The 72,089-nt window shown below is 43.2% G+C and overlaps 1 long non-coding RNA gene across 1 annotated transcript; it reads left to right on the top strand.

The window, feature by feature from the left end:
* Positions 1 to 25,552: 25,552 nt before the first annotated feature.
* On the top strand, positions 25,553 to 57,992 carry LOC131382090 (uncharacterized). Its single transcript, XR_009211264.1, has 4 exons — positions 25,553 to 25,886; positions 27,575 to 27,631; positions 36,235 to 36,292; positions 57,948 to 57,992. It is a non-coding gene; the product is annotated as an uncharacterized LOC131382090 (long non-coding RNA).
* Positions 57,993 to 72,089: the final 14,097 nt, after the last annotated feature.

Below are 72,089 nucleotides of genomic sequence, written 5' to 3'. Positions count from 1 at the left end.
GGAAAAATTAAAATGCTGCTTCTTAAAGTGTGTCTGCCTTGTTATTTTTATTTTTTACCAGTTTTATTCTACCTTCTGTTTTGGGCCTGAAGCAGATGCAAAGGACTTACTGAAGTACTTTATATTCATGAACCCGGGGCAATCTAAATCTAAGATTATCTCTCAAATCTGAAGTTAACACAAAACCACAAATGATGAGTGGACAGCTGAGATGACTACAGATTCCATTATTTGGATGGGATAAAAATTGATTAGAAAAAGTATTATCTAGATTAACAGTCATCCTGATTTCTCTACAGTGATTCTGTCTCTTTTTTTTTTAAGTTGAACTGGTCTTTTGAATTTTGTTTGGTGGAGGGGGAGACAGTGCAGGCACGTGCAATTCACCGGGCCAGGTAATATCTTTCCCGGACTTAATCAGACCTAGAGCAACTACCCTAGCTCCTTGCTCTCTCCTCCCACCAGTTGCTGTAGTCAGGCACAACCCTTTATCACACCCTGGGCTTAGCAAGAGCTGCATCTGTGACCTCAGAACAGATAAAAGTGCAGGTCATCGGGAGAGGGCAGGAGAAAAGCCAGACATCCCTTTCTCTCCCATCCCACCCAGAGCAGCCTCCCTTCCCACCTTCACCAACATCCACCTCTCAGCCCCTTTTCTAAAGGCCCCTGATGCTTCTTTACCTCTGTTCTGGAAACCAGTCCTCCGTGGTACCCCGGAGGCTGACATTTTACTACAATGGAGACTAACTTGTACTTTAGAGGACAGTGTTTAGGAATAGCCCATGGTTAGTTTTTTTTGTTTGTTTGTTTGTTTTTTTGAGACGGAGTCTCGCTCTGTCGCCCAGGCTGGAGTGCAGTGGCGCGATCTCGGCTCACTGCAAGCTCCGCCTCCCGGGTTCACGCCATTCTCCTGCCTCAGCCTCTCCGAGTAGCTGGGACTACAGGCGCCCGCCACCACGCCCGGCTAATTTTTTGTATTTTTACTAGAGACGGGGTTTCACCGTGGTCTCGATCTCCTGACCTCGTGATCCGCCCGCCTCGGCCTCCCAAAGTGCTGGGATTACAAGCGTGAGCCACTGCGCCCGGCCTGGTTAGTTTTTATAATCTAATGAATCCATCATTGAACTTGAGGCTGGCGCGGTGACTCACGCCTGTAATCCCAGCACTTTGGAAGGCAGAGGCGGGTGGATCACCTGATGTCAGGAGTTTGAGACCAACCTGGCCAACATGGTGAAACCCTATCTCTACTAAAAATACAAAATTAGCTGGGCATGGTGGTGTGTGCCTGTAATCCCAGATACTTGGGAGGCTGAGGCAGGGAGAATCGCTTGAACCTGGGAGGCGGAGGTTGCAGTAAGCTGAGATTGCACCATTGCACTCCAGCCTGGGCGACAGAGCAAAGCTCTGTCTCAAAAAAAAAGAGAAAGAAAAAAGAAAAGAAAAGACATTGAACTTGAGAGAGGAGCAGGAGCAAAAGCTCCAAACTGCCGTGTGTTTGCTGTGAGGATGGTAAAAGCGGAGAGGGCTGTGAGATCAAGGAAGAAGGGAGCCCTGGTTTCTAAAGCCCACGCCATCAAAAACTGGAAGGTTGTTATTAGGCCAGTCGGGTAGAAAAGAAAAGGAGTTACCTTATTTTAAATATTTTGTTATTTTTGGCCCCACAAACAATAATAGCAAAAACCAGAGTGCAGGGCTCTGGCGTCAGATTGCCCAATTTTGAATCTAAATGTTGCTGCTTATTTACTGGGGGACCTTCCTTAACCGTCTAAGTTTCAATTTCTCATCTGTAAACTGGCCATAATAGTACAATTTCTCATCTGTAAATTGGCCATGATAGTACATTGGGTTGTTGTGAAAATTAAAAATGATAATGTAGGTCAGGCGCTCACCCCTGTAATCCCAGCACTTTCGGAGGCTGAGGTGGGCGGATCACGAGGTCAAGAGATTGAGACCAGCCTGGCCAACATGGCGAAACCCTGTTTCTACTAAAAATACAAAAATTAGCCAGGCATGGTGGCACACACCTGTAATCCCAGCTACTCGGGAGGCCAAGACAGGAGAATCGCTTGAACCCAGGAGGTGGAGGTTGCAGTGAGCCGAAATCCAGCCACTGCACTCCAGCCTGGTGACAGAGCAAGACTCTGTCTCAAAAAAAAAGATAATGTAATACATAGCTTGGAATAGTATCCATCTATTCTAATATGCAATAGTAATAGTAAATCCTCAATAAACACTAAACTTATTTTACTCATAATTGTCATCACTGCACAGGTAGATATTTTACATACATTATCCCCACAACAACCCAGGAAGGGATGAAATGTCTTAGTAATTCCAGAAGTCAGTTACAAAAGGACATCTGCCAGATCAGCTCTTCCACCAAGAAAATGCTCCAAAAGTCTTTTGTTCCACACCTTATCCTCATTTTCGAATGGGAAAATGTGGTTGTGATATGCGGAGCTCTCTTAGTCTCCTCTCATTTTCTCCTGGCTTCTCTTTGAAACTTTGGTACCCTGTGAGAAAGGGCAGGTAACCTCCTATTCTGATGTCATTCATGTGGAAGAAATGGGGAAAAAACGTGTCCCTTCTTCCTCTGTAATCGCAAGGGGAAGGGAGCACAGGAAAACAGGTCAGATGGTGCAGGGTGCCATAGTTCCAGTGTGCAAGGTTGGAATCCTATGGCTTCCTGAACAAATCCAGTTGCATATGGTTAAAGTCCATAGTATTAATATTATACTATGCTCAACTTTAGGTACATCGTGGAAATAATAGACTTTTATGTGCTAGACCAAGGACATATAATCTTTATGCAAAACTTTGAATTAGAAAAAGGTGTTCCAAAGCTCCAAAGAATATGCTAAACAATGAACTATTAGGACACAACTGGTACATAATTTGCAAACTTACTGTAAGATTTTAGGTCAACTTTCGTCATTTTCCTGCTAAGAATCTGTAGCAGATATTGTTGATGGAATCAATACTAGTTAAGCCTTAGTAAGAATCTGCTTTGAGCTCACAGGACTGCTACGCTGAGACCCTTGGGGCAGTTGGGTGCTCTCAGCCCTTTTAAACCTTCCTCCAGCATAATTCTTTCCATGGTGTGTTGTGTTTGTTGGTTCGTTTTTCTCAAGAGACTGAGCTAAGTCTTAGTCACCTTTAAATCCCCTGAGCCTAGAATACATTAATAAAAGTTATAGGTGGAGAGATTTCATTTCTTTATAAATGTAGAAGGAATGAGGAAGGAAGGGGAAAAAAAGGAAGGAGGGAAGGGGGGAGGGAGGGATGGACGGAGGGAGGGATGGAAAGAAGGAAGGAAGGAAGGAAAGAAGGAAGGAAGGAAGGAAAGAAGGAGAAAGAAGCCATGGAAGTGGTTACCTCTCTAATATAGTAGTGTTTTTTTGCTATTAGATGGATTAAAAAATTCCAATTCTAACATTCTCTGAATTTTTGAACACTTATTAAGGGCTTAGCACTGGAGAAAAGGGAAAGTGAGGAGAGTTTAGCAAATAGACATTAGTAACAAACGCTATCTTTAAGGAACTTAAAATGTAATTGGGGAACTAAACTTAACACAGGAGATAATCAAGGGGCAATACATCCCAGCACATACATTGCTTCTAAATTACTTGTCACAGACAAAACTGTGAGGTCAGAAGACACAAACTGGAGGAATCAGGAAAGACTTCTGTGAGATTTGAAACTTAGGCTGCCCCTTGATAGATAACGGGAAAGAGCAACAATCTTGGTGAAGTCACAGACAGAGATGAGTCTGTTCAGGCATTGGTGAGGCCAGTTTGGCCAGAGAGAGAAATGGTCAGAGTGTGGCCAAATTACAGATGGCCTTGGAAGTCAGCCCAAGGCATTAACACAGCCTGTGCTAGCCAACAGAAGCAGCCTGGAGGCTCTCGGACAGAACTCATTCCCCATTCTTTCTCTTCCTCTTTCCAATGGATGAGGTGACTTGCATTGGCTAGAATCACCCTGTGGGTGATGAATTCCTGAGAATGTGGCAGATGAAAGTGGCAGTGGCAGCGCCAAGCATCTCATTCTGCTTCCCAGATGGTGATAAATCTAGGCCAGGAAGCGTCACTATTTCCCCAAGTTCTGTGACTTCACAGAAGTTGCAGGAAATGGGGTGGAGAGGGGGGAGATAAAGAACTTTTCTCCACAGCCTGGGAGGGTGGTATTTTATAAGAGGCATATGGTGCCAGCTCCCATCTGAGATGGTTTCCACATGTGCGCCACTTACAGGCTAGGTGAGAAACCAGTCGAGAAGTATCCTCTCAGCAAAACACTCCAGGGTTGGGTGATCCTACCTTCCGCCTTTCTAGATCATCAAGACTTTCTATAGAAAGTTAAGTATGTTTTTTTCTTTATCTCTGAAAACTAACCCTAAGTACACTCAATGGGTTATATAATAATGGCTATCCCTGAAAATAAATTCACCACAACATGAGCTATCATTATACCACCCTGATTACCTCAGAATAATAACTGTTTGAAGGCATTTTGATAGCCATAAAGTACTAGAGCTTTAACAAAATGAAAACACACTATAAAATAAATACCTATCAAGTTTTATGCAAGTTAATTTGAATAAAATAAACATTATGTTTACATATGTAGATTAATTCTAACTAGCCATGTTTTCACACTTAGTAATTAACCACAGTTTTGTTTTACATCTCATTGCAATTGGCCCTATCATTTAGAAAATATTCAAAGAATGCCTTAAATGCTTTACATTTCTATGCATTAAATTGGAAAGATTATCGTTCAAATAAAAAAACACATGTATTTGAAAATATACTGGGAAACAATAAGAAATAATTTTATGTAACTAGTTTTTTGTTAATTTGAGAGTTTACTTGAGAACAGAGAAACCATGTGTATTTGTGTCTCTAGCCTATCTCTGTGGTAGTATGGTTTGTGTGTGTCTCCATCAAACTGAGACTTTGGATGATTTCTTATGGGAACAATAAGCCTACAAAAAAAAATGTTTGGGGGAAAATACTGAGAAGAACATCTGCTCTTTTGTTTTATGTGCCAGGGAATAATCATAATAGTTTTAATTAATGTATCCTCTGCAGCCTAAATACATTTCAAATCACATTTTGCAACAGACATAAAGGAAGAGATATTGTTTAGAAAATCCATTTTGCAGGTAGAAAAACTGATTGCAAGAATAAATGACTTGTCTGAAGACAGATTGCCAATAACAGATAAAATCAAATCTAGCTGTCTTGACTTTCAGCTCAAAGTTATTTCTGCTAAATCTCATTTGTGTCCAGGATGTCTCCGCCACTGGACAAGATTTTATTTAGACCTCAGAAGGGCTCACAACAGAAAGACAAAGGATTTTAGGAGGTCTTCCTATCATACACTCCCTCTTTTAATTCATACAGGAAATTAAACCGCTGGTTGGTCATCAAAATCACCCATGAGGGCTACCCTGTCCTTGCCAATCTTGTCTACAGGACACCCTCTTCCCATCTCTCCTATGTCACACTCATCTTAAAACCCACTGCACAGATCTTTTGTGCTATTTCTGCATTGCACAGTGCATTTTCAAGAGACTCCATGGTGAAATAAATTTGAGATCAGTTGCTACAAAGCAGTGGTCATTTGGAGCTAATTGGATCTCACACCAACACTAATAAAATATAATCTCTGGAGGTGGAGTCCTGTTAGACTTATTTTTCAAAACAAACAAACAAACAACTCCCACCCCGCATAATATGTTTACTTATCAACTACCTGACACACTTCCATATTGCTTTTTAGTTCCTGTTTGAAGTGTACGGCTTCTCATAATCCTCATCTACATTTTTGTTTTTCATTTGCTATATTTTCTGTCCCTTTAATCTCAAAAAGCCCCTGCCCCAGAAGATTTTGATGACCATGCAGGTTTGTAAAGCAGATGATATTAGAAGATTTCAAAGCACTCTATTTTAGAATGAAAGAATGAAAGAGAAGTAATTTGGGCCAGGGGTATCTTACTCATCAGCTTGTTGGCATTCCTGGAGGTGGTTGTCGGGGCAAGAAGATTCACAAATAACCCAACACAAAGGAGAATATACACAAAGAAGAAGAGATAATTCTTACTAAGGAAGAAACAGGCCCAGGTACATGAGCTCATATTCTGTGTTATTCTGTTAATTCTCTAAATGGCAGCCTTGTATGGAAAAAAAAAAGCTCTTTATAGGGAAGATTGGCCATTGCTGAGGTTTTAAAATCCTCTTTGTTATACACAATTCTAGTAACTACTGTTATAATAGGATTCATCCAAAATGTAAGAAAATGAAACAAAACAATAAAACAACAAACTTACTATTTCTTCAGAATGCTTGGTAGAATATTTTAATTAATCCAACTTTGTGATAAATTAATAATTGGGGTGTTTACCTGTGAGTGGAAAAAACACAAACTACTTTTCCTCTGCTATCACACCACAGCAATCAACAAAGAAGACGTCTGTGACCAGATGCGTGGGGGGTTCTCACCACACACCAGCAATCAAGCAAGTCTGCAGTGGACACCCTGTCCTCTAATTTAATTCTAACACTATCTACCCAGAGGTAGTGTCAGATCTCACAAGTTGAGAGCTCAATCCCTTTAGATTGTCCCCCCTTTCAGACACCTGTCACAAGTTTGGGCCTCCAGACTTTTGACCAACTGGCTTTAAGTTGGGTTTCCTGTGACTTCCTCCTTGGATTGGATTCATTTGCTACAGCAGCTCACAGAAATCAGGGAAACATACTTACCACTTATTATAAAGGATATCGCAAAGAATATGGATGAAGAGGAATGGGGGAGGGTTGCGGTGCTTCTGTGTGTTCATTTCTCTGGGAAGCTCTCCAAACCCAGTTGTTTTGAGGTTTTATGGAAGCTTCATTATGTAGGCATGACTGATTAAACCCTTGATCACTAGTAATCGACTTGACCTTCAGCCCCTCTCCCCTCCCACAGGTTAGGAGACGGGGCTGAAAGTCTGAACCCTCAATTCCTGCCTTGGTCTTTCTGATGACCAGCCCCCATCCTGAAGCTACAGAGGGGCTGCCAGCCATCAGTCATCATTAGCATGCAAAAAACCATTGCTTTGGAGAATCTAAGGACTTTAGGAGTTGTATGCCACTGAATGGGTTGAAGACCAAATACACATTTTACAATATCACATAACCATTTACATAATGTATTTAGTAAATAATCCTGAATATAATTGTATTGATAAATCAAAGAACATGGTAGACGATCAGCCATGTCTTTAGTTCTCATTGTGCAATTCTTTAGGTGCAAATGTACTCCCACATAACTGATAGGAAGTGACTAAACAGAAACACTTGTACTGTATCTGCCCTTTTCAGCACCACAGTAAGCAGGAGGGCACTATCGACAGAGAGAATGCATCATGCGTGCATGCTTGTGTGCACTCATATTCATTCAGCAACGGGCACTGACTATGTGTAAGGCACTGTATGAGCCACATTTACAGCTGTGAATGTGATAGGTATGGTCCCTGCATTTCTAGAACTTATATTCCAGAACTCTAGCTAAGAAGACCAAGAACCTCAGCATCCAAGCTCAATGAGCAGAGCAGGCAAATTTTGCAGGGAATGTTGGGGGAAAGCAAAGCCACTGTCTTTGTCAGTTTAGGTTGCTATAACAGAATGCCATAGACTGGGTGGCTTCAACGACAGACATTTATTTCTTACAATTCTGGAGGCTGGGAAGTCCAAGAACAAGGTACGGGATGATCCAGAGTCTGATGAGGGCCCACTTCCTGGTTTGCAGATGGTGGTCTTCTGGTTGTGTCCTCTCGTGGCAGAAAGAGCAAGCTCTAGACTCTCTCTTTTTGTAAGGACACTAAACTCATCATGGAGGCTCTACCTTCTAAACTTCCTCTCAACTAATTACCTCCCAGAGGCCCCAGTCATCCACTGGGGGTTAGGGTTTCAACATATGGATTCTGGGGGACAGAGACATGCAATCCAAAACATCCATCAGACCTATGCTGTCCAACAAATAGCCACAGCCACATGTGCCTTCGAAGTGAAGCTCATCCAAAGTGAAACAAGCTGTGAGTATAAAATACACACCAGATTTTGAAGATTTGATACTCAAAAAAGAATGGAAAATATCTCATTACTAATTTTTTATATTGATGATATGATGAAATGATAATATTTTGGATATTGGGTTAAATAAAAATATGAAATTATATCTTGCTGGTTTATTTTTACTTTTGTTTAATGTAACCACTAGAAAATTTAAAATTACTTCTGTGGCTTGAATTTGTGTCTTGCATTATATTTCTGTTGGACAGTGATGGTAGCCTAGTTGTTCTGAAATGGGGGCAGTTTAGCCCCTAAGGAGACATTTGGTAGTCACAAGTGAGGGAAGATATTTTATTGACATCTAGTTGGTAGAGGCCTGGGGTGTTACTAAAACATCTTATAATGCACAGGACAGCTTTCCCCCTATAACAAAGAATTGCCTACCAAAAATGTCAATAGTACCAATGTTGAGAAACCCTAGTCTAGAGAAATTGATTAATACAATTTCAAAAGACCTTAATGTGAATAAGTAAATAATCTACGCGTCTATATCTCTATAAAGGAATATATATAATCTAGTAATCTATAATCAATACATTGCTATTTGCAATATAAAGGACCTGGGGTCAGACACGTCCCAGGCATGGGGCATGAAACAAAGAACACGGAAGAAGAGAAGAGAATTCGGAGCAGACCAGCTCAGGCCACTTCTTCGGACTCTGACAGTGATGATATGTCACCAGCATGTCAGTGAGGAAGAAGTGAGGTGCTCTCAGACAATTAATCAGTGGCTTATACCTTGTGGCACACACTCCTGAGTTTGAGGAGTCACCACAAATATACACAACAAATCTCATTAAGTCCTATGTTAAGGGCTTTGTACTTACCATTCAGATTAGTTGGTACCTTCCATCATAAAGATGTTGAAGTTCAAACCGAACAAAGTTAAGACAGTAGTTCATCTCAATGAAGTTTATTTCTGCCTGAGTATAACATGTGTTTTTAAAAAGTTGAGAAATTGGCCAAAGGCGGTCCTGACCCTGTAACACCCTGGGAATTGCTTTTCTTTTGAAGGTGTGCCCGATTTCAACTGGTTTATTTGCCATGTGCTTTTTCTTATTCCAAGGTAATGAAGAGTTCTGATTATTTCAGCTTTCTGGTTGCTTGAGTTTTAGCACAGAGTTGTGACCGTAGTTGGATGTGATGCACTAAGTATTTAGAATTGTTGGATCAAAGGTTTTGGGAACTTTGGCTAAGTATTTGGAACTGCTACTTCTCTGTTTCAGTCTTTATTTAAGGAGAAGCACAGTGCTTATCACTGAAGTTCTTCACAAATAACCGCAGAAAAATACGTTTCCTTATTTCGTGCCCAGGGATGGAAATCTACTCTATTCCTCCTCCACTCCACACTATCTCATTGTGAAAATTATCCTTCTTTGAACGTCCAGTTCTGCCACTCCTGTTCCCTTAACCTCTCCTTCTCAAAGCACAACTGTTGCTTTGAGATTTAGCTAAATAAAGCTTTCTCATTCATGCATTTGCATTTTTATTTCCAGGGCACCTTGGGTTATTTCTTAAACAGGCAGGAGGTGGTGTTCTTTTAAACTCACAATCTCTAAAATTCAGGCACAAATAAGGCTCCACTTGGAAGCAAAAATAAATTGGTTAGTGATTGGTGAAAGAAAATTATCTTGTTATAGAAACCCCTTAAGGAAGACCAGGATTGGTCTGCAAATAGTGTGCTACATCATTCAACCACAGGAAGAAAAAAAAAGGAAACCACATCACTTTACATAACTTTAGTACCTCATATAACCTTCCAGGCCCTCCTCCTCTAGCCAGATTCATCATCTGCCTTTAAAGGATAATAATTTTCTGGAGTAAGACATATCTAGGAAAAGTATACTTTGGATAAAAATAAACATAACTAATTTATATTCTATGTGCTATATAGCTATGTTTTAGAGCACAGGGAATACTGGATTGAGTTGGAAGAGTTCACAAGTATTCCAGCTCTCTTTCTGGATAACATTGCCTTCTTTCACCTTTTTGACTTTAGACATGACCACATGAATCGCTTTGACTAATGAAATATGAGCGGAAGTGAGGCACATCGCTTTGGGTCAGCTTTGAGAGGAACTGATCATGGCAACATGCACTAGCCTAGAACTGTGAGGTACTTAGATCATCAGAGGCCCTCTGCAGACCCACTTTGTATATGCGGTGGGAAACATTAAGTCACAGAGGTTTGGGGTTTTTCTTTATTGTGGCATATCCTAGTCTGTCCTGAGTAATCCAACACATCCCTTAATATCTAGTATCTTATTTTTGCCTCCTGTGCCTTTTCACAAATACTACATACTTCCTGCCAACCTAACATGGGAGACAGAATTTAATAAACACACTTGAAAGTGATCATTTCAAAGAGAAAATACATTTAAAGCACAGACAGCAGCATCAAGAAGAGAGTGATCGTATGTCAGCAGCCGTTTTGGTGGCCATCGTGGGTGGATGGTTTCTGTTTTGCTTTCACAGAGCCTTTCACCATGTTGAATATGACCATCTGCTCCACTTTTTTTTTTTTTTTTTTTTTTTTTTGAGACAGTCTCGCTTTGTCACCAGGCTGGAGTGCAGTGGCGCGATCTTGGCTCACTGCAACCTCTGCCTCCTGGGTTCAAGCGATTCTCCTGCCTCAGCCTCCTGAATAGCTGGGATTACAGGCGCACCACCACGCCCAGCTAATTTTTATATTTTTTGTGGAGATGGGGTTTCACCGTGTTGGCCAGGGTGGTCTCGATCTCTTGACCTCGTGATATGCCTGCCTCGGCCTCCCAAAGTGCTGGGATTACAGGCGTGAGCCACTGCCCCCGGCCTCTGCTCCACTTTTTATCCGTGCCAATTCAAAACTGTAACCACAGAATAATTTTTAATGAGCGATTTTTCCATGCCCTGGCTTTGGTTGCAGGCAGTTCTCCATTATGTTTGATGTTTGTGGTCCTTATTGGACTGTATTAGAATGGAGACTAACAACTCGGAGAACACCTGCAGTGTCTGAGACTCTGGATCCAACTTTTCCATGCACTTTTTTTCAGTTTGTGTGCTAACCACAAGCATGCAGGCATGAAGGCTGAATACTAATCAAAAGGGAAAACTGAGTTGGTTATGGCAATGTCTCAGCTGGAAACTCCTCTTGCCACCAGGGCATGTGTTGAACACATGACTACTGCTGGTGGTGGCAGATGCTGTGCACCAGCTGCCTACCAGTCACATGAAAGTTTATTTATTTATTTATTTATTTATTTTGGTTTCCACTTACTTTGCTATTTTATAAAAATGCAATGTGTACATAATTTTTCAAAATCAAACAATTCTACAAGCCCCATAATGAAAAATTACAGCCCACCGCTGTACTCCCTCCTGACCCTTGGTTTCTACTCCTTGCATGATCCACTTAAAAATCTCATCACTGTTTTTGTTTCCATGTGTCTAACTAACGTGCGTCTACTGTGTGGCATCATTTTTTAGATATAAATGGATACATTAGGCCGGGTGCAGTGGCTCACGACTGTAATTCCACCACTTTGGGAGGCCAAGGCGGGCAGATCACCTGATGGCAGGAGTTTGAGACCAGCCTGGCCAACATGGTGAAACTCTGTCTCTACTAAAAATACAAAAATTAGCCGTGTGCCTGTAATCCTAGCTACTCGGGAGGCTGAGGCAGGAGAGGAGGCGGAGGTTGCAGTGAGCCGAGATAGCACCACTGCACTCAGCCTGGGCAACAGAGTGAGACTCCGTCTCAAAAAAAAAAAAAAAAAAAAAGTATTGATTTTCCATTGCAAAACACAAAAACTTGGCTTTACTGCGTTATCACCTTTTCTATACACACACACACACACACACACACACACACACACACACACACACATGCAGACAGCATCAATTAGTTTTTGCTGTGTAACAAACCACCCCAAAATTTACTGGCTGAAAGCAACCATTTATTTACTCAAAACTCTGTGGATCAGCAATTTAGATCAACATAGAGGATGGCGGGTCTGCAACAGACTGAGAGGAAGTATGGAAAGCTGCTTGAAGGCCGAGCTCCAAACTGGCTTCCTGGTACATCCACTGCATTCACTCCCAAGGCCAGTGCCATTTGACAGACTCTGCCTCTTGGGAGGAGATTCTATAAAGTCACACTGCAAACAATACAGGGAGAAGAGAAGAATTGTGGCCATTTTTGCAAACTACCACATCACACAAATAATAGATACACTCATCTGCATATCCCATAACCGCCATTCTCTTTATATAGCTACAAAATCAGATATCACCAATTTGAGTTAAATCAATATTTGAGTTAATCAATATTTCCTACTTACCCTATTAAAATGATAGGCCTTTATTTATAACTAAGCCTCATAAGTGAACTAGGATTTTTTTTTTTCTTATACAGGGATTTCTGCTGCAATCCTCAAAGCAAATAGTTGTCTTGTTTTGAGTTGTTTGCTTAGTTTTTTTATGTATTTACCACTAATTGAGCTCCACACTCTGCAGTAAGTATTCATTTCCTAAGAACAAGGACAACAAATGAATTATCAGTTTCTTTGCACTATCACCCCCTTGGATACAGAAGTGCCTTCTGGGGCCCTCTGTCCCTAATCTGGACAGGGTGTTCTTCCGGCCTGATACATAGTAATCACTCTGAGAATACCCTGTTTCTTGGCTCGTAGCAACTTCTTTCTGAATTTTCTCATCTTGGAGGAGCGAATCTTCTAGTATTAATAGATTCCTGGGAAAGATGCATAGGAGGCAATTTTTTGAGACCTTGAGTGTCTGAAAGTGCTTATCTCACTTGCAGACAGCCTGCGTGGGGGTTCCACAGTGGAAATTACTTTCTTCATAGTTCTTAAGGCATTGCTCTAATGCCTTCCAATATTCTTTTTGAGACCTCTGAGGGCTGATCCTTCATCTCTTCATTATTGGACTTCTGAAAAAAGACGCTGAAACCCCGTCGCTACTAAAAATACAAAAATATTAGCCGGGCGTGGTGGCGGGCGCCTGTAATCCCAGCTACTCGGGAGGCTGAGGCAGGAGAATGGCGTGAACCCGGGAGGCGGAGCTTGCAGTGAGCTGAGATCGCGCCACTGCACTCCATCCTGGGCAACAGAGCGAGACTCCGTCTCACACACACACACACAAAAAGACGCTGGCTGGTGTGTCTCAGTAGGGGTTTTGTATTCATTCACATTGTAGGGACATTGACTCAATCTGATAATTTTTCTACTTTATTCTGGGACTCCTTTTTTCTGTTTTCTTTAGATAGAGTCTCACTCTGTCAACCAGGCTGGAGTGCAATGGTGCGATCTCAGCTCACTGCAACCTCCATTTCCTGGGCTCAAGCGATTTTTCTGCTTCAGCTTCCTGAGTAGTTGGGATTACAGGCACCTGCCACCACGCCTGGCTAATTTTTGTATTATTAGTAGAGACAGGGTTTCACCATGTTGGCCAGGCTGGTCTCAAAACTCCTGACCTCAAGTGATCTGCCCACCTCAGCCTCCCAAAATACTAGGATTACAGGTGTGAGCCACTGGGCCTGACTTTGTATTTTTGGTAGAGACAGGGTTTCACTATGTTAGACAGGCTGGTCTCAAAATGGGACTTCTATTAAATATCCTTTATGAATACCCTAATTTTATTATCTTTTTTTCATATTCTAAAACTATTTTGTTTTGTTTTACTTTGGGGGAATTTTTAAAACGTTTTCCTCTACCTTTCTATTTAATATTTATTTATTCTATTATATTTTTAAATTATAAAAGCTCTCTTTTTTTGAGGCAGGGTCTCACTCTATCACCTAGGCTGGAGTGCAGTGGTGCAATCATGACTCACTGCAGCCTCGGTCTTCCTGGGCTCAGGTGATTCTCCTGCTTCAGCCTCCTGAGTAGCTGGGACTACAGGCAGGCGCCACCTCACCTGGCTGACATGTTTGGTATTTTTTGTAGAGGTAGGAGTCTCACTATATTGCCCAAGCTCGTCTCGAACTCCTGAACTTGAGCAATCTGCCCACCTCAGCTTCCCTAAGTGCTGGGATTGTAGGTATGAGCCACCACGCTTAGCCAAGAGCTCTTTAAGTCTTCTGCATATTTCTTTTTAAGAGCAATCTGTTCTTGCTTAATGGATGCAATACCTTTTATCTCTCTAAAGGGGTTTTTTTTTTTAGTTTGTTTGGGGTTTTGTGTTTGTTTGTTTATGCTTCTTGTTTTTTTGTTTTTTTGAGGCGGAGTCTCACTATTTTGCCCAGGCTGGAGTGCAGTGGCGCCATCTCTGCTCACTGTAACGTCCCCTCCCAGGTTCAAGCAATTCTCCTGCCTCAGCCTACCAAGCAGCTGGGATTACAGGCGTGTACCACCACACCCGGCTAATTTTTGCATTTTTAGTACAGACAGGGTTTCACCATGTTGGCCAGGCTGGTCTCGAACTCCTGACCTCAAATGATCCACCCACCTCAGCCTCCAAAGTGCTGGCATTACAGTTGTGAGCCACCGCATGTGGCCTCCCTGAGGGGTTTTTGTGGGTTGTTGTTGTTTTTTACATTTTTTTTCCCTGCTCTCTGTATGGTTTCTTCTCTCTGATACGGTTATTGATTTTGGATTTTACCTTTTGTGTTAGAGATTTCCCTCAAATATCTGTTGCTCCTTGGCTGTCCATTTTGAATGCCTGTCCCCAAAAGCTATGGTAGTCCAGAGTATAAAAGTGGGATTTGCAAGTGCTGAGATTTGTTGTAGGGTGATCGAGTATTTTGTTGGGTCCCTCCCAGTGTCTGCATTAGTTTTCCTTTGCAGCAGTAACAAATCACCACAAACCTGGTGGCTTAAAACACAAGCTTATTATCCAACTGTCGTGGAGATCAGAAGTCTGATATAGACTTGCTGGGATAAAATTAGGATGTTGACTGGGCTGCATTCCTTTCTGGAGCCTCCAGGGGAGAATCCATTTTCTTCCTTCTTCCAGCCTGAAGAAGCCACCCACACTCCTTGACTTGACTTTTTTTTTTTTTTTTCGAGACAGAGTTTCACTCTTGTTGCCCAGGCTGGAGTGCGGTGGTGCGATCTCGGCTCACTGCAACCTCCACCTCCCGAGTTCGAGCAATTCTCCTGCCTCAGCCTCCTGAGTAGCTGGCATTACAGGCACATGCCATCAGGCCTGGCTAATTTTTGTATTTTTAGTAGAGAAAGGGTTTCATCATGTTGGCCAGGCTAGTCTCAAACTCCTGACCTCAAGTGATCCGCACACTTTGGCCTCCCAAAGTGCTGAGATTACAAGGATGAGCCACCACACCCAGCCTATTCCTTGACTTTTGAGCGTCTACCTTCATCTTCAAAGCCAGCAACCAAAGGCCAAGGCTTTCGCACATCACATGACACTGCCTGTCTCTCCTGCTTCTCTCTTCCTTTTTTTTTTTTTGAGACGGAGTCTCGAACTGTCACCCAGGCTAGAGTGCAATGGCGTGATCTCGGCTCACTGCAAGCTTCGCCTCCTAGGTTCAAGTGATTTTCCTGCTTCAGCCTCCCAAGTAGCTGGGATTACAGGCGCCCGCCACCATGCCCGGCTAATTTTTTGTATTTTTTAGTAGAGACAGGGTTTCACCATGTTGGCCAGGCTGGTCTCGAACTCCTGACCCCGTCATCTGCCTGCCCTCAGCCTCCCAAAGTGCTGGGATTACAGGTGTGAGCCACTGCACCAGGCCTCTGTCTTCCATTTTTAAGAAACTTTGTGGGCCAGGCACGGTGGCTCATGCCTGTAATTCCAGCACTTTGGGAGGCTGAGGCGGGCGGATTACTTGAGGTCAGGAGTTTGAGACCCGCCTGGCCAACATGACGAAACCTCATCTCTACTAAAAGTACAAAAATTAGCCAGGCATGGTGGTGGGCGCCTGTAATCCCAGCTACTCGGGAGGCTGAGGCAGGAGAAACGCTTGAACCCAGGAGGCAGAGGTTGCAGTGGGCCGATATCACACCATTGCACTCCAGCTTGGGTGACAAGAGCAAGACTCCGTCTCAAAAAAAAAAGAACCTTTGTGATTACACTGAGCCTCTTGGATAACCTACAATACTCTCCCTATGTCAAGGGCAGCTGGTTAACAACTTTAATCCATCTGCCACTTTAATTCCCCTTTGCATCTAAGCTAACATACTCACTGGTTTCAGAGATTAGAACGTGGATATTACTGGGTTTACCACAGTATCTACAGATACTTTCTCTTCAGCTGATCAGTTTACTCAAAGAAGAATTCCCTCTTCCCCTGCCAATTCCTCTGCAAGCCTGGCTGCCAGCATCCTAGGGACAAGAGGAAGTTGGTGCTGGTGATGCCACTATTTGGTTTGGAGGTGCCCCCCTAGTCTCTCTAGTTTCCAGGTGACACCAGTGCCCTCAGCTGTGCCCAGTGTTCCCCAGTCCAGAACGTTCTCAATCAACCTCTTTTGAGAATAAACCTCCAGTCCTGTGGTAACTGCAGAAGGGATAGTAGCTGGCAATGCAGGATACCATAGAGAATATAAGGGTCAACAGACTCTTAACCTCCCCTCCTCTCCCCTCCCTTCCCCTCCCCTCCTCTTTTCTTTTTTTGAGGTGGAGTCTCACTCTGTCACCCAGGCTGAAGTGCAGTGGTGCTATCTCGGCTCATTGCAACCTCCACCTTCTAAGTTCAGGTGATTCTCCTGCCTCAGCCTCCCAAGTAGCTGGGATTACGGGTGCCCGCCACCATACCCGGTTAATTTTTGTATTTTTAGTAGAGACGGGGTTTCACCATGTTGGCCAGCCTGGTCTTGAACTCCTAACTTCAAGTGATCTGCCTGCCTTAGACTCCCAAAGTGCTGGGATTGTAGGCATTTTAAGCCGCCGTGCCCAGCCTACTCCTCCTATTTTCAATCTTGCCCACACTGGTTCGAAGGCAGCTGGTGCCTCTATTGCTGACACTCTCCAGGGTTCTATGGCTCCATTCAAGCTGATGTCTGGCTTTACTTCTCCTGTCTAGCAAGTCAGTTATTGCCCATCCTGCCGCAAGTTAGCTTTTGAAATACTGGTATTTTCTGTTTTTTTCCTAGAGTCCCAGTTGAGTGTGTTTTCACATTCTCTAATTGTGTTAGGCTGTTCTCGCATTGCTAGAAAGATATATCTGAGACTGGGTAATTTATAAAGAAAGGAGGTTTGATTGGCTCACGGTTCTGCAGGTTTTATAGGAAGTATGGTGCTGGCATCTACTCGGCTTCTCGGAAGGCCTCGGGAAACTTACAATCCTGATGGAAAGCAAAGGGGAGCTGTATATCACACAGCAAGAGCAGGAGCAACAGAGAGAGTAAGGGGAGGTGCCACACACTTATAAACCACCAGATCTCACAAGAACTCACTCAGTATTGTAAGGACAGCACCCAGCCATGAGGGATGCACCCCCATGACCCAATTGGATCATGTTAATTTTTGTATTTTTAGTAGAGACGGGGTTTCACCATCTTGGCCAACCTGGTCTCGAACTCCTAACTTCAAGTGATCTGCTTGCCTCACCTCCAGAACTGGGGATTACATTTTAACATGAGATTCGGGGGGACAAATATCCAAACTATACCACTGACTGTCATCTTAGGGGGACTTTAAGAAGGATTGGAAATATACATATAGATATAGATACAGATATTTTTAATTTGCCATGTTTAGCTAGAAGTCCCTATGGTTTGTTTCTTAGGAGTGCTGTGTAACTGTGGAACCAATTAGATTTTTTGTTCTGCACGAAAATCAGTTTCTATTAGTTTTCATTAAACACCAGTGACAAGAGTTCAGTTTTTTTTTTTGTTTTTTTTTTAAATTTTCTCTGAAGGAAGTAAAGGTGACAGTTACCAGGTAGCAATCTCAAAATACTAATGTAAAAATAGCCTACTTTGCCTGGTCCCAAGTAGGTGCTCCACAGGGCATTTGTATGAATTACATGATGCCCAAAATGGACTCCAAGAATCATGGAAGTCCAAGCTTTAATCCCAATATCTCTAAGCACAGGGTCATGCATACTGAGCTGGTGCTACATAAACACTTCTTGTAGTTTTCTGAATTGAAACTAGGAAAGCAAGCTCACTTCTCATTCTAAATGTTCTAAAAGGACAGTAAAAGGTACTATATTCTAATCAGTTTCAATGAAGGTAAAATAGCGAATTCCCAGGAAAGCATCAAATAAAGCTTTGGTATTTTATATACTAGTTATGCTGCCGGTAGTAGGTCAGATAAATTATGCATAGAAGATGTGGATTTTATGACCTCCTAGTTATATTAATATGTGACTATCTTTCTCCCTCCCCACAAAGCATGCTATTTCGTTAATTGTTTTACTTTATCCTGATAACTCCATTCAAGGAATAAAAATTTGGCCAAATATTATTTTGAAAATACAGGTGGGACCGGGCACAGTGGCTCACACCTGTAATCCCAGCATTTTGGGAGGTTGAGGTGGGGGAATCACCTAAGGTCAGGAATTTGAGACCAGCCTGACCAACATGGTGAAACTCTGTCTCTACTAAAAATACAAAATTAGCCAGGTGTGGTGACACGTGCCTGTAATTCCAGCTACTTGGGAGGCTGAGGCAGGAGAATCTCTTGAACCTGGAAGGCAGAGGTTGCCCTGAGCCGAGATCGCACCATTGCACACCAGCCTGGGCAACAGGAGCAAAACTCCGTCTCAAAAAAAAAAAAAAAAAAAAGGGCCAGGCACGGTGGCTCACGCCTGTAATCCCAGCACTTTGGGAGGCCGAGGTGGGCGGATCACGAGGTCAGGAGATCAAGTCCATCCTGGCTAACACAGTGAAACCCTGTCTCTACTAAAAACACAAAAAAATTAGCCGGGCATGGTGGCAGGCGCCTGTAGTCCCAGCTACTCGGGAGGCTGAGGCAGGAGAATGGTATGAACCCGGGAAGCGAAGCTTGCAGTGAGCTGAGATCGCGCCACTGCACTCCAGCCTGGGTGGCAAAGCGAGACTCTGTCACAGAAAAAAAAAAAAAGAAAAGAAAAAGGAAAAGAAAATGAAAATACAGGTGGATGGGGGGAATATTACCCAGTTAGAGGTAGCACGGTAGCTATAATCTCAGAATCTTTTTCTTAGAACTATGGCTTTTTTTTTTTTTTTTTTTGGTAAGTATTTGCTGCCCTTTTGGGGTTGTCCTGTGTGGTACCTGTAAGAGATGTTGGAACTAATACTGAGTTTATCGGGGCCTGCAGGCATGCAGCAGTTTGCTCAGACCAACAGCCAGCACAGATACTCAACAGCCCTCAAATTAGGATGTTGGCTCCTCTCAGAAACCTTCTTCCAGCCTTAGACCAATGTCTCCAATTGCTCTGGGCTTCATTAACACCTGGGAACAGCAGCTGCATCCACCCCAGGGTACACAGAAGCTTGGTTGTGTTAGCAAGGCCCACTTCTACTCTGAAATGCTACCAATAAACTGTTAACATGTGACATTTTCACATACACATCTCGGGGCAAAGAACAGCCAGTTCAGCCCATGCATAAAAAGTGGACAACAAAACTGCTCAGAATGAATGTTTATGATACACTTTGTTCCTTCAGAGTAAAAAAAAGAAGTTCTTTGATACATTGTATATGGTAGTACTTTATTGTACCATATTTATCTCTCCAAGCTTGGGACCTCCTCTGGACTGCTTGGTGGGTGAGAAAACAGAGGGGAAGAAAAATCTTTTTGATCTGTTCTGCAAAGACATGAAGGGAACTGAAGAGATAGCTATTAAGACATGAAGGGAAGTGAAGAGATACTTATTAGCTTTGTGACCTTAGGCACAATCTTTCTTCTCTTGGGACCTCATTTTTTCTCATTTGTAAATGAGGGGATTGGATTATTTATATATCGAAGAGGTTTCTTTCAATGTTAAAAAAACTTGAGATTCCAAGATAGGTGATTTGCACAAAGCAGTGGGGGAAGAGAGGCCTGTGAAAAGGCACATCTCCCATTATGTAAGGATTTATCATTATCTCCAGCTTACATTCGGCACTTTTATACAAATACAGGTGTTAGAAATTTGTAAGGAATAAGGAACATACTGAAAGATTTAATAGAAAGAAATAGTGTATTGAGTGCTTTTTAAAAATAGCAATACTGGGCTGGGCGGGGTGGCTCACGCCCGTAATCCCAGAACTTTGGGAGGCCGAGGCAGGCGGATCGCGAAGTCAGGAGTTCAAGACCAGCCTGGCCAATATGGTGAAACTCCCATCTCTACTAAAAATACAAAAATTAGCCAGGTAGGGTGGTGGGTGCCTGTAGTCCCACCTACTTGGGAGGCTGAGGCAGAAGAATCGCTTGAACCCAGGAGGCGGAGATTGCAGTGAGCCAAGATGGCGCCACTGCACTCCAGCCGGGCCGACAGGGGGAGACTCTGTCTTAAAAAAAAAAAAAAAAAAAAAAGCCATACTGTCTCGGCATTGTGGCTTATGCCTGTAACCCCAACACTTTGGGAGGCTGAGGTGGGTGGATCATCTGAGCTCAGGAGTTCGAGACCAGCCTGGTCAACATGGTGAAACCCCGTCTCTACTAAACATACAAAGAATTAGCCAGGAGTGGTGGTGTGTGCCTGTAATCCTAACTACTTGGGAGGCTGAGGCAGGAGAATCGCTTGGATCTGGGAGGTGGAAGTTGCAGTGAGTCGAGATCGTGCCATTGCACTCCAGCCTGGGTGACAGAGTGAGAATCTATCTCAAAAATAAATAAATAAATAATAAATAATATCAGTACTATTGTTTGCAGAGCTCTGTGCTTTGGGAAACTCATCTAGTACCAAAGAAAATGTTAATCAAACTTGTTTTTTCATTTTATTATCCATTTTATAACTGGCATTGTAATTGGTCCACCCATCCATCCACTCTTGGTACTTGGAGATTTCGAACCCCATGAAAAAGACACTAGAGTGTTTTCTTGCGTGGGCACCACACCTCTCTGCACACAAATGCTTTATCACAAACTATCTCATGTAAAACCTTGTTTTTTACAGTCAGAAAGACACAACTTGAAATAATTGTTTTTGCAAAATTTTGAAAGCTAAATTTTTCTTGGATTTTTCTCTTGAGATGAAAGCTCTGAGTTTGATTACTCTTGAACTTATGGTAAAGATGAATATTTCATTTCAGTTCAGCCCAGTTTTCCAGAGCACAGCCAATTTTCCTGACTGACAGTGGATTCTACGGGCAGATAAAAGGGGATTCTGGGGAAAGACAGGCTGGCCCAGGAGCCTCAAGAAACCAGAGTTCAAACCCAGCTCTGATAGTAACTAACTAGCTGGGCAGTTTAGGGCAAATCGCTTTCTTTTCTGGACCTTGGTTTCTCTACCGTTGTGTAATGCCCTTGTCACTGCATTCCTGGCAAGAACTTCCTCGAGTAGTTTGCTTTGTGAAATGATGCCAGACTGGGAATAGCTTAAATAAGAAGGGATGGAATTACTACCAAGTTATTTTAATATGCTCATTACCATAAATGAAAATTAATTCCATGGTTGAGAAATGAAGACACCATGCCACCAAATCCCATGTCTCGCATGTTTTAAGCCCAGCTAGTGACAGCCAGCATTCATTACATTCCAGCCTCTTTAACACTTCATGGCTTCCTTGCTCATGCTGTTGTCCTCTGGTACTTCCTGTCCATCCAGTGTCTTATGGACACTGGTCTGAGAGGGCCGTCAATGCTGACTGTGACGTTTCCAGCACATAATGCATTGACATTCCTGCTCTCACCAAGGAGGAGGGAACATACCCTGTAGCACACAATTTTGATCTTCTGCCTCTCCTTTTTAAGGATTTTTTAAAATTCCAGACAGAGCATCATTTAGGGTCTCATTTGAGGGCTCTCTGCCGTTCTCCAAGCCCTGCCCTCTCTATGGCTGTATTCAGTTAGGATTTAGTTAAGCTGTGAATAAAGAAACCGTAAACAACAAAGGCCTAAATAAGATAGAAGTCTTATTTCTCTTTCCTTCAAAAGAAAACTGGAGGTAAGTAGTCTAGACGGCATGTTCAGAAAGTCATCATCAACTCAGGCCCATTCTATCTTGCTGGTATTGCCATTTTTAGTGCCAGATTTCTACCTCATGGGCTAAGATGGCTGCTGGAGCTTCATCTATTATGTCAGCATCCCTCTCGACAGGAAAAAAAAAAAGGGTGGGAAACACAGTGCCCTCGTGCTTTAAAGACCATTTTTGGAACTTATATGTGACACTTCTGTTTACATTTCATTGACCAGAACTTAGTCACATGGACATTCCCAGCTGCAAAGGAAGCTTGAAAAATGTAACCTTTATTCCAGGTAGTCATGGGCAGAGCTAAATGAGAGTGTTGTAGGAGATCACTGGGAACTGTCCCAGATCAAATATCTGGAGAATTCTTTCACTTTCAAATATTTATGAACAATTTTTATAGAAAGATTTCAACATTAAATTAGGAAGTACTATCCCAGGAAGGACAATCTGAATAGGAGATAAATCACATTGAACTGCTTCATTCATGTCTTAACACATCTGTGCAGAGCTGTGTTAACCTATGAGGGTGATATAAGGTAGTTGGGGGTTATGGGTTAACTAAAAAAGTTTTCATGAATAAATTTTATCCAAAAGTAAACAGACAGAAAACATACAATTTGATAGAATAATGGGGTAGGCTGTTTCAAGAATAAGCAGAATTAGTCTTTGGTGAAACCATAAAGTAAAAACACTCCTTCAGTGCCTTTGCGGTAACTGCTACACATTTTCCCTCTTTTTTTTTTTTTTTTGACATTATTCCCCTTCTACCAGAATGTGATGGTGCATGCACATTTGTTTACACACACACCCCTACACAGAGGTGTACACTAATGTTTTCACACCTACACAGGAGTAAGAAAAAAAATGAATCAATAAACTAATTAACTCCTATCTACTTAAGACTTAACTTGCTACTCATCCCAGGAGTACTGTGTAAATTAAATTAAAATTTAATTTCCCAGGAGTAAGCATCACTTTGATTCTAGTCAATAAATGCCTTAGGGATGATTTCTTGCAGAACTTTATAAGGATTATAAAGAATACATTTTTTCCCCTCAAAGAGACTCTACTCTGGTAGATAGGGAGCCATGCATCTTCCAAGAAAAAAATACACAATATGATCTTTTATTCAAACTACCAAGGGCCTTTGGAAAGCAGAGTCTTACCCCAGTTTGGGAGGAAGATGGTGAGAAATGGGCAATATTTTTCAGTTAGAATTGGGCCTGGTGATGTAGTTTGGCTGTGCCCCCACCCAAATCTCATCTTGAATTGTAACTCCCACATTTCTCATGTGTTGTGGGAGGAACCCTGGTGGGAGGTGATTGAATTATGGAAGCAGGTCTTTCCTGTGCTGTTCTCGTGATAGTAAATAAGTTTAACAAGATCTGATGGTTATGTAAGGAGGAGTTTCCCTGCACAAGCTCTCTCTTTGCCTGCCACCATCCATGTAAGATGTGACCTGCTCCTCCTTGCCTTCCACCATGATTGTGAGGCCTCCCCAGTCACGTGGAACTACAAGTCCATTAAATCTCTTTTTCTTCCCACTCTCAGGTACGTCTTTATCAGCAGCATGAAAATGATCTAATACACCTGGATAGAAGATGGGCATGGCAGAAGAACCAGCTGAGGATAGAAGTGGATGATGGTGAGTAGTCTGTGTGATGGGGCAGAGGCTATCCAGGAGGGTAATGGGACACCCCCCTGAAGGTATAGTTTGAGACTTGTCATGGAGGGCCCTAGCACTTTAGTAATAAAAGCAATAGGCAATACAAGAAAGTGAGATGGGAAAAATATCCTGAGTAGGGCTAGTCTATAAGAAATGTCATCTGGGGGTTGAATACATAGGACCCATGAAGACAAACTTGGAGACTGGCCCAAATCCAGATAAGAGACAGAGAAGACCTAAATAAAGGCAGTGATAAATAAGAGAATGCATCCCTAATGGTGACACACCGAATGACAATGAGGTGGGGTACTCAGGGGAGAGAGTCCTTCAAGGCACTTCTCATGTAACACTACGTTAGCCACCACATAGCCCCATGTGTAAGCACCACCCCCATGCCCAAGCTCAGCGACAGAGGGAGGGGAAGGCAGAAAACCTGAGTAAACCAAACATAAGAATGGGAAGCAGCATCATAGATTTTCAGAGTTGAAGAGGGCTTTAGACACCAACTGTAACAAGTGTCACTTTTTCTTTTTTTGTAGATGGAGAAACATAATGGCTTTGGGGACATAACGGCAGCAAAAGAGATGTGGGACCTGCCCTCTCTTATACTAGTGTCTTAACAGGGAAAAAGATATGAAGTATCTAAGAACACCGTGTGGAAAGTCAGAAGACAAATAACAAATTTAGGGAAATACTTGCAACATATATCACAGATAAATATGGCCAATCTCCTTCATAAAATGCATATAGATAACAGGAAGAAGATCGGGCATCCCATGGAAAACGGACAAGGAACATGAACAGACAGTTCACTCAGGAAAAAAAAAATGGTCCTTAATCACGTGAAAAGATATTCAACGTTACTCAAAATCAGAAAGATGCACATTGAAACAACATTACCATCTCTTAACTCCCAACTAAAAGTGAGACATTACTGGTGAGGCTGTGGAGAAGTGGACATTATTTTGTTGATGAAAATGTAAAATGATATAGCCCACAGGACGGGTAATATGCAAGGATGGCAGCAGCCGCTACCATCAGCCAGCTGCAGCAGAAAGGCACGGCTGGGGCTGCACACTCCATGGAGCCAGTGGGAGCCCCACCCCTTACGAGTTGGGGCAGGAGCACCAGGGGTGCCACTGCAGCCCACCCAACCCGGCTGCAGATCCAGGCCTCCTGCTCTAAGGCTGCAGATCTGAGCCTCCCTGTGCTCTTCGGGGGGTCAGGGAGCAGGCAGGATCTGCCCTCCTGGGTGCAGCTGCAGCTGCCCGACCCATGGCTGCAGTCCTGGGCCTCTTACTCCACGGAGCAGGCAGGAGCCGGGGACAAGCGGGAGCTCCGCCCCTTCCCAGTTAGGGCGGGAGCTCCTCCGGTGTAGCTGCTGCCGCTCTCCCAGGTACAGGACCGAGGTATCTCTGCAGGCTGCACACTCGGGGGCCCGGGAAGGGTCCTCCATTCCTTGCAGGCTTGGTGTCTCCTCCGGCTGCTTGGCTTCTCTCCCCTCCCAGCACCTGTTCCAATCTGGTAGAGGGTTAAGGCCAAGCTCCAGAGCCATGAATGGCAGCGTGAGGCTGATTGATTCCTGGGCGGAACGGGGCAGGTCTCTGGTAAGGCTGGGGGCTGGGCTGCCAGTCCCGCCAAAAGGGTGGGGACTTTTGGTGCCGCCTCCAGGCCCGCCCATGGACCAATCAGCACACACTTCCTCCACTCTGAGGTCCATAAAAGCTGCCGGGCTCAGCCGAAGCAGGGCAGGAGGGCAGAGGGTGGAGTTGGGAAAAAGGCTGACTAGCTGCAGAGAGGAGGTACCCTCTCTGCTGAAAGCTTCAGAGACCTGCCGAGATGTCTGAACGACCTGCCTGTGGAGAGAAGCCACCCTCTCCAGGGCCTCCTCTCTGCTGAGAACTGAACACTCCACAAGACGACCTGCCTACAGAGAGGAGCTACCTGAACCACCCACTGTGGGTCTCCTCTGAGCTCTCTAACACTGAATAAAGCTCCTCTTCATCTTGTTCACCCTTCACTTGTCTGCATACCTCATTCTTCCTGGATGCAGGACAAGAACTCAGGCAAAGATGCTACTGGCCACAGAGGTTTCTGGGAAGAAAATTGACAGGTAACAGCAATACCTACCAAAATTACTGGTGTATTTATCCTTTTACCCAGCAAACCAATCCTGCACATTATTTACTCTACATATAATCTGCACATGCATGAAATAATGCTTACATGTGGCCATTGCGACAGCAGTATTTCTAATAGCAAAAGATTGAAAACAACCAAACAGCCAACTTAAGGAATGGGTTCCATGCAATAGAAGAGTTACACGGTAGAATACAATGCCACTGTAAAAAGGAAGGAGGAGGTTCTCTATGTTTTGACATAGAACAGGCTCCAGAGTATATTGTAAAGGGAAAAAAGCCTGATGTGGAATATGCATTATGTATGTTATCTTTTGTGTTAAAAAGGGGAAAACAAAAATATAAATATTTGCATTTGTCCTTGCAAAATAAGAAATACTGGAAAGGTAAATAAGAAACTAATAATGTTCACCTCCAAATGGAGAAGTGATGGAGTAAAAGAAATCAGAGCTAGATGGCTTAGCATATTTTTCTATTTCATTTTGATTTTTTCACCTTGTAAACTTGTTAATAATTTTAAAAATAACCACACTAAAAAATTTGCAATTGCAACTGTGGCAGATAGATAAGTGGTATTATCATAGCCAAGAAAGATTTGACCTAATCAAAGAGATCAAGGAACGCTTCCTTGAGGAAGTGGCTCTTGAGCTGAGATCTGGAGACTAAATAGAAGCTAATGGGTTCAAAGTGCAGAGAAGAGCATTAGAATCCGAGAAGGAAAATTATAGACTGGATAAAGAAAATGTGGCACATATACACCATGGAATACTATGCAGCCATAGAAAAGAATGAGTTCATGTCCTTTGTAGGGACATGGTTGAAGCTGGAAACCATAATTCTCAGCAAACTAACACAGGAACAGAAAACACTCATAAGTGGGAGTTGAACAATAGAACACATGGACGCAAGGAGGGGAACATCACACACCGGGGCCTGCCCGGTTGTAGGGGGACAGGGGAGGGATAGCATTAGGAGAAACACCTAAAGTAGATGACGGGTTGATGTGTGCAGCAAACCACCATGGCACATGTATACCTATGTAACAAACCTGCACGTTCTGCACATGTATCCCAGAACTTACAGTATATATATATATATACTATATATAAAAATATATATATTTATATATAGTATATATATATAAATATAAAAGAATCCGAGAAGGAAGCCCATGTAAAAGCCCTGTGATGGGAAGGAAACTGGCACTAACAAAGAACTGAAAGCAAGCAGCATAGTGAACAAAGCTGTGAGATGAAGCTGGACCATGAAGGGCAGGCTAGACCATTGTGGGGGTTGGAGGCTGTGTTGAGAAATTTCATTTTGTTTTGTTTTGAATTCTAAGAGCAATAAGAAGCTGTTGAAGGGTTTTAAATAGGCACACATGAGAGAGTCCAGGGTAGTTTGAACTTTATTCAGGGGACTATTCGTAGTCACTAGAAAATGTCGAAGTTTGATTTGGTCACTACACTTGTTCCTAGAAAGAACCATCGGCTCCACCAGTCGCCCAAATTCACCTATAAAATCAAACACAATGCCTGCTAACGGCATTCTGCATATTTCAATTATGATTCATCATTTGCTATTTGCTAAAACATTACACAAATTACACAAAGGATAAAGTTGTTATAGTCTAATTTACATTGGAACTTATCTTCGTTTCTAGGCAACATCATTGCACTGGATAATGATGGCTCCGACCTCCAGAATCTTTCACAATCTGGTAAGTGAAATGAACGAGGGAACCAATTTCTGTGTGTTCAGGCCAGTATCACAGCCTATTACATCTAGCCTGGGAATAAAACCCATTTTTAATGCACCATTTGATAAGAACACTTAACCTCAGTATGTGTTGTAATTAGAGAGATAATTAGAACTTCACCAGAACCTCTTAAGAGTAGGAATACATTTGAAATTCACCCAGAATGAAAATTGCACTATCTAAAACAAATCTAAGGTGTTCTTTCTTCCAACTTTACCTTCCCTCCTCTCCTCACCCTAAAGCTTTTGCAGCCTAAGAAATGCAAAAAGATAGGAATATCGTAGGTAGTGCATATCACAGAAAGCTAATGAGTTCAATCAAAAATTGCATCACAGTTATTTGAAAGGGAAAAAAAAAATCTTAATTTTGAAAACCAGCTTCAGAGGCCAAGTATGGAGAAGATGAAGTGAGTCATATATGCAGAGAGAAAAAACTGCTCTTGCATGAATCCACTCATAAAATGTTAATATATGCATAAGAAAATTGTGTTCCTTAATCTCTGAAGAAACACTTATCACTAAGAACCCTTTAATTCTTTTCCTGTGCTTGATTTATTAGCTTATGAAATTATGTTAATAGTCTTCATGTTAATGGTTTGGGGGCTCAGATGACCTGATTTTAATAATGAAGTAATTTATGCAATAAATGCAATCAGCATCTATGAATCTCACTTAACAGAACATATTGGTGATTAGCCAATGCTAAAACAAGTGACTGTCAGCATGGGGCAATGCATGTGCTTCTGCGGTGAAAATAGATCTTATCGCTGGGCAGGGAGGTGGGGGCTACTCAAGACACGTGATCCGTGTTGCAGGTCTCGCTTTGCCAGAGAGGTTGAGACTGAATTTGAAATTAATTTAAAAACTGTTCAATGAATCTGATGTTTCAGTAACTGTGGCGTAAGTCTATATGTGAGGTATGTGCATGACAACGAACATTTGTATCTTTGTTGGGGTATGGAATGGATTCCTAGAAAGAAATTAGGGAGTACAGAAAACACAGCATTTGAAAAATAAAACAGCCAATCTGCTTCCTGGGAAGGAACAGAGCACCAGTAAAGGAAGGTCTCAGAGGAGGTGGAGTGGACATTTGGGGAAAAACTGAAGATTTCCAATCCTGTAATTATAAAATCCGTGTCGCAGAATAACCTGGGTGCTAGTATTATTCAACCCTGCTTTGAAACATATTATGTTGAATTACTCTTTTGTGGGGGAAGAGAGGTCATTTTACATTTTTTCATTCCCTACAGATCTAAAGCTTAGAAACAGCCAATATACACCCACGTATACCCATCTTAGTGCAAAGACACATTTGAAACATGCTGGCTGGATTCAATATTATTCTTTCTTTCCTCAGTGATCTCCGGGAAATAAATTTCCATCTCTTTCTCTTATCTTGTTACTTAAGTATCCCTCCCAAAATTCTATCTCCCTTCCAATTAAAATGTAACTAAACTGTTCTCTGACTCTCTAGAAAGGAGTGGTCATCCCCCCACCGCATTAACTATGCAAAACCCCAACCAGGCTCGAGGAGGGCCGGATGCAGAGCAGCAATCTGTGCCTCCAACAGAGTCCAGAAGCCACAGGACAAACATCCCAGCATCCTCAATCTTCACCCTCAACACTGACATTCCAAAAGATATGGGATTTTTTTTTCTTTTCTTTTGAGACCAAGTCTTGCTCTGTCAGCAGGCTAGAGTGCAATGGCGCGATCTCAGCCCACTGCAACCTCCGCCTCCCAGGTTCAAGCAATTCTCCCATCTCAGCCTCCCTGATAGCTGGGACTACAGGCGCACACCACCACGCCCAGCTAATTTTTGTATTTTTAGTAGAAATGGGGTTTCACCATGTTGGCCAGGATGGTCTCAATCTCTTGACCTCAGGATCTGCCCGCATCGGCCTCCCAAAGTGCTGGGATTACAGGTGTGAGCCACTGCACCCGGTCAAGATATGTATTTTTTAATGTTTAAAAACACTGTTGGCTGAGGTATTTGATAAAACAGTATACATCCCCTGAAGAAAGTTCAGCATCTAGTGTGCTTTGGGACAGTATTAAGTAAAAAAGGCAAAACATTAAATTAGCTAACCTTTAAATTGTGATATTGTGCAAACAGCAGTGGCTTTGAGATCAGAGTTCTTTGGGTCTGTAACTTGGCTTCCATCTCTCACTACCTGTGGAATTGGTCAAGGTACTTGGCTCTTTATGAGATATTTATAAAGATTTCTGTTCTTCTAACTTTTAATGAAGGGGTGTTGTGATGGTTAATTTTATGTGTTGACTTGATCATGGAGTGCCCACATTAAACATTATTTCTGGGTGTCTCTGTGAGGATATTTACTGAGGTGGTCAGCATTTGAATCAGCAGACTCAGGAAAGTAGATGGCCCCCCCGATGTGGGCTGGCATCATCCAACCCACCGAAGGCTTGAAGAGAACAAGTGGAGGTCAGCTGGGTGTGGTGGCTCATGCCTGTAATCCCAGCACTTTAGGAGGCCAAGGTGGGCCGATCGCTTGAGGTCAGGAGTTTGAGACCAGCCTGGCCAACATGGTGAAACCCCTTCACTACTAAAAATACAAAAATTAGTCAGGCGTGGTGGCACATGCCTGTAATCCCAGCCACTCGGGAGGCTGAGGGAGGAGAATTGCTTGAACCCAGGAGGCGGAGATTTTAGTGAGCCAAGATCTCGCCACTGTACTCCAGCCTGGGCAGCACAGCAAGACTGTCTCAAAAAAAAAGAAAAAAAAAGAACAACAAGTGGAGGAAGATTGGATTCATTCCCTTCTTACTTGCCGTCTGCCTGAGTTGGGAGATTGGCCTTCTTTTGCCCCTGGACTAGGGTTCACACATTAGGTTCCACTGGTTCCCAGGTCTTCAGACTTGGACCGGAATTACACCACTGCTTCCCTTGGTCTCCAGTTTGCAAACCGCAAGCCATGGGAGTTTTTACCCTCCATAATCATGTGAGCCAACTCCTCATAATAAATCTTCCCTCTTCTCTCTCTCTCTCTCTCTGTGTATGTCCCAATGGTCTGTTTCTCTGATAACCCCTGATTAATTTCGTGATAAAGTGATAAGGTGTGTGGCTTTGGAAAATATACACGGAATATATCTTACAAGAATATCAATCTTTAGTAGAATTAAAATTCTTCAACCCAGTTGTAAATTGGTATTTCATTGACCAAATTAGAAATGTGAAATCTCATGTCTCACATGAATCCTAACCAAACCTCCATCGTTCTTTGGATTTGCATAATGTTGATGGTAATTTTTACCACAACATAAAGCACGAAGTAAAATGCCTCTAGGAGGCTTCATGTGCAGTCTGCAATAAAAACTGCTCAACATAAATCCATAATTTTAAAAATCCAACTGAGAGTAATGCCTTGCACACGGCAGCACCTGCGGGTCTGAAATCTCTACTCACAGGCTGTCAAGACTGGCATTGTGTAGGTGCAGAATGAATGTTAAATGCCTCCATCTCATTAACCGCCACTACTGCAAATCCGTAGAAGCGTTGTCCGCATTTCACAAACAGAAATATCTGCCAGGAGATTTTTTTTTTTTTTTTTTTTTTTGAGACGGAGTCTCACTCTGTCGCCCAGGCTGGAGTGCAGTGGCGCGATCTCGGCTCACTGCAAGCTCCGCCTCCCGGGTTCACGCCATTCTCCTGCCTCAGCCTCTCCAAGTAGCTGGCACTACAGGCGCCCGCCACCACGCCCGGCTCATTTTTTGTATTTTTAGTAGAGACGGGGTTTCACCGTGGTCTCGATCTCCTGACCTCGTGATCCGCCCGCCTCGGCCTCCCAAAGTGCTGCCAGGAGATTTTTATACCTACTTTGCCTGTGTCTCCAAGCACAAAATCTGGTTTCTTTATCCACTGGAATAATCACTGTTATGGCTGCATTTTCATCAAACGTGGTTTTAACTCATATTATAATAAATAATTAATAAAAGTGCAAGGGCACTGTATCCTTGCAAAAGAGAGAACTCCCGAAGTTATTTTAGCCACCTCTCCTCACGCAAAATTTTGAGGAATTTTCTTTCACACAGCCAGAAAATTATTTAAAAACTATAAAAAACGAATTTTGCCTAATATCAATGTGGGAAGTATAAGTCTAAACTAACGTCTTCTTTTGACTCTAAGCAATGACGTCCGAGATGTACAGCTATTACTGTTCTTATGGAATGCCATGGTTTTTCATTTTTATTTTTCTGAATTCTTATGCCTGTTACTTGAGGTGACTTTCCCCTCACCAGAGCTCTCAAATCACATGGAGGCTTTTTTCCATTTTTTTTTTTTTGAGACAGAGTTTCACTCTTGTCGCCCAGGCAGGAGGGCAATGGCGCACTCTCTGCTCACTGCAACCTCTGCCTCCCGGATTCAGGTGATTCTCCTGCCTTAGCCTCCCAATTAGGTGGGATTACAGGCTCCTGTCACCACGCCCAGCTAATTGTGTATTTTTAGCGGAGATGGGGTTTTGCCATGTTCATCAGGCTGGTCTTGAACTCCTGACCTCAGGTGATCCACCCACCTCGGCCTCCCAAAGTGTTGGGATTACAGGCATGAGCCACCATTTCTTCCACTTTTGTGGCCAACATTGTACCTTAAGAAGCAGGAAGAAAAAAGTGTTAGGTGTAAAAGTAGCTGGGACAAGAAGTGGCTGTCCTTTTGTCTCTTTTCTGAGTTCCTGATTCTGTACAATACTCTGCTATATTTTGGGGGCTAATCTCTTCTACTTTGCCCTATTTTGCTGAACACTGCACCCTCCACTCTTCAAGGAACATTGGCTGGTTTATAGCCACTTTTACCATTTTGAGAGGCTGCTTTAATTATTCTTTGGATGGCAGAGACACATCCTGTTTCTAACCCTGTGGTGCTGAGATGCCCATCATGTCAAGAGATACCGCACTTCCTATTGCTCTGATGGGTGGATTAGCTAGCCATTCTTCTCTTCTAAGAATGTCTCTGTCCCTGGTAATTCGGAACTTCTCACACCTTCTGACTTACGTGGTTCAGAAGATCTCCTTTCTTCCATGCTCTTAGTTAAAACATTTGTTGCATTAATCACTATTCCTGAGTAATTTAAACCAGCCATTATGTCAAAAGAAATGCATTGACTTTTAAAGTCAATTATTTTCATTTTGTGTATACATATACAATTATTATTATTATTATTGAGACAGAGTTTCGCTCTTGTTGCCCAGGCTGGAGTGCAATGGCGTGATCTCAGCTCACTGCAACCTTCACCTCCCGGGTTCAAGCAATTCTCCTGCCTCAGCCTCCTGAGTAGCTAGGATTACAGGCATGTGCCACCACGCCCAGCTAATTTTGTATTTTTAATAGAGATGGGGTTTCTCCATGTTGGTCAGGCTGGTCTCGAACTCTTTGTATTTTTTAAAAAGGAATATATCAGAGTCAGTCCTATTCAAGCCAGGGAGGTAATACAAAGTCCTTCCTAAACATGGGTTTCCCCCTCTCTCTCCACACCTTATTGTACTGTTTTTTTTGGCAGTGTAAAGACTGGCCTGTTTTATGTTCAAACTCATTTTATGAAATGAATGGGTAACAAAAAAGAGACTTCCTATTGCTAAAATAACTATTCTTGGGTTCAATAAATGTATTTTTTCAAAAATGGCCAGAAATAGATTCTTTTTTAAATCTCAGTGTCTTTATATAACAGAACCACAGTATTGTGGTTGAAAGTGTGGATTCTGGAGCCAGAATAGCTCGGATATGAATCCTGCCTCTCTTGTAATAGCTGTGTGACCTCGGGCAATGACTTAACCCTTCTGCAGCACGCTTTTCTCCTCTTTAGAATGGAGGCAATAATAATATCTACCTCCTTCAATTATATTGAGGACTAACTGAATTTATACTTAGAACAGTGTCTCTGGCATAGGGTAAATGCTCAATTGCTGTTATCTATTATTAGGGTAGACCACTGGCTGTGACTACAGAACAGATCCTGGAAATTTCCAGGTAGGATCAGGAAGAAAGAAAATGTTTTTTAGTCTCACTTCCTTTCTCAAACACTTTCCTCTTTACTATTCAAAAATTACTTTGATTCAGCACAATCTAGAAAAGATACTTATTAACAGTCCAAGGGACTTTATGTTTTAAATATGATAATTGCAGCCAACCAGATGAGTATTTGTCTCATAATCTTTAGACTCTTTTTCTTTTCTTTTTCTTTTTCTTTCTTTTTTTTTTTTTTTTGAGATGACATCTTGCTCTGTTGCTGAGACTGGAGGGCAATGGCACAATCTCAACTCACTGCAACCTCTGTCTCCCGGGTTCAAGCAATTCTCCTGCCTCAGCCTCCCGAGTAGCTGGGATTACAGGTGTGTGCCACCACACCTGGCTAATTTTTGTGTTTTTAGTAGAGACAGGGTTTCACCATGACCTGACCCCAGATGATCCACCCACCTCGGCCTTCCAGAGTGCTGGGATTACAGGCCTGAGCCACTGTGCCCGGCCAGTCTTTAGACTCTTAATAACTTTGTTTGAAGCCCTACATTCTAGAAAACAATCAAAGTGGGTGGCTTGGTCAGCTTCTCCACAGAAACAAAAAACCATCAGAACCAGAGGAAATTAAGATATTATATTTGCCTTTTCCCTGCAAGAATTTCTCATCCCACACACAAAATAAGAATTGCTGTTCCTGCATCAAGTTGTGGGGAAATGAAGATATGGCTTGTGGAAGAAATTACAATTATTCATCCAAAGCAGTTTTGCAACATTGTATGTTGGGGGAAAAAAGAAGGTCACTGTTTCTCTTACTTCCAACCCATCAAGACTATCCTCCAACCTGATATTTCTTAATCTGAGTTTATTTTCCAGGTCATTAATTTGATTTCTCAGTGTTTTGCAGCCTTTAAAAGTCTCAGTTAAAACAGCATCATTAACATTAATCATCATTTTCACTTCTCCCTTATTTTTTTCTCCTGCCATCTTGTTTTCTTTTTTAAATCCTTTTTCCATCACTATTTTTGAATAGTATCTGACCTCTTTGCATCAACCCAAGATAATCCAACTTCATAAATCAATTTTGTGTCTCCCAAGGGAGACAAATGGAAAAGCAGACAGGCCTATTCCCTGGATTGTAAATGCGAAAAGAATAGCAACCTTAAAGCATATTTTTATCTTTGCAGTGATTCTCCTGAAAAACAACAAACCAGGCTACCAATGAAACATACAACATTACAAACAAAAAGTAGAACGTGTCCTAAGTGTATCATGCTGCCAACACATAGCTGCCTATCACCTCATCTTCTCCTATAGCTGTCTTGAGTGTTTTCGAACTGAACCATTAAACATGCTCTGCTCTTGTTATAAATGCAGAGGGTCTTTCTTTGTCTCTTTTGGGGAAATCAGAACTCCCAGAATACTGAAACACCTAGGGAAACTAAGGATTTGAATTCAGACGAAAGAGAAATGAGAAGAAAAGCTGAACTTTTGTGGGAACTTTGCTGACGCATTATCTGAAACATAAGTTAAATTAGTCCGAGTCAATGTGCTTCATTCCTAACATTATCCTTAGTAGTTGTATTGCTCAGAGCCTCAGGCTGAGGGGAATATGTGTACATGTGTTGAATTACTATGTCTGGGTACCTATAAATCTTGGGCCACCTAGCCAAGAATAAGCTTCCTTGGATTTTCTTTAAGACACTTTCAACTCTGAAATTGCCTGGAACTCTCCATTATTCTTATTGCCTAATATCCGAGCAGCCCTGAGTCTCTAACACTCAACTGGATGCTTTGGTGACTGCTCGTCAAAGACCGTTCTGAAGCATTTGCATGGCTTTTTGAAAGGAGATAGCTGCTTTCCTCAGCTGTATCTCCTGGGGCTTGATGGCCATTCTTCAGCTCCCTTTCCCACATGGAACCCTTAATAAGTGTTACTGTCTTAGGTCTAGGCATTTCAAGCCTTAGCTGGTGAGATGTATTTAAAGAATCTAGGTAGAAACAGATAGGTGAGTTTTGTTACCAAATGTTTTGTAAATTGTTTCTAATCCAAAATGCATTCGTTTCCAGGCCTGCCTGTGAAAGTTTATGCAAGTTTTAAGGCAGTTGAATTGGAGTATTAATAAAATTTCCCATTGTTTCTTTAGGAAAAACAATAACATCTTCCTAGCAAGAATATACCTAGGAAGGTATAAACTCTGCCTTTGCTGCAGTCTCGGTCTCTAGCTGTGACTTTCCTTTACATTTCTGTCCTCCTTTCCCACTCAGGAGCAGATAATTTTTCGCTTCCCTTTTCCTTTTTTTCCCTCTCTTCTTGGAAATGAGAGTGGATTACTTCTTCCCTTTCACGGCTCTCCAAACAAAAATGGGACCCTCAGGGATCACTCCCAAGCCGCCAGGACAAGTGAATCCAGTGGTAGGAGTGACAAGGATCAAAAGAGAATCTTCCCACAGCCCATTTCTAAACAGGGAACGTCCCATGTCAGCTGTGTAGTCCTTGGGGACCACTTGTAATAAAGAATAGCCACTAACATTGGCCAGTAACCTACCATTTACAAAACACTCATCACCACGTTTGACGCTCGCATTTACCTTGCAGGTTATGAGTGATGTTCACGCCCATTTTACAGAGAGATGGTAACTGAATCTCAGGGAAGGTAAGTGACTTCAACAAGATCACTGGTCCATAAGTGGCATAGCTAGGATTCCAAGTTCTTTGCACTCTTCACAGTATCAACTTAGTCTTTAACCTAGTACTCCATTATTGGAACGCTAAGCTTGTGAGAGTTATTTATATCCTGCTGCTCAAGGTCATCCCCAAGGTCTGATTTTTCACAAAAAAATTTGCAACCTCTGTCATAAATGTGTTAATATTGCAGTGGTCTCAGAGATACAAGTAGACAAAGGCAGAATTAACTTATTTTCACTATGATTAATCAACGTGTCTTTGTAGGCTTAGTTTAAATATTTTTCCTTCTTTTCTTAAAAAAGGGCCCTTATATTTTAAAGTTTATTATCATTCTGTTTTAGTAATTTAAACGTTAAGGACCTGAAAAATTTTAAACCATATCTAATAGTATATAAAATAAGGATTTATCATAGGAATTGAAGAATCACTGTTCATTTGGAAGTTTATCAACATAATGTATTCCATTAATAAATTAAGAAGAAAATACAGGATTATACCAATATATGACAAAAGAGCAATTAATATAATTTGGTAAGTATTTGTGGTAAAATCTCTAAGTAAAAGAATAGAAGGAAATTTCTAAACAAGATAAAGTATTCATCAGAAACCAACAAATTGAAATACTAAAGAAATTCTTATTAAAATCAGAAACAAGATGGACATGCGCAATATTACTATTACTTGAAAATAGTATCACCTATTACTTGAAAATAATATCACCTATTACTTGAAAAATATTTTGGAAGCAGCTAGAATGGGTAGAGGCATAGTACCAGAAAGGCAGGGAGCTTTGCGGAGCTGGGCCCCAAGAAATCTTCATGGAGACGGCCCTCAGATCCTGGGCCGAGAACTGGGAAGCACATGTACAGGGCCTGATTCTGTGAAGCCTGCTGCTGGGAGGCTGAGAGCTGGACAGAGATATTAGAGATCATGCAGAGTTTGGAAGCATTGGGATTATGGCCCATCCAGAGTGGAGAACCCTTGCTAAAAACATAAGACATTAGATTGAGACCCTAGAAAAGCCCCACCTTATGAGTAAGCCCCATGTTCTAGAATCAGGGCCAGACCCTAGGACTCTGTCACCCAGGCTAGAGTGCAGTCGCCTGATCTTAGCACAGCTCACTGCAACCTCCGCCTCCTGGGTTCAAGTGATTCTCCTGCCTCAGCCTCCCGAGTAGCTGGGATTACAGGCGCCCGCCACCATGCCGGGTTAATTTTTGTACTTTTAGTAGAGATGAGTTTCGCCAAGTTGGCCAGGCTGGTCTCAAACTCCTGACCTCAAGTGATCTACCCACTTCAGCCTCCCAAAGTGCTGGGATTACAGGCCTGAGCCACCAGGCCCGGCCAAAAATGGAACTTTTGATTGGGGTGTTGTTTATACCTGTCAAAAGTCATTGGATTTACACTTAATAGTTTTTTTTTTTTTTCTGAGACAGAGTTTTGCCCTGTCACCCAGGCTGGAGTGCAGCGGCGTGATCTCAGCTCACTGCAACCTGTACCTCCCAGGTTGAAGCGACTCTCCTGTCTCAGCCTCCCAAGTAGCTGGGATTACAGGCACAGGGCACCATGCCTGGCTAATTTTTTGTATTTTTAGTAGAGACGTTGTTTCACCGTGTTGCCCAGGCTTGTCTCAAACACCTGAGCTCAGGCAATCCACCCGCCTCGGCCTCCCAAAGTGCTGGGATTACAGGCATGAGGCACTACGCCTGGCCTGCACATTTTATTCTACATAAATTTTGCCTAAATTAAAAATAAAACATAATAAAATCATAATGAACATAACCAAATCACAAAGTAGTGGATATTAAGCTTGAATAAAAATGTATTCTGAATATCACAGGAAGGAGGGATAAAGATACAAAATATGAAATAAATATTGGGATAAATAATTTATCCAGAAATAACAAAATCCTTTTCATAGAATTTCTAAATTAACTGAATAAAAAGATTAAAGGAGAGTCAGTGTTTCAGAAAATAATTCAATTTTTTTCTCAATTTTGAAGGAAAACATTAGTTCTCAGTCTGAAAGCATGTATAGAATGATAAATAGGGTAAATAACTTTTTTTTCAATATAACCTCTTACCAGATATGCTGTGGCAAAATTTCAAAGAAAATCCTGAAAGCTTCAAGAAAGAAACATATAAACCTACAAAAAAACAGGAATCGGGTTTACTTTAAAGTTATGAAAGAAAATAACTTGGAGTCAAGAATTCTATACCCAGCTAAATTATTTTTCAAGTGTGAGGGTAAAAACAATAAAAACATGCACAAAGATAGCCATTGAAGGTTTTTTTGTTTTTTTTTCTTGCCTGATGAAAACTTTCCAAGTCTTTTTTTCTTTTTTTCTTTTACTTGAAGTTCTGGGATACATGTGCAGAACATGCAGGTTTGTTAATACGTATACATGTGCCATGGTGGTTTGCTGCACCTATCAACCCATCATCTAGGTTTTAAGCCCCACATGCATTAGGTATTTGTCCTAATGCTGTCCCTCCCCTTGCCCGCTACTCCCCGACGGGCCCTGGTGTGTGATGTTCCCCTCCCTGTGTCCACGTGTTCTCATTGTTCAACTCCTACTTATGAGTGAGAACATGCGGTGTTTGGTTTTCTGTTCTTGTGTTAGTTTGCTGAGGATGATGGTTTCCAGCTTTATCCATGTCCCTCCAAAGGACATGAACTCATTCTTTTTTATGGCTGCATGGTATTCCATCGTGTATATGTGCCACATTTTCTTTATCCAGTCTGTCATTGATGGGCATTTGCGTTGGTTCCAAGTCTTTGCTATTGTAAATAGTGCTGCAATAAGCATATGTGTTCATGTGTCTTTTTTTTTTTAATAGCTAAAATTCAGAAACGACATAGGGAATCAATAGCAGAATGGAGTGTATAAAGCCTGGCTTATTGAAATAATAGTGCACCAATTAAATAAAAGAATTAGATCTACAGAAGCTCTACTGATAAATCTCATAAGAGCAACTTGTAAAAGAATATTATGCTATGATGACATCTGTGTAAATTGAAATTATCATCATTATCGTCAGAGCAAACACATAGTTCTTTCTATGCACCAGGCATGGTGTTAAGCAGCATCTCCATTTTATCTCATTTAATCATCACAAAAACTCTGTGAAGTAAGGTATAATTTTACAAACGACAGCACTGAAGTGTGGAGAGGTTATATAATTTGCCCCAGGTCATCTAATAAGTGACAGACCTGGAATGGGAATCCAGGTAGACCAGTTCAGACTGTATGGTATGATGCCACTCAAAACAATGCTATGTATTCTTGATGGATTCATCTTACGTAGCAAAAGTAGGGAAATGTGAACAGGAAATCTGTCAACTTCCGTATAGTGCTTGCCTCTGGGAGAGAAGAAAAGGGAGCTGGATGAGGGAGACATACTGATTTTATCTATAATGTTTTATCTTGTTTAAAAGAATTGAATGCAACTGTGGCAAAATATTATGATGTTGAATCAGGATTCTGGGTATATGGAGTATCTGTAATATTATCCTCTGTGATTTTCTGCAAGTATAAAATCTTTTAAGTCAAGGCCGGGTGTAGTGGCTCATGCCTGTAATCCCAGCACTTTGAGAGGCCAAGGCAAGTGGATTACCTGAGGTCAGGAGTTCGAGGCCAGCCTGGGCAACATGGTGAAACCTCATCTCTACTAAAAATACAAAAATTAGCGGGGTGCGGCGGCACATGCCTGTAATCCCAGCTACTCGGGAGTCTGAGGCAGGAGAATCACTTGAGCCTGGGAGGCAGAGTTTGCAGTGAGCCGAGATTGCACCATTGCACTCCAGCCTGGGCGACAGAGAGAGACTCAGTCTCAAACAAAACAAAACAAAACAAAACAAAAATCTTTTAAGTCAAAATAAAATATGATGAAGTTAGTGTCTCTCCAACTTTGGCTGTATCCTTACAGTGAGACATCGGTGAGAGATTAGTGAATAAAGTCATTGTTTTAAAAAGACTCCATAAAAGAGAAATGCAAGTGTCATGACCCATGATTTTGGAGAGTAAAGAGTCATAATTCTAATGCTACTTCACAGTGTAAAATATAATCTTCATCTCATACAAGTTGGCAATTCCCAAATTCATTAGGTTTATCACAGTATTATAAATCCTATCAGCCAATACTTCATCAAATGAGTTGAGAGCACAATTTCTGCACTATCTTTTGTTCCCATTTTGCTGTGAATTTGTTTTTGAAATTTGGGCATCTGACTATTTTATTCCAGTGAATGCCATGGCCGGGATCTCTACATTATTTGCTCTTATATTTTAAATGCAAAGAGTTTTACCAGGCACTTGATATTATTGTTTACAACGTAATTCAATCGTTATCATTACATTTTATTCAATCAGACCTACCAGAGGGGCCATATCGTTAAAATTTCACTTTTGTACATTTCTCATGTGGAGATGACATTTTAAGAATCAACTACATAATTAGTATTCTTACTTTCATTATGACACCAGTGAGTTTTGGGTGAGTTCTCAGAGGGTGGGGGGTAAATCCGTCAGGTAATACCTGCTTTCCTTCAACAAATTTCTAGGGCTTTGTGTTAAACACAGGGCTCTCTTCTAAGAGGGAGTGAATACAAAGATATACATGATATGACCCATGTTTTCCAGTTAGAAAAGAGAGATGACATTTGCACAAATAATCGATGCAAACTAGAATATTTAAAATGCCTAAGAGATAGACAAGTCAAGGGCTTGTGGAATTCAAAGATGGGAGAACTTTCTGGCAGCTGAGAGCTGAGAGCAGGTTATCAGGAAAAAATTCTTAGTGGTTGTGTTAGGCCGTTCTTATGTTGCTATAAATAAATACCTGAGGCTGGGTAATTTATGAAGAAAAGAGAATTAATTGGCTTGTGGTTCTGCAGGCTGTACAGGTAGCATGGCGCCAGCATCCTCTCGGCTTCTGGGGAGGCCTGGGAAGCTTTTGCTCATGGTGGAAGGTAAAGGAGGAGCAGGCACTTCACAAGGCCAGAGCAGGAGCAAAAAGTGGGGAAGGGGCTGGGCGCCGTGGCTCACACCTGTAATCCCAGCACTTTGGGAGACCGAGGTGGGCAGATCACCTAAGGTCGGGAGTTCGAGACCAGCCTGATCAACATGGAGAAACCCCATCTCTATTAAAAATACAAAATTAACCGGGCATGGTGGTGCATGCCTGTAATCCCAGCTACTCGGGAGGCTGAGGCAGGAGAATCGCTTGAACCCAGGAGGTGGAGGTTGCAGTGAGCTGAGATTGCACCACTGCACTCCAGCCTGGTTGACAAGAGCAAAACCCCATCTCAAAAAAAAAAAAAAAAAAGAGAAGTGGGGAAGGTGCCACACACTTTCAAACAACCAGATCATTCGAGAACTTACAGACTATTGCAAGGATAGCACCAAGCCACGAGGGATCCACCCCCATGACCAAAGCACCTCCCACCCGGCCCCATCTCCAATATTGAGGATTACAATTCAACAGGAGATCCAGAGAGGACAGCATCCAAACCATATCAGTGGTAGTGATGTTTTAATGAGGCTTTTTTTTTTTGAGTCAGGGTCTCACTCTGTTGCCCAGGCTGAAGTGCAATGGCAGGATCATGGCTCACTGCAGCCTTGACGTCCCAGGCTCTGGTGATCCTCCCACCTCAGCCTCCCTGGTAGCTAGGATCACAGGTGTGTGCCGCCATACCTGGCTAGTTTTTTTATTTTGTAGAGACAGGGTTTTGCCATGTTGCTCAGTCTGGTCTCAAACTCCTGAACTCAAGCAAACCCCCTGCTTCAGCCTCCCAAAGTGCTGGGATTACATGCATGAGCCACCACACCCAGCCCTAGCGAGGTTTTTAATAGTCACGGCTTCAATAGCTGGTCAGAGGGAGGGAGATATCAAGGCATTTATGGAGAAGCATAGGTGTGTTGGCTGGGGACCTGGAAATGTGAAGATCCAAGCTGGAAATAGGCTAAAACAGAAAGTAAGAGTGGCGTGGAATTGTGTGACATGCTTTTGGCTGAAAGTTGTTGAAATGCTGACGTAACTGATTTAAAACAAGGAACTTGATGACATTCTCTAATACGATCTACAGAGGTAGGCTGGGTTTGTGAGTTAGTTGCTTCGGCAGCTGGAAATGCCATGAAGGACGCAAGCTCTTCCCATCTCTCTGCTCATCCATCCTTGGTTGACTTACTTCCAGGATTCACAGCCAAACATGGAACATCCAGTGACAGATTTGGCCTCTCCCTGTGACTTTCCAGAGCAAGGAAATTTTTGCAGAAGCACTTCTCACATTTCATCAGCCAGAGCTGAATTGTAGGATATGCCTGAACCAATCACTGATGAGTGGTTCTAGATGATTCTTAGACCAGTCAAGGCCTCCCTTCCCCGACAAGATGCATTTCTGCATGTAGGATAAGAGCATGTAGAACAATTAAAGGTTAAAGGAACAATTCCTTTGTTCAGCATGTAGTTGAACAAGCACTCTTACAGGTGAAAGGAACAAATAAACTAGATGAGTGCTGGGTAAGCAACCAGTAACATCCACTATGGAGACCAACAGTCATCACGTGCCTTCTATGCACAGGCGCAGGTTTGCTCTGTTTCTGAGTTTGTCTAACACATATGTGGATGTAGGTAAGTAGGAATCTTTGCAAGGGCCAGGCTGAGATGTCTGCACTTTATTCCATAGACATGAAGAGACATACAGGATTTTGAGGAGTCTAATGATAATAATCAAAGTATGATATCTAGAGGCCTTGGAGAAAGAACTCATGGAAATGGACAGATTGTACATGTCTCCGAAAGTAGTGTGACTTCTTGTCAAAAATGAGACGTCAGATTCTCACTAGCTTTCCCTTCTCTTTGTTTCTGTTAGCACCTCTTTTCTGCCATCCTTTTCCCTGCATTTGGTCAATTTGACTAAGCTTGACATCGTGTGGAGCAAATTTGAGGTGTGACTGGATGAACTAGAGGTAACATAACCAATAGAGTCTCATGCTGCTCAGATTGGCACTGTTTAAAAGCAAGAGTCCCTTTCTGTGCCTCTGGCTTAGAGATGAGTTCTGGAATTGTGCTATTATGGACTTCCTGGTGTATTTAGTTAGGTAAGCTTCCATTTCTCTCTACACTCTCTGAGCCCAGTTTCTGCAACTCTGATCATCCCAGTTCACTACCATCCACTTATTTTTCTCTTGCTATTAAGACTTTCCCAGCCGGGTGCAGTGGCTCATGCCTGTATTCCCAGCACTTTGGGAGACCAAAGCGGGGGGGGATCATGAAGTCAGGAGATCGAGACCATCCTAGCTAACATGGTGAAACCCTGTCTCTACTAAAAATACAAAAAAATTAGCCAGGCGTGGTGGCACGTGCCTGTAGTCCCAGCTACTCGGGAGGCTGAAGCAGGAGAATCGCTTTAAGTCGGGAGGCGGAGGTTGCAGTGAGCCAAGATCCTGCCACTGCACTCCAGCCTGGGTGACAGAGCAAGACTCCGTTTCAAAAAAAAGACTTTCCCAATGATGTCCTGGGGCCCTTTCGTGTAACTTACAGGGTCTCTTTCCTTTGGGCTTTTTCAGTATGCTGTGTCGCTACTTCATCCAGACATACAATATCCTTACTCGTATACATCAGAGGAAGTGGGGTTATCTAAATGTATTTTTACTTCTTAATCTAATCTCTGAACTTTGAGAGTCAATATTTTTCACTTTTAACAAACTAGACATTAAAAAGGTCCAAATTTAGAACTTGAGTCACTAAAAATGCTCAAATATTGACAGATAAAAAAGGCCTCCAGAAATCACGCTGTAAACTCGTCTCCTAGGTGAGGAGTAATTGTGTTAAAATATTATGAGTGCATTGATTACATCTCCCTTCCCTCCTAGGCAAACCGTGAGAGGTGCCTTCTCCCTCACTTCCTCTTTTCTCTAGTGACTCCTGTCCTGGGCCGATACCAACTAGGAGTGCACCAGTAGTAGCCTCCTAAGAAAGAAAAAGAGGGCCAGGCGCAGTGGCTCACTCCTGTAATCCCAACAGTTTGGGAGGCTGAGGTGGGGGGATCACTTGAGGTCAGGAGTTCAAGACCAGCCTGGCCAATATGGTGAAACCCTGTCTCTACTAAAAATACAAAAATTAGCCAGGCGTGGTGGTGGGTGCCTGTAGTCCCAGCTACTCAGGAGGCTGAGGCAGGAGAATCACTTGAACCCAGCAGGTGGAGGTTGCGGTGAGCCGAGATTGCACCACTGCACTCCAGCCTGGGCGTCAGAGCAAGACTCCATCTCAAAAAAAAAAAAAAAGAAAAAAAGAAAAAAGAAAAAAAAAGAGAAGGAAGTGGAGTTCCACCCTAGTGTCTAGAAAGAACACTCTTCACTCCTCTCCATTTCCCCTAAGCAATTGCACAAATACTGCGTGCTTGGTTGCTCCAAGGGGACAAACGGGAATGGGAACAAGAGAGAAACAGAACACTAAATGCTAAGCAGATAAAATAAAGCTTCACTGGGAACTAGAAGCCTTGTCCTGGACAAGGTCTGCCTTCAGGATTCGCTCATGTAGGGTGACCTCCAACACTGTCTCCTCTCAGACTCCTCATCAGTCTTTGCCCAGACCCCAGCAGCAGCTGGAACAGGAGGGACTCCCTCTCGCTCAGCCCATCGGGTGGATCAGGTGGACTGGTAATGCCCGGTGGGCAATAGGTTCCTATCATCCCATATTGAAGTTTTGAATGTATTTCCCCCAAAGGAAGATGCTACATAGGAAAGGTAGGTTTGTTGTGTTTCTGAAACTGGACTGTACTTAAAAGATACATAGAGTCTAGAAATGGAAAGCCACGGAGTCAAATCCACTGTCCCCAACCACACAGCACGTTAGATGCAGATCTAGAACCAGAATTCAGTCTCTCAACTCCCAAATCAGTGCTCCTTTGTGATTACCTCATTATGAGAGAACTAGGTTTTGTTTTTTTTTTCCCTGATGGCATCTGAGGCCCTAAACACCTCTGCTTACATAATTTATAGGAGAGGAAACGACACATGGAATTTCAAATGAACAACTCTGCTAACATTAATATGGGACATCCCGTACTGAACTATAAGCTTCCTTTGTCCTCCTTTTCCCCTAAATGCCTCTAGCATATCTTCTTCGTATTGAACAAACATCAGTTCTGCCGATGTCATGGATTTTGTCAATATGAACTGAAAATGTGCTGGCTTTTTTTTTATCATCACTAACAGCTTTCTTAATTAACCTACTGATAGAGTCAACAGTACAGTTCACTGTTCACTGTTTGCTCTCCAGCCACTGCAGAGTCAGGATGCTCTTTGAGAACGCTTGCCTGAGGTTGTTTTGTTTTCCAGAAAGGAAAAAAACTCACCACCGCAATGAATTTGACTTAATTGCTAAAATTTCCTTCTGATTGTTTTGCCCCAAGTAACAGCTCTTCCTTAACTAATAACTTTAATTATAGCAACCACTAGTTATAAAATTGTATGTTTTCTCTTGGCTTGTTCTCTAATTAAAAAACCAGGGATCAGCAAGTCACTTTCTTAGGTTTGCATCTGATGGGATGTAGAGTCCTGGAACTACCAGGTATATATTCCGTGCTCCTTAAACCAGTCTGTCGTGGCTGAAGTCATTCGGCTGGGTTCTGTCTCTGTGATTTCCCGGACATACAAGATGAAAAAGAAGCAAAAACAGGATCCTGATCCTCAGAGATCTTTAGAGAAAAGTTAAAGATGCTGTGTTCCAGCTTTAAGATGAAATGTAGACTCCCTAAGAAAACCCAAATCCTTCATTTCAAAAAGTTAAATGGGATAGTGCAGTTACTGTAAAAAAGAAAAGAAAAAAAGAAGAAAAAAAACCCAGCTGTTTAAATTTAAGGCATCAAAAAAACATCCAATTCAGGCCTATTCTCTGGCTCTGTACTCACAACATTTCATGTGATTAAGAAGAAAATAAAATTTTCCTGCACTTCAGGCTCCTATTTTAATTTTTTTTTTATGGGGTAGACAACAGTTAAAGACCATGTTGGGCTCAGTAATAGTGAGAAACTCCTTAAATGACTGATTTCAGCTGCGTTACTGCCAGGTAAAGATGGTCTCGTGTTTGATGACACATATTCAGAGGACGATTGTGCAAGCCATGGAGATGTTTTTCTCGGTTGTTTTGCGGCCTCATGCATCAGCCCAGTCTGCTGTCCCCACACTGCCTTGCAAAGCTGCCCTTTCTCTTTTTCAAAAATCACTCAGCCTCCACCCACACTTTTTTGATGCCTCAGGATGGACACTCTCACCCCCAGGCCTCTGGGCAGCCCGTGGTTGGCCCTCACTTTTATATCCAAGAGGAGAGAAAGCAGGAAGCACCCTCACAGCATGTGGCCACCATATGTGGCCAGGTGGCTGCTGGGTGGGTGGTGGTGACCACCACCCATCCTTTCTGTCATGCAGATGGACTCCCCCTACCCACATACTGCACCAATTTCCCACAGACTCAGCCGAAAACTTGGACCCTGGCAGATGATTTCCAACCAGTGACTGCCTCTGCTTAATGGGATGCTGACTGAAACAAGTTTTGCTTCTCAGAGTGAGATTTCCTCATCCTTCCTTTTGTCTCCTCCTTTTGTTACAGGAAAGGGGTCTGGATCCAGACCCGAAGACAGGGTTCTTGGATCTCGTGCAAGAAAGAATTCAGGGCGAGTCCATAGAGTAAAGTGAAAGCAAGTTTATTACGAAAGTAAAGGAATAAAAGGATGGCTACTCCATAGACAGAGCAGCCCCAAGGGCTGCTGGTTGCCCATTTTTATGGCTATTTCTTGATGATATGCTAAACAAGGAGTGGATTATTCATACCTCCCCTTTTTCGACCATATAGGGTAACTTCCTGTTGTTGCCATGGCATTTGTAAACTGTCATGGCACTGGTGGGAGTGTTGCAGTGAGGATGGCCAGAGGTCAATCTCATTGCCATCTTGGTTTTGGTGGGATTTGGCCAGTTTCTTTACTGCAATCTATTTTTATCAGCAAGGTCTTTATGACCGGTATCTTGTGCCAACCTCATATTTTCTCCTGTGACTTAGAATGCCTTACCCATCTGGGAATGCAGCCCAGTATGTAGGTCTCAGCCTCATTTCGCCCAGCTCCTATTCAAGATGGAGTTGCTCTGGTTCAAAGGCCTCTGACACTTTTTCTTACCGTTGCTAATTAGAATTGTTTTACCTTTTGTTTTTAAATGAAAGAAGGTCACCATTTAAAATGTGCCAATCACTTCTCTATCCTAGAGATAGCAAGTCTTCCTGGAGGTGTCCGTTGCTCTGGGAAGAATCATTTTAATGTAAAGTAAATGAGTAAGTCCACAAACTACTCAACTGATGGGCTGGAGTGGGCTGACCGGGTTCTGTTGGCAGGAAAAGACCCTAAGTGTTCCTGAAAGGGGAACTCACCATGATGTCAAGGGGGGTATGTAGAAGGGTAATCCAACTCTACAACAGCAGAGTGGCACAGAGGTGGTTTGGGTGCAGGGTGTGGCTGGGCCTGCAAAGTCCTCTAGGCCCAGGCATTGACAAGTTGTTGGGGGAAATGGCCCAGCAAAGAAATGCAACCCAACAGTTGTGAGTCTTCAGAGCCAATCACATCCTCCCCTGAAGAACCACTCAGTGCAAAGATCCAAGCCGGCAGTGGCATCGTCACAGGAGACGAGGCTGCACTGAACTGTCACCGTGTGGGTCTGCAGTGAGGCTGTGACAAGGGTGAAACACCTCCTACCTAGCAGACTGGTCATAGATATCCATTTTCTCTCCAAAAGGTGTTTATTACTAGAACTGAGTAATCTGGGCAATTTAGAAAGAGGGATTGGATACTCCGACAATCTCTGGAAGCTCAAGTCAGGTTTAATTTGAAAAACGAAAGGATGTGGCTTTATTTGCAGCCAGGGTGGGACCCCACAAGAGACCACAGAATTCATTCAGTTCTCATTTTGCAAAGAAAAACTAATTGAGTCCAGATTAATCTCCTACCATCACAAAGCAAGTGGTGGGTTGAATTTGTATGGAAGGACACAGACAGGACTGCTAACCTAGTGTCTTTTCTATTGTCAAAACTTGTAACTCCTGCTAAATGCAATGCTTTTTCTTCTTTTTTTTTTTTAATTTTAAATTGTCTGAGATTTAGGAGATTTCAGTTTTCTGAGATTTTGCTCCTGCTTTGGAATTTAGAGACTAAGCCTGAATTTCCAGTTTCACACTTAGGGACATACGTTGTTAGATTTCTTCTAGTCTCCACTTCTGGGAGAGCCTAGAGGTTTCTTGGTGAGATAACTATAGACCTGAATCTCTCTTTTTGACCCTAAGCCTGGACCTTTCTCCTGAACTCTGCTCCTTTACCAATGCTGCATTTCTATTGGATGATCCACAGGCACTTCAAAACCAACATGGTCAAAACCTAGAGTGTTAGTTTGTCTCTACCCAACCAGCCTCCTCTTCCCAGACAAGATCCTGTTACTCCAGGCTTCTCTGGGGAATGGCACCGCCAGCCTTTCTTCTCAGCCATATAGAGCCCTACAAATTCCAGCTCCTAAAAAATTTTTATGATTATTATTATTGAGATAGAGTTTCCCTCTGTCGCCAGGCTGGAGTGCAGTGGCGCGATCTCGGCTCACTGCAACCTCTGCCTCCCAGGTTCACACCATTCTCCTGCCTCAGCCTCCTGGGTAGCTGGGACTACAAGCGCCTGCCACCATGCCCAGCTAATTTTTGTATTTTTAGTAGAGACGGGGTTTTGCCACATTAGCCAGGCTGGCCTTGAACTCCTGACCTCAGGTGATCCGCCCGCCTCGGGCTTTCCGAAGTGCTGGGATTACAGGCATGAACCACCATGCCTGACCCTAAAAAATTATTTTATCTCCTCTTCTCCATTCCCATTGCTCCTGCAGCACTTGAGGATTTTCTCATCTTCTGCCTGGACTGCATTGTCTCCTGGGTGGTCCCCTGGCTTTTGATCCCATTCCAAATTTTTTTCCTCACTGCCACCGTGATCTTCTGAAAACCTAAATCTGATCATGTTACTGCCTTCTACAGCTCTCTATGCTGTCCAGATAAGCTCCACACCTCTTAGAATTTGAAGTGCAATGCCTTCTCTTCTCTCAGGCTGTGTTTCTCAGGGTCCACCAGCCCCCACCCCTACCCTCCTCCCTAGACTCTATGACCCAGCCACCACAAGCCCTTAGAGACCCTTTCACTGATCACCTCTTTTTTAGGCCCCTATTCTGTCATTATTGTTACCGGAAAAGGGGCCTGACCCAGACCCCAAGAGAGCAGGGGACCTCCCGCAAGAAAGAATTCCGGGTGAGTCCATAGAGTAAAGTGAAAGCAAGGTCATTAGAGAAGTAAAGAAACAGAAGAATGCCTACTCCATAGGCAGAACAGTGGCATGGGCTGCCCGACTAATTATAGTTATTTCTTGATTATATGCTAAACAAGGGGTGGATTATTCATGAGTTTTCCAGGAAAGTGGTGGGCAATTCTTGAAACTAAGGGTTCCTCCCCGCTTTAGACCATGTAGGGTAACTTCTTGATGTTGCTACAGCATTTGTAAACTGTCAGGGCACTGGTGGGAGTGTCTTTTAGCATGCTAATATATTCTAATTAACATATAATGAGCAGTGAGGACAACCAGAGGTCACTTGCATGGCTGTCTTGGTTTTGGTAGCCTGCTTCTTTACCTCACTGTTTTGTCAGCAAGGTCTTTGTGACTTGTCTCTTATGCCGACCTCCGATCTCATCCTGTGACTTAGAATGCCTAAACTCCTGGGAATGCAGCCCAGTAGGTCTCAGCCTTATTTTACTCAGCCCCTACTCAAGATGAAGTTGCTCTGGTTCAAACGCCTCTGTCATTATGAGTTGCCTGCCCCGGAAATGTCCGTCTGCTTTCAGCCTGGTGGTCACTTATGGCTTTGAAGGCTCAATTCAAATGTCATCTCCTCCATGAAGCTTTATCTAACCTCTTGTTTCCACAGGGTGAAAAAAACACTCTAGCTTTTGTATTCCAATGGAACCCTGTTTCTATCCCAACACTGCTAACATTTCAGGGCAATTATTTCTTCCATGTCTGTCTTCCCTTATGATATTGAGGACAGCATGATGGTAAAGAGCATGTCTTATTTATCTTTGATTTTCTAGCACCAAACACAGGACCTGGCATATAGTATGCACTTGGTAAGCATTTATGGAAGGAAGGAAGGAAGGAAGGAAGGAAGGAAGGAAGGAAGGAAGGAAGGAAGAAAGGGAGGGAGGGAGGGAAGGAGGGGAAGGGACACAGCGAGGGAGGAGAACATATATTGTCATAATGTATTATTGTGGGCTGGGCGCAGAGGCTCACGCTTGTAATCCCAGCACTTTGGGAGGCCGAGGCAGGTGGATCACGAGGTCAGGAGATCGAGACCACAGTGAAACTCCGTCTCTACTAAAAATACAAAAAAATTAGCCGGGCGTGGTGGTGGGCGCCTGTAGTCCCAGCTACTCGGAGAGGCTGAGGCAGGAGAATGGCGTGAACCCGGGAGGCGGAGCTTGCAGTGAGCCGGGATTGTGCCACTGCACTCCAGCCTGGGTGACAAAGCGAGACTCCGTCTCAAAAAAAAAAAAAAAATTCTAAAAAAAAAAAAAAAAAAATGTATTATTGTTCCATTTTTTTTTCATTTTTTATCACTTCCAGAAAGAAAGGCATATGGTGAAACTTTGATCACAATTTTTATAAAACGTATTCTATAGAAACTGTTTCTGTAAAACAAAGTGAACCTAATAACCAAAGGCAGTTCAGAAATTCTATTAGTATTGTTAGAAAAAGGTAAATATTTAAATATTTATTTGTTCTCATATTGTATGATGTGGCCACTGGTAAGATATCTCAATCATTTCTTTTTTTTTTTTTCAAGACAGAGTCTCACTCTGTCACCCAGGCTGGAGTGCAGTGGTGCAATCTCAGCTAACTGCAACCTCCGCCTCCCTGGTTCAAGTGAGTCTCCTGCCTCAGCCTCCTGAGTAGCTGGGACTACAGGCGCACGTCACCATGCCCAGCTAATTTTTGTATTTTTAGTAGACATGGGGTTTCACCATGTTGGCCAGGATGGTCTCAATCTCCTGACCTCATGATTCGTCCACCTCGGCCTCCCAAAGTGCTGGGATTACAAGTGTAAGCCACCGTGCCCGGCCAAGACATCTCAATCTTAAGACTAAAAAAAAAAAAATCTGTTGTGACTATAATGGACATTGGCCATGCTTCTGGCTGTTCAGATGCTGAATTCCCCTATGTATAAGTCTTCTGGAGAGGCAGGGCCCTCATCCTCTATAGTGGCTACAGAGTGGGGTACCTGTATTCCCAGCATCCCTTACAGCCAGGGCACAGCTACATGTATGCGCAGCACTCACCAATTATATGTACCCATAAGGAGCAGGGGCTGGTGACATTCACATGTGAGAACAGAGAGTAATTCTTGGTGGTGGCAGTGGTACTAGCAATATCTGAGTCCAGCACTGGCAGCTGGGCAGAACACATTGACTGGTGGGAACCAATGGCACAGCAGTGTCCTCACTGCCTACTCTCCAGAGGAATGTTAGCCAAGGATCGGAGGCATTGCATCCCTTTGTTTCTGCCCAATTCCCTAGGCTGCTCCTCCAGCTGTCCTAGTGGTTCTCTGAGCCAACTAATATAGTTTCAATAATTTCCTTTTATGCTTACAGTCCTTTCTGTTGCAACTAACAAACCCAAAAGATCCAGGAACTCTTTGGTGGTTCATAAATGCTTCTGGCTTTAGCTATTTGTGCCACCAGTGTGCATGATGTACATGAGTCCAGTTGATAAAATATCTCATTCACTGGTGAGTCAAGGGTTAATACAGTCTACATTATTAGAGGATTTTTTCTAGGCAGATTATTTGCCATACAAGCTTCATTAGGGCAGGCTTTCTTGCTTTAAATCACATTCTTCTACACACAGTGCCTGGTATATAATAAGTATTCAATAAATACTTGCTGAGTGCTGAGTGGACTAATAAATCACTTTTTTAAATCCAAGAGACTATTAACTAATTTTTACTATGTCAAACTGGTACTATTAAGATAACCCTATACAAACAAGAGGACAAATTAGATGGGTTTTAGAGAGCCTCTTCCTACATGTGATTTGATGATGAACCTACTCAGAGCAAAGCTTGCTGATATTCTAGCAACTGGTTCAATTCAACAAATATTTATTGATCCTTATTGATCCTTTCCTGGAGGTGCTCACAATCAAGTTGGGGTTCTTTCATTTGCTTTCTGTGACTCCTAGCCAAACTCTTAATCACTGTGATTCTGAGTTTCGTCATTGATAAAATGGAGATGATAATTTTTCCTTAAAGGGTTGTTACCAAAATCAGAATGTTAACAATGCTCATTTCTTTACTTTATTATTCCTGTTTCTACTTGCAGAATCTTCTCCTGAATTTAGTTCAAAATACTCTGCATTATGCACTGAGTGAGTCACAGTCACTGTGATTACAAATATGGAAAAGGCATGTATGTACTCTCAAGGAATTTACAATGTCATCAAGGAGATAGACGGGCCAAGGGATCAGTAATTGTGGTTAGGGCAGTGATGGAACCAAACACAGGTACTGCTAGGAAAGTGCAAAAGAAAGGCCATTAATTTCAGGAGAGGGGGCCATTGTGGAAGACTCCTGGAGGTGATATCCAGTCACAGAGAAGGAAAGCCAAGGAAAAGAGAAAGAAATGGACCTCCAAGAAAAATGAACTTCATGAGCAAAGGCAAACAGGGAAAACAGCATTTCAGTGTTTCTAGAAGGTGAAGTTCAAGAAGGGATTAGAAGGAAACCAAGTCTGCAAAGGGAGGTGGGTCAGATCATGGATGACCATATATGTTAGATAAGAAACATGGGACTGAGGGTAATAGGGAACGCTAGGGGAGTGTACACAGGCAGGCACTTTCAAGATCTCAGTTTGGCCACAGGATGGAAGATAAATATGGGACAAAGGCCAATTAGGAGGTTATCATCCTGATCTAGGGGACTATTGTGGTAGCCCAAACTGGGAAAATGGTGGAAGAAATGGGATGAAGAAAAGCAATATTCTAAATATTCTAAGCAATATTTAGAAGACATTAAGCCTGTTATAAAAAGGTGTATTCATCTCTTTGGGGTTCACCTGTGTTCTTTTTCCTAAATATTGTCATGGTCTGAAGAGGTTGAATGGATGTATGATAAACAGTCACACGTATTCCCCACCCCTCATCTTCAAATGGGATGGAATTACAACCTATCAGATACTATGTCCAGCACCAGGTTGTGATAGCATGGGTCCAAACCATCTTTCATCTCCATTCAAAGGTCACAAAAGTAATGGAAAGGCCTCTAATATTTTTTCATGTCAGGTAACATTTTCGGCATGGTGTGAGTTATTTATCTTTCTGGAATTCCTTGTAAAATATTTTACATCCTTCAGACAATCCTATTCAGAAGTTCAAATGAATCTTTAGCTAGGATTTCTTTTCTTCTTTTCACTGGACAGCCTGTATACATTAAAATCAAATAGGAAGAAAGAAGCAAGAAGGATATTAAGGTAAACACATGATAACACTGGCCAAAAATGTGGGGAATGGCTGCCCTATTCTGTCAAATAGAAATGAGGCCAGACGGCTATTTCCCTGGGATTTACAGTTCCCACCCCCAAGCAAATCTAATCTCATCCTTGCGTTCACAGGCTAGGCCAGCAGGGCAATAGCCTAAATTCAAAGCCCAGAGATGCAGATATGCTGGCTCTGTTCCCAGGAGGCCAGGTCAGGATGAGAATCAGTATTTCAATAGCTCGGGATTAGGAAACACATATACCAAATCTTGTCTGTTAGGGAAACAAATATTAAAACCACAAAACATTCTGTGTTATGCACAGACTGATAGAGAAGAAATGTTTGGCTCAGCTGCAGAAATATACCCATTATTCTTGAATTCTTTGGACTGGTATAAATCGTGTAAAAAAATCATCAGAATAAGACTGAGGCTGCTTAGGAGATTGCCATAAATAACATCTTAAAGGCCCCCATGAGCCGCTTTTCAGGGTAACAAGAAGGCAGAGAAGACCTCTATGTTTGATTGCGTCGTCTTGCATTGTTTAGCAAAAAAAGTCACAGAAATCAGTAGGGGTAGAATTTGGCTTGGATGTGAAGCTGACTTTGCTTAGATTTGACAGACCTCACCTGGGTTTCCCACTCTCAACCTTTGGAAAATCCAGACAACCCCAAAGTTAGTCCCAGCCAATTGGGTACCTTTCCTCTTTGTATCAAAGGGAAAGCATTGGAAGCACAGTGTGATTCATATCAGCTCACACACTGGAACAGGCATTTGCAGGTATAACGGGTGTGGGGGTGAGGGGCCCCATTCACCTTTCCCCCTGGCCTTAAAAATAAGCAACTGTGGCGGGGCGCAGTGGCTCATGCCTGTATTCCCAGCACTTTAGGAGGCCAAAGTGGGTGGATCACCTGAGGCCAGGAGTTTGAGACCAGCCTGGCCAACATGGTGAAACCCCATCTCTTATTAAAAATACAAAAATTAGCCGGGCGTGGTGGAGGGCGCCTGTAATCCCAGCACTTTGGGAGGCTGAAGGGGGCAGATCACCTGAGGTTGGGAGTTCAAGATCAGCCTGGCCAACATGGCAAAATCTCCTCTCTACAAACTACAAAAAATTAGCCGGGTGTGGTGGCACGTGCCTGTAATCCCAGCTACTCGGAGGCTGAGGCAGGAGAATCGCTTGCACCCAGAAGGCAGAGGTTGGAGTGAGCCGAGATTGCACCATTGCACTCCAGCCTGGGCGACAAGAGCGAGACTTCATCTCAGAAAAAAAAAAAAAAAAAGCAAATGCATTTATAAAAGGGATTTTCTCCGAGAAAGATTATGCTTCCCGTGTCCTAGGGCACACTTGGATCTCCCATAGCCACACCGGCTTTTTCTGGGGCCTGCCTTGGTCTAGCACTCCCAGGTGTCCTTGAAGAAAGAAGAAATACTGAAGAAGGTAGGGGAGGCCAAGTGCAGCGTCTCAAAGATCTAACTGCAACTCTGACAAGCATCAGATCAAAGGAGTCTCACCTTGGTTCTTTGATCTCTTGATAACCACATTTAGCACTCTCCCCTGGCTGTGCCTGGGGCGGGCAGCCCTCCCTTCTAACTCCCTCATCTCTTTCTAGTTTAAATAATTCAACTGATAATCATTTTCAAAGGAGTGAAAATAAGCAAATATTTTAAGTTCCAACTCAATTGCTAGATTTAGTGAAGTCTCTGTACCAGAATGATACCACTTTGGGAAATAAAAATAGCGTCATGAAATCCTAAAAAGAATGCTTATTGCTTTAAATATCTGATCTGACTTTGAGCTGTGCTGCAAGTCCACAGGAATGGGGAGGGAGATGACCATAACTGTAGCTCCAGAGGTGCCTGGAGCGGGGAGCTAGGAAAAGAGGTGGCTTCCTGTCTTTCTGCTGGTGGAGGCAAGAGTCTGAGACATGAACCATCATCATCAGCCCTCAGCCCTCCTTCCTTTTCTCCTCCCACATTTCCAAGACAATTTGATGGGACTCTCCTCCACTCCACATCACCCAGTGGCCTTTGGTGCTAGGTTTCCCCATGAGGTGTGACCAGCATGTTATGCTCAGAATTTTTTTTTGAGATAGAGTTTCGCTGTGTCACCCAGGCTGGAGTGCAATGGTACGATCTTGGCTCACTGAAACCTCCACCACCTGGGTTCAAGCGATTCTCCTGCCCAGCCTCCCAAGTAGCTGGGATTACAGGGGTGCACCACCACGCCCAGCTAATTTTTTGTAATTTTAGTAGAAATGGGGTTTCACTATGTTAGCCAGGCTGGTCTTGAACTCCTGACCTCAGGTGATCCACCTGCCTCGGCCTCCCAAAGTGTTGGGATTACAGGCGTGAGCCACCGCGCCCAGTCAGAAATGGTCTTTATTAAAATATTAGGGAGGGGGGAGAAAAGTCGTGCCATGGAACTTGCTTTTACCCCAAGGTTGCCAGATTTAGCAAATAAAAACGCAAGACACCCAATTGACTTGACTTTGAAATTCAGATAAACAAGGAATAATATTTTTGCATAAGTATGTCCCAAATATTGCACAGGACACACTTATACTACAACATTATTCATTGTTTATCTGAAATTTAAACTTAACTGGATGCCCTGTATTTTATCCTGCAACCCTATCAGGGTGCTTCTATCACCAAAACTTGCTGAACCCAGCCTCAGAGTGTCACAAAAAAGATGGATTCAGCTCTGCCCTTAAATCTCCTTGTGAATCTGGCCCAGTCCAGGCCTTTTATGGAGTGGTGGGGGAAGGGAAGGGGTCAGCGTTTGTTGAGCTCCTGCATAAGGGGGTGTCCCATTTGATCCTCACGATACCCCCATGGGTGGTTAGTATTATTCCCCTTCCACATTTGGTGAAGTAGGGCCCAGGAGAGCTAAGGAGTCTGCCGGCTTCTAACTGGAGGTAGGATTCTAACACAGGCCGTGATCTGTCAATTACTTGCTGCTGTCTCCTTCCTTCTCCTCAATAAAGCAAGACAAACCCAGAGGCTAGTAGACTTGTTCCAACATAAACAGGCTTTTTTTTTTTTCATTCCAGCTATCTTTTTTCACGTTAATCAAAGCTCTAGATCTTATCCTCTAGAACTCTCTGTTCTGCCATTTGAAGCAGAGGGGTGTGGGAAACCCAGGGTAAGAAAGGAGAGTAGACGTGAATGGGGGGTTCTTAGGAACTTAGTACATGAAAGGTAGTCACTAGCAGTTTTCCTCAAGCAGGTAAGCCAGTGGAAACTTATTAATCTGCACTGAATTCAAGCCAGGACACAAGCATATTATGAAATCCTGACTTTCTTATTTCTTTTCTTTTCTTTTTTTTTTTTCTTGGGACAGGGTTTTGCTCTTGTTGCCCAGGCTGGAGTGCAATGGCACAATCTCGGCTCACTGCAACCTCCACCTCCTGTGTTCAAGCAATTCTCCTCCATCAGCCTCCCGAGTAGCTGGGATTACAGTCATGTGCCACCAGGCCCAGCTGATTTTGTATTTTTAGTAGAGACAGGTTTTCACCATGTTGGTCAGGCTGGTCTTGAACTCCTGATCTCAGGTGATCCACCCACCTCAGCCTCCCAAAGTGCTGGGGTTACAGGTGTGAGCCACCATGCCCGGCCTGACTTTCTTACTGCTGAAGGCCATGGTTCTCAGATTGGAGCTGCTTTGGAATCACCTGGAGGGCTTGTTCAAACGGATTGCTGGTCCACCCCCAGTGTTTCTGCCTCAGTGGGTTTACAGTGGAGCCTGAGAACCTGCATTTCTGATAAATTCCCAGATGATGCTGACACTGCTGGTCTGGGGAGTTCACTGATACGGTTTGGCTGTGTCCTCACCCAAATCTCATCTTGAATTGTAGCTTCCATAATTCCCACGTGGTGTGGGAGGGACCCGGTGGGTGATAATTGAATCATGGGGGTGGTTTCCCCTATACTGTTCTCTTGGTAGTGAATAAGTCTCATGAGACATAATGATTTTATGAGGGGAAACCCCTTTTGCTTGGTTCTCATTCTCTCTCTTGCCTGCAGCCATGAAAGACGTACCTTTTGCCTTCTGCTGTGATTGTGAGGCCTCCCCAGCCATGTGGAACCGTGAGTCCGTTAAATTTCTTTTTCTTTATAAATTACCCAGTCTCGGGTATGTCTTTATCAGCAGTGTGAAAACGGACTAAGTTGCCACTTAGTGAACCACTGCTCCAGGACCAGAAAGGGGTCTTCACTAAAAATAATGACGGTATTTGGAACTTAGGTTCACATACACTTTGGAATTCAAGACCATTCTACACCTCTCATCCCTACCATTCAAAAATGTCCTGCAATCCTCTCTCTCCATTGAAGTCTACGTTTATTCCTTTACTCACTCATCCCCATAGATATGAAGTAAGCATGGATAATGTAACACACACCATCTGGATCCCCAGACACACAGAGATGAACTGGACCCAGTTCGGGCCAGCACACCGGGGACAATTATGTAAGCAAAATAACACCAGTGGAGTAGGAGAGGTTATAATAGAAGCAGATAAATTCATCCAGAAAGGAAGAGAGAAAGAGAAGGGAAGATTCTCCAGGGACTTACCCTTTGAGCTGAGTTTGGAAGGCTGGGGATGGGGTTACAAAGAGAAAAGGATAGTTCCCATGGAGGTGTGAGACAGCATGGCAAGCCCAAGGTCTGCAAGAAGCTTACATGGTTGACTTGGTGATAGACGGGCAATTAGTGTCGGGAAGCCTGGCAGGGGGGTTATACTGAGATGTTGGCGTTCTTTTCTTTTACAATGATGATGAGGCATTGGGTGGTCTTTAGTGGAGGGTGGCATTAATAAGGCCTATAATCTGGAAAGTGATTGAGTGGAGGGGTGAGTGTCTTAGTCGGCTAGGGCTGCTATAACAGGATACCATAGACTAGACAGCTTACAGACAACAGAAATTTGCCTCTCACACTTCTGGAGGCTGGGAAGTCCAACATTAAGGCAGATTCAGTGTCTGCTGAGGGCCCGCTTTCTGGCCCATAGACAGCAACCTCTTGCCGTGTCCTCACTTGGTGGAAGGGGTGAGAGGGATCTCAGGGATCCCTTTTATAAGGGCACTAATCTTATTCATGATGTCTCCACCTTCATGATCTAATCACCTCCTAAAATACCCATCTCCTAATACCATCACCTTGGGGGGCTAGGATGTCAACATACGAATTTTGGAGGTCACAAACATTTAGACCATAGCAGTCAGGAATATCCCACCACGAGGCTATTGCAATAGGACCCACTAGAGATGATACTGATGTGAATGAGAGTGGGATCTCTCTGAGTTGAATGGAAAAAAAAATTCTGATGGTCCAAAAATGAAGCATTTATGTCCACTCTTGTTACCCTCCACCAATAAAAGCAACCTAAGTTTGGGGGAAAAAGATGCAAATATTTCTGGGTTTTTTTTTTTTTTTTTTGATACGGAGTCTCGCTCTGTCGCCCAGGCTGGAGGGCAGTGGTGTGATCTCGGCTCACTGCAAGCTCCGCCTCCTGGGTTCCCACCATTCTCCTGCCTCAGCCTCCCGAGTAGCTGGGACTACAGGTGTGCGGCACCACGCCTGGCTAATTTTTTGTATTTTTAGTAGAGACAGGGTTTCACCGTGTAAGCCAGGATGGTCTCGATCTCCTGACCTCGTGATCCGCCCACCTCGGCCTCCCAAAGTGCTGGGATTACAGGCTTGAGCCACCGTGCCCGGCCATATTCCTGTATGTTTTATGCTGCTATCTTAGTCTACAACTTATTTAAACTGCATATCTGTTCCAATAATTTCCACCTTTTAAAGGATTACTCTAATTCATTACTATTTGTTCAATTTTGCTCTCTTTCCCATTCCTAGATGTTTATTTATTCATCCAAAATCATTTAGCAGCTGACTGACTGGGAGATAAGACAAAGCGGATAGAGGGATAGTTGAAATTCAGTGTGGCACACAGTGTAACAGCGGTTCTCACTAATATCTGTGAGACGACAGAGGAGGGAAAGATGAACCTAAAAACAGTCAATGATATTAGTCTTCTTTTATTTTCTCTCTCTCTTTTTTTTTTTTGAGACAGAGTTTCCCTCCCGTTGCTGGAGCGTAACAGCACAATCTTGGCTCACTGCAATCTCTACCTCCTGGGTTCAAGCTATTCTTCTGCCTCAGCCTCCTGAGTAGCTGGGATTACAGGCGCCCACCACCACGCCCAGCTAATTTTTGTATTTTTAGTAGAGACGGGGGTTTCACCATTTTGGCCAGGCTGGTCTTGAACTCCTGACCTTAGGTGATCTGCCCACCTCGGCCTCCCAAATTGCTGGGATTACAGGCCTGAGCCACCGTACCAGCCAATTAATTTTCAAATCACTTTGAAATGAATTTTATGGACTTGAAAAAAATACTAATTTATTCCCTAAATTGAAAACTACTTCCAAGAAAATTATGGTTTTTTTTGTTTTGTTTTGTTTGTTTGTTTTGTACAATGCCTAATATAGTACTCTAGCACAGGCACCTGATAAATATATTTTGGCCATTGAAAAAAAACTAAATGGCCGGGCGCGGTGGCTCACGCTTGTAATCCCAGCACTTTGGGAGGCCGAGGCGGGTGGATCACGAGGTCAGGAGATCGAGACCATCCTGGTTAACACAGTGAAACCCCGTCTCTACTAAAAATACAAAAAAATTAGCCGGGCGCGGTGGCGGGCGCCTGTAGTCCCAGCTACTCCGGAGGCTGAGGCAGGAGAATGGCATGAACCCGGGAGGCGGAGCTTGCAGTGAGCCGAGATCGCGCCACTGCACTCCAGCCTGGGTGAAAGAGTGAGACTCCGTCTCAAAAAAAAAAGAAAAAAAGAAAAAAACTAAATGGTTTTAACATATTAATCTCACTAGAATATCAAAATGCTAAAATAAGTAGAACAATTTCCATTATCTGACCTTCTGTAAATACAAATATTTTACTTGATTTTTAAAGAAATGTTTTTAGTTGTAGTAAGAAAGTGCAAAAATCTAGCCTTGAAGAGAGTTTGCCTTTCAGTGGGTAATGTATAGTTAATGCAATCAGAGCTTGTCTGGAGTGATTCGACACCAAAGAAGAAAAATATACCCATCTTCAGGAGTTATCATTTTAGAAGATAGTGTTTTCATAAATCACTCTTATTTGCATGTTGGGAATTTGAGTTACAGCATTAACCTGATAAATCAATTGAATCTCTTTAAATAAGGCAAGTTTTAAAAATCATCTTCCAGTGATTCGATGCCAAATATTTGATTGGAAGTGACACAAGTTAGACTGAAGGGAAAAAACCCTCCTGTGGGCCTCCTGTGGCTACAAGGTCAACTGAAATCCCAAAGATGGTGGTTCCTTCCTAGCTCGATAAATGACCTTTGGCAAGTCACAGAAAGAGTTGTTGCCCATTGCAGCGTCCACAGAGTCATTGTCTGCCTTTATGAGCAGACAGCAGCTCTGTCCATCAAGAGACCAAGAATGTAAACGATCCCTCCAAAGCCTAGTGCCCTGACCTCACAGCAGGGAAAACCCAAGCTTTCACAGCCAAAGGAACTTCCAAAATGAAATTAAAGGAAAATTAACCAGGAAAAAAATGAGAGAAAAGAATTTAAATGGAATAATTCATGATCTCCCTCCTTTTGGCTCTTCTGCTGAACTAATTCATGATTGGCCTTGGTCTTGGTAAAGAATTCAAGATTGGCACTAATAGCCTACAGCCCAGTTCAGGCTGCTTCTAGGGTGTCACCATGGCTCACCCCTCTGCGGCCAAACAGCTCAGGGTATGGCCAGGCTGATTCCAAGAAGCATCAGTGACCTACACCCTAGATCCCTTCACCTGCAGCCTCAGTAGTGCTGCAGGTTGTTAGCATCTTTCTTACCCTCTTGGAAAAGGTCATTGGGTGTACTTTTTTACAGTAAGCATCTGTGAAGTTCAGTTTGCATGGCAAAAAAAGGCATTGGAGATTTTTAGCAACTAGTACAGCAAAGAAGTTGTTGATCCCAGGAAAATTACAAAATAAATTGGGTTCATCATTACTGCCATTGCATCCTGCTCTCTTCACCTGCTCCTACATCCACCTCGGGTCCGCCAATGGCTTGGCTATTTTCTGTCTACACAACAATCTGCACTTGAAACTCTTCGTAAACCTGTTTTCAAGTACACCATAAATCAAAAGTCTCCTTCCCATTGCTCACATCATTGGGTCTGACTTCATCCTGTATAAATTCCTTTCTTTTTTTTTTTTTTTGAAGATGGAGTCTCACTCTGTCGCCCAGGCTGGAGTGCAGTGGCGTGATCTCGGCTTACTGCAACCTCCGCCTCCCGGGTTGAAGTGATTCTCCTGCCTCAGCCTCCCGAGTAGCTGGGACTACAGGTGCATGGCACCACGCCCAGCTAATTTTTTGTATTTTTAGTAGAGACAGGGTTTCACTGTGTTGGCCAGGATGGTCTCTATCTCCTGATCTCCTGATCCATCCGCCTTGGCCTCCCAAAGTGCTGGGATTATGGGCGTGAGCCACCAAGTGCTGGGATTATGGGCGTGAGCCACCGGCCAGGCCATAAATTCCTTTCTTATAGCATTGATGGTCTCAGGTAAAAAGCAATCTGGTGAGCTGTTGACACAAATATGTGAATAAGGACAACAGTAGCAGCAGACATAGCTGCTGGCTCACCCGGCTCTCCTTCCTTGTAGGTATAATCCCAGTTGATTGACTTGTTTTCCTAGCCTCCTTTTTAGCCTTGGGTGGCCATGAGTCATAGCTCTGGCCAATAAGACCCAAGCACAAGTATGCTAGGGGTGTCATTGATAGTGTTTGCCTGATAGAAGGGGACAAACATAGCTGGCACCTTTCTTTATCCTTCTTGGAAGCAGGCATGACAGCCTAAGGTACAAGACACGCTGTCAGCGGGAGGCAACCAGCAAGAGGGAGAGGCTGAGAGTCGCGAGAAGACAAGTTACTTCATTAATGCCCTTGTTTTCTCCCTGCATGGAACTCTAGATCCCTCTGGCTACTCTCTCTCTCCAATCCCCTCCATGCCCTGTGTCACTCTCTGACACTCTGCCCACTAATCCCTCATGCCGGCTCTAACTAATCATTGGTTTTCTCCACCATTGCCTGCCTCCTAAACCCCATCTCATTGCTGGGGAATATTCATGCACATTTGAGGGTTTGTGTTATTATTTTATTGTGGTAAGAATACTTAAGATAAGATCTACTCTCTTAACAGATTTTCAAGTGTACGATACAGGATTGTTAACTATAGGTGCTATGTTGTACTGTAGACCTCCAGAACTTACTAATTTTGCATAACTGAAACTTTACTCCCATTGGTTCACAACTCCCTATCTCAATCTTCCCCCCAGGCTTTGGCAACCATCATTCTACCCTCTGCTTCTGTGAGTGTGGCTATTTTAGGTACATCACAGAGGTGGAATATGCAGTGTTTATCTTCCTTTTTTCTTTTCTTTTCTTTTTTTTTTTTTTTTTTTTTAAGGTAGAGTCTCACTCTGTTGCCCAGGCTGGAGTGCAGTGGTGTGATCTCAGCTCACTGCAACCTCCACCTCCCGGGTTCAAGCAATTCTCCTGCCTCAGCCTCCTGAGTAGCTGGTATTACAGGCACATGCCACCACACCCAGCTAATTTTTGTATTTTTATTAGAGACGGGGCTTCACCATGTTGGTCAGGCTGGTCTTGAACTCCTGACCTTGGGATCCACCCACCTCGGCCTCCCAAAGTGCTGGGATTACAGGCGTGAGCCAATGCACCTAGCCACAGTGTTTATCATTCTGTAACTGGCTTATTTCACTGAGCAGAAAACCCTCCAGATTCACTCATTATTACATATGGCAAGATCTTCTTTTTGAAGGCTGAATAATATTCCATTGCACGGATACATTTGAGGTTTTCACCTTTTCCCAGGCCTCGTCTGTAGTCATGTCTAAATTCACCCTGACCCATGGCTAAAGGAGAATGGGAAACACTGGAACATAATGACTTTCCCTGACACGTCCACATTCTGAATCTTAGATAAGTCTGTTTCAAGTGCACTAAGTGATCTCTGCCTCCCTGTTCTCTTGGTTCTCCTCCCATCATTACTAGCTAGATGGTGATGATGAATGTTTGGGTCAAAAAGACCTGGGTTCCCTTTCCAACTCTTAACAACATTGCCAACGAACTTAATTCCGTTTTACCATCAAGTTCCTCTCTTGTAAAATAAAACCATTTTACATTTCAGGGCTGTTATAAAATAGAAACAAGCTAACATATAAGCCAGGTAATAGATGTTGAGTACATATTAGCTATTATTCTTAACATGGCCAGTATCAGCAGGCAGAGTCACCTCTGCCACCCTGGCCCCACCTGACCCGACCCCATCAGTAAGCAATTCGTTCACTGGGTTAAGCATTGCCTTATCTCCAAAGCCCCCTTTTATTCTCGAGAGGGGGAAGTACATTGCTGCAAAGACATTCGCTTAATTTTGTCTTTAAAATTTCATTATTTCAGTGGAAGAAGATGGGATAGAATTAGAACACTAGAGCTACACCAAGGGAGACAAGATAGAAGATGCTGGATGCTGTGGAATGGGGAGGAAGAAAAACAGTGGGAAAAGTAAAAAAAGAACTAGGGCAAATGCACGTTGGCCCCAGAGATGGTCCTAATTAATTTCCTTTCTTCTCTGTTGCTATTTTGGCTTCCTTTGGTTTAAAAATAAAATGTCCTGTTTTCGCTCTGATTATGTCTTTTATTTTCACATTTATGAGATTAAAATTGCATAACCTGCCTAGGATGCACCGTGATCTAAGGCACTTGATGCATGTTCGATAAGAAAGGGGGAAAAAGGCCTCAAGTCTGACCCGAGGAAGCAAAATGCTTACGTAGCATGAGAAATTTATTGACTTAAGTTTCAGGATTGTTCTCTCAGGGAAGGAAAACCATCTTAAAAAACAAACAAACTTGTATTCTGGGGTATTTCCCAGAAAAGACGCAGGTATGGTTAGTAAGATGGGATTTGGTTTTGTTTTTCAAGCTTCAGCCGGGTGGTAAAAGGTCAGCCCTGTGTTGTAATCCACTCTGGTGCCTCTCTCCCGTAAACCTAACCACAGCCTTAGAAAAGCTATGCAGTGTGGCAGTTAGTAAAATGAATTTTCTTTTTTAAACGTCTTCCCCCTTAAAAAGTTACTGCTGAGTCTTAGAATGTTCTGGAAAAACGCTGTTGCTCGAAATTTCAGAATAATTTCCCTAGGAGGAAGCTGTTAAAATGATTTCTCTTAAAATAAGTTACTGAGATGGGAAGATGGAGCAAAGTAGACATGTCTCACATGGGTGAGGTCTTGAGAACGGGTGAGAAGGAAAAATGGTGTGGGAATGTGTGGGGTGAGTTTCTATAAGAGCCTCATCACCTTCTGGCCCATGAGCAAGAATGTTGGTTAATAGGAAGCCAGTCAGCTCTGTCCCTATGTGCTCAATGCGCCACAATCTATAGCAAGCACAGACAGTACGTCAGCACTGTCCTGGGCCCTGGGCCTCCGGGCAGGGATGCCCCAGCCTTGCCCCACGGAGTGGGGGCCCCCCGAGGTCTCCATCTTCACACCCTTACAGCCTAAAGCAATACCAGCCGTGGCCGCACACTGGATGAAGCTGTCAAATGATTGACTCGCACAGCAGTGGGCATCACTGGGATATATTGTATATTGTGGGTCCCCATTTTAAATTGGATTACAATCCTGACTTCATCACTGTCATTTGTAATTAGGTCTGGCATTCTAGACTTAATGCAGCCACCACTGTGTATCTACGACTGTGACAAGAGGCCATCTGCACACACCAAGAACTAAAAGCCGCATTTTGACCCCCAGCCTGATACCAAAGCTCAGTGCAACAGTGTGAGAGACCGTGGCTTCAACTTCATCTTTCCCCTTTTCTTTATCCAACTTTTGTTACACAAAACTATGCAGCAAAAAAAAAAAAAAAAAAAAAAAAAAAGGACAAAGGAGAAATTAAGAGCCTATACAATCTCTAAACTAGCTCATCAGCTCCTAAATCAAGAGGTCAACTCTTTTGTTATGGCTTGAATTGTGTCTCCCATCCCAATTGTGACTTTATTTAGAGACAGAGTTGGTGTGGAGGTAATCAAGTTAGAATGAGGTCATTAGGGAGGGCAGTAGTCCAATCTGACTGCTGTCCTTATACAAAGGGGAAATTTGGATACAGTATCAGGCACAGGCACACAGGGAGATCATCTTGTGAGGATGAAGGCAGGGATCCAGCTGATGCCTCTACCAGCCAAGGAACACCAACGATGGGCAACAAACCACCAGAAGCCAGGGGAGAGGCCTGGAACACATTCGCCCTCACCGGCCCTGAAAGGAACAGATCCCATAACACTTTGATCTCAGACTTCCAGCCTCCAGAACTGTGAGACAATACATTTCTGTTGTTGAAGCCACCCAGTTTGTGGTATTTTATGACAGCAGCCTTAGCAAACTAATACATCTTTGTATTTTAAAATCACAGATAGAAGAGTGTGGGTATCCACTGAAACCACAAGTGGCTTCCCACAGGTTGTTTACGGTCAGCTTTATGCTTAGAGGGAGGTGTGAGGGTCTCACAGTAACACACAGAAATCTGCATTATTTATGACTAAAAGCAAAAGCAAAATGTCTTGTTTTTCAGTCACTCCCCTCTAGGTAAGTCTTGTCCAAATTCTTGTGTTATTAATAGCTTAATTTCTTTCCCACACAGCTATGATCTGATTAAGACGAGAAGGATCCATTTAAACCAATCTACTGTATTCTTTTCTATTCATGCAGTGGCACAATCTCAGCTCATTGTAGCCTCCGCCTTGTGGGCTCGAGTGATACTCCCACCTCAGCCTCCTGAGTAACTGGGACCACAGGTATGCACCACCACACCCAGCTATTTTTTTTTTTTTTTCATAGAGACTGGGTTTTGCCATGTTGCCCAGGCTGTTATTGAACTCGTGAGCTCAAGCAATCCACCTGCCCCAGCCTCCCCAAGTGCTGGGATTACAGTTATGAGCCACCGTGCCTGACCTCGTATTCTTGACATTAATCTGTTGAATGTATGTTGCTGCCACTTCAAGAGCAGTACAGATGTAAATGAAAATAAGAAAAAATAAATCGGGGAGTCATAACATCAACACTCCTTCTGCCATGCAACAGCAATTCTCCATTCAACCCTTAAGCATATTAATATCTTTATTGCTTATAAGACCATTTACTGACCGGTTCAGCAAGAGTTGGGAAAGGGGGCAGAAATCTCTCGAAGTTCCAGTTGATTTCTTTTGGGGCCATGATTATTATTGGCAGGATTCAAAACTAGTCTAGCAGATCCCAAATAGAAGTGTTTCTGCCTTGTACAAAGGAGAGTGATTTTGAAGGCTTCCTGCCTAGGACTGCACCCTCTGTGTGTCTTATGAGCACTTGCCTATGCTGGAAAATATTGACATCAACAGGAAAGCAAAGCAGATTGAATGAATATTATCAAAGTAGATTTTCTGAACTCACTTTTGCAAAAATAATCCATTCCATTGACTATGTACATGTGAGCCAGTGGTGAAAATACACTTCTGTTTGGAAATCTGCTGTCAGATGGAATGGCATTTCATCATCCTCTCCAAGCCACTTCCCCCAGGGTCACCACCACCAGCAACCCTCATATTTACATTTCCTCACATTACTTCACTTTGATCTGCCTTTTTCCTTCTAAGCTACCAAGCAGAAATTTCAACAAAACCCCACCCAAAGTCTGCTCCGTATACTACAGGTCCTAATAATTTTTTTTTTCTTTTTTTTACAAATAGGAAACTAAAATTGGGTATAGCATTAAGTGGAGCAGAAAATTGTCACTCTCGTTTTATGGCCCCGAAGGCAACACCTTATGTCCAATCTGCAGAATGCCAAAGATAGCATTTGGTGCTCGAAAAAGGGAGAAAAAATGGCTGTAAATGGGACTCCGTGTGTGGCACTTTCATGCAGGTTTTCCAATCAAGTAATCAAGGAATTACTCTAAGATCCATTTCGAGGTAAGATATTTTTAAAGACTCCTTAGCAAAAGGAAAGATTTTAGGCCCCAATTCAAGTAATTTGGTAATAAATGTTGTGTGCTGGGTGAACTATTTGTCTCATATGAGCACGTAGAAGATATGTGTTCTGTAAACCTCGTAAGAGTTTACCTTCAATTTCAATCCCCTCTGCAATTGCTTTAGGATTGTAATCTCCTTAATAGCAGTGACTATGAATGTGAAGGCTCATATGCTTGGTAACAATCTAGCTGAATGGGAAAAGCCCAGTGTCTGCAGGCAGAGAGGCCTGGGTTTAATGGGGGCTCCACCACTTTGCTGGCTTTCTGATCTTCAGAAAATTACTTACCTTAGAGGGCTATTGTGAGGATTAAATGAGCTAATGTGTGAAATGCAAGCGCTGATTCAGAGCAAGTGCTCAATAGTTGCCTTTACTACTGTTTATGTTCCAGGCCATATTGGGCCCAGAGTAAATTGGAGCAGGAATCTAATGGGCTCCTTGGCCTGACAACCCTCAATTTGCTATGAAGAGCATAAATATGAAATAAACATGCATATTTGCATCTCTTCTTTGATTGGGTACTTTCGTCTCAGTCAGTCTATTCAAGGTCCTAGTGGGTTCATAAATCCATTTCATTTGAATCCAGAGAGTTCCCCCCACAACTTCTCATACACATTCTCGCATACTGAAACACTTCATTACAAACCTGGGCATGACGAATATCTATTCCTTCACCTGTTGAGACGACCTCTCTCATCCAGCCCATCTCCCTCTTCCTGGCTGCAATTACTGCCCTATCCAACCTGGGCTTCAGAATGGGTCATTCATTGGCAGGGTTCTTCCTCACAGCGGTAATTCCTTACCCTCCCCACTCTCAGTCCTGGTCTGGTGTTATCACCACCGTCTGCTTTCTTTTCTCCCGTGCCTGGGCTGCTGGACATTGTTGTGAAAAGTCAACATGATTGGTCCATTCATTCATTCAACCAATATTTACCAAGTTTTGTAAAGCTTTATTGGGCACTGGAGATAGAGTCAGGACAGACCCAGAGGTCCCTACATCCATCACATTTACAGACTAGTAGAGGGACAGCCACTGAACAGACGACACACAGATACATACACCATTGCACGACGTGACCAGGGCTGTGAAGGACGTGGACCAATGCTGGGATGAAGGAGGATGGGAAGAGGGAGGCCATTGAAACAGCAGTGGGCTGAGGAGGCGCTGCTCAGGAGGGGCGTTCACGCTGAAGCCTGAAGGATGAGAGGCAGCAGCATCTGCAAAAGCCCTGGCGGGGGAATGCACCTGACATGTTTGAAGGCCCGCAAAGGCCCATGTGGCCGAAGCAAGGACTTTTGGGGAACAGTGGTGTGGGACAGGGTGGGAGGGCACAGCAGGCTCTGCTTTTGCCTGGCCTGAGAGGTATTGGTAAGAAGCTAGAATTTTATCCTCAGAAAAATGAGAAGCCATTGAAGAGATTTAAGTAAAGAAGGGTCATGACAGGATTAGGATTTACCAAGAAAGGAGGCTCACTTATCTCCACCCTGCGACTGCCCATTCTGGCCCCCACTTCTCCCGGGCTTGCTATGGATTCCCTGATACCGGTGCTCAAAAGCTCTCCTCGCTGAATCTTCATGCACAAAGGGCCCACCTCTCAGCCCTCACCCTCACCCTCTACTTGACCGAAAAATTAAGGTCAACCTTTCTCTCTCTCTCTCTCTCTCTCTCTTTATTGTGTTAAAATATACATATCATAACATTTGCCATTTGAACCACTTTAAATGTATGTTTCAGTGTCGCTGAGGACATTTACATTGTGTATAACCACCACCACTGTCCAATTCCAGAACTTTTCATCATTTCTTTTTTTTTTTTTTTTTTTTTTTTGAGACAGAGTTTCGCTCTAGTCACCCAGGCTGGAGTGCAATGGCACGATCTCAGCTTACTGCAACCTCCACCTCCCGGGTTCAAGCAATTCTCCTGCCTCAGCCTCCCGAGTAGCCAGGACTACAGGCGCCCGCCACCACGCTCGGCTAATTTTTGTATTTTTAGTAGAGATGGGGTTTCACCACGTTGGCCAGGCTGGTCTTGAACTTCTGACCTCAGGTGATCCACCCGCCTCGGCTTCCCAAAGTGCTGGGATTACAGGTGTGAGCCACTGCGCCCGGCCACTTTTTCATCATTTCAAACTGAAATTCTGCACCCATGAAACAACATCCTTTTTCTTTTTTATTTTATTTTTATTAAGACAGGGTCTCACTCTGTCACCCAGGCTTGAGTGCAGTGGCACAATCTCGGCTCACTGCAGCCTCTGCCTCCAGACTCACCCTCAGTCTCCCCAGTAGCTGGGACTCACAGACGCACACCACCGCGCCTGGCTAATTTTTATATAACTGGGTTTTGCCATGTCACCCAGGCTGGTCTCAAACTCCTGGACTCAAGTGATCTGCGCACCTCGGCCTCCCAAAATGCTGGGATTACAGGCTGGGATTACCGCACCTGGCCAACATCTTTTTTCTTCTAACTTCCTCTGTAGCTTTACCAGCAGCTTCCATCTTGTCTCTGAAGGAAAAGTGGGCCTCTCCTGAGCCAAGGCTTTTTGTTCATTCCACCTTCTCCATTCCACCATTTCCACGGACACAGCCAGCTCACATCTTCAGTCTCTGCACTCTCTCCTTATCCCTCACTGACAGACAGGCCTATGTCTTTCCATCACTAATGTCTACGAATAAATGAATAAACGTATTTTTAAAGGGCCAGGTGTGGTGGCTCACGCCTGTAATCCCAGCACTTTGAGAGGCCGAGGCAGGTGGATCACTTGAGGCCAGGAGTTCGAGACCAGCCTGGCTAACATGGTGAAACCACATCTCTACAAAAAATACAAAAAAAGTAAGTGGGCGTGATGGTGCATGCTGTAATCTCAGCTACTTGGGAGGCTGAGGCAGGAAAATTGCTTGAGCCTGGGAGGTAGATGTTCCAGTGGGCCGACATTGCACCACTGCACTCCAGCCTGGGTGACAGAGCTAGTCTCCATATCAAAACAAAGAAAAAGAAAATATATATATATATGTGTGTGTGTGTGTGTGTGTGTGTGTGTGTGTGTATGTATGTGTGTGTGTGTGTATATATATATACATATATATATATATATTTAAAATCCTTCCCTCAACTATACTACTCCCTTGGCCTAAGCTTAAATTTCTCTTTTGCTTCAATGCCTAGGTTCTGAGTTATTCTGCACACACTGCCTGTATGGCTGACACCAACCATGTCCCCAGGCCCCAGGGATCATGAGCCCTGGCCTTGCTGCAGCAGGTGACACTGCTACTGCTCCTCCTTCTCCTTGAAATTCTTTGATTCCTTGGCTTCTGTAACGCTGTATTTCAGTGAGCCCTCACACGTGGGATGCGTCCTTTTCTGTCTGCTTCCCTCATCCCTCCCCTTCCCCTGGCCTTAAACACAGGAGCTCCTCAGGATCTATTCTCTAACCCAGTGCTCCTACCATCAGGCTCATTTTCCCTGCTGCCAGCTGGACATTCCCATGGGGACGGCCTGTCAGCATCTCAAATGCACTAGGTCCAAAACCAAACTCATCATGTCCCCTGACTGGACCCAGCTTCACTTCCAGCTTGTATGTCCCAAAGGTCATAATTGCCACTGCCCCAGTTCAGGTCCTCATTAACACTTCCCTTTACTATGGCAAGAATCAAACTCCATTCTTGCTCTGCGTGTATCCATCCTATCTGTTGCTTCTAGATGAATCCTCCTAAAACATGGGCTTGATCATAGCACTCACCTGTCCAATCACATCAGTGACACACTGTGACACACCTTGAGCCTGACATACAACAGCCCCGTGCCCTGGCCCCAGGCAATCTTTCAGCTTTATGTACGACAAGGAACCAGGCCACAAACATCTCAAGCGTTTCTATGGCATTCTGAGCTCTTGTCCCTTCCCTTGCTTCCCCATCTGACTTTTTTATCCCTTTCTTTCTTCAGGGTCCTTCCAAGTGATGCTGTTTCTTCCTAAACCCTCCTGCAATTCCTGAATGTGGTTCCTTCCCACAGTACTTTGTTGCAACTTCCTGTTGACACTAGTTCTGTTCTTAGTTGCTTTACCTGA

This window comes from Hylobates moloch, unplaced genomic scaffold (assembly GCF_009828535.3).
Source record: "Hylobates moloch isolate HMO894 unplaced genomic scaffold, HMol_V3 SCAFFOLD_20, whole genome shotgun sequence".
NCBI classification, from domain to species: domain Eukaryota; kingdom Metazoa; phylum Chordata; class Mammalia; order Primates; family Hylobatidae; genus Hylobates; species Hylobates moloch.
The sequence above is the reverse complement of the archived record's forward strand: the minus strand, read 5'-3'. Positions and strand labels throughout refer to the sequence as shown.